Source organism: Phoenix dactylifera, chromosome 8, assembly GCF_009389715.1.
Source record: "Phoenix dactylifera cultivar Barhee BC4 chromosome 8, palm_55x_up_171113_PBpolish2nd_filt_p, whole genome shotgun sequence".
Lineage (NCBI taxonomy): Eukaryota > Viridiplantae > Streptophyta > Magnoliopsida > Arecales > Arecaceae > Phoenix > Phoenix dactylifera.
In genome coordinates, this window is record NC_052399.1 from 3,216,043 (window position 1) to 3,287,508 (window position 71,466).

Consider the following 71,466-nt stretch of genomic DNA (forward strand, 5'->3'; position numbering starts at 1 on the left):
GAGCCACCGAGGGGAGCCGGCCCTCGGCAACCAACCCCTTCAAGACGGCGACGCCATCGGATTCCTCCCTCGACAACCTCGATAGGCCAATCGGGGACTTCATCGGCGTCTCCCAGGTTGCCCTGATTCCCCAAGAGGGATCTGCGTCAACGAAAAAGAAGCGCCCCTTCCAGCCGTGAATGGAGGTAGGAGCCTCCTTGACGAGGCCGCACCCTCGCCGCGCCGCAAAGCACCACCACCCTTTGTCCTGGGGGTGGCCGCTCAGGCCGTAGCATTCCCAAAAGACATTCAGGGTGGCGGGAACCTCGTGCATGCGGCAGAGAACCTGAAAGGCCGTCAGGGCGCGCCATGAGTTCGACACCAGTTGCGTCGGCGCAACTCTTAAACCCCGAAGCACCTGAACGACTAAGTCCGAGGGGGGAAAGCGGAACCCGGCCTGAAGAATGCCCTCATTGATGGCAACCTTCCCTGGAGGAGGATGGGACATCCTCTCCTCAGGCCCCGGGAGCGTAACATTGCAGGCCTCGGGAAGGTGGTATCGAGCCACGAACCTATCTAGGTCTTCGGCGACCAGCTCCGACTTAATGCGGTCTGCTCTCACTTCGCCCATCCCTAATGGCCAGTGAATCTACGGTCAGGACGGGGTCAAGAAGGGGGAAAGGACCGGAACGACTGGAGTACACTAATACAAAAGGAGAAAGTGTGGAGAGCCTTAAATTGAAGAATGGGGCAACTCACCGGAAGAGAAGGAAGAACGGCTCCGAGAGCGTCAAAGGAGGAGCAAGCGAACAGTCCGACGGCAATGACGGCAGCGCAAAGGAGAAACTCGAAGATGTCTGTAAAAAGAAAGGCGGATGGAGGAGGGCCCCCGGTTAAATAGGCGGAAAGGTGGGTGACGCCTCGGTGACGCCAGAGGACGCCTAGCTGCCGAAGGGTCGCTCGCGCCCCAAAGGCGAATCGACGCCATTAAGGAAGGATGTCCGCCGAAATCCTCAGACTGCTAGGTCAGCAACAACCGCCATACGCCATAGAGAAGGCGGGGAGCTCGAAGCGCGCGCGCCTCTCCGAGGGATGGCGGCAATCTCGAAGCATCACTCCCTTCACCCGTTCCCCTTCTGGTTCCAGGCTCGGAAGTGGGGGGCTACTGTTACGGGGGAACTTAGCCACCATGCCCCACGTGACCGGCACGCGCGCCCAGGAAGACTACGGCAGCCCCTTGATCCAGCAATCCGACCCCGAGTCGGACATCTTCGGCTCCGCAGCCCGACCCCGAGTCGGCTGCCCCTTGATCCAGCAATCCGACCCCGAGTCGGACATCTTCGGCTCCGCAGCCCGACCCCGAGTCGGCAGCCCCTTGATCCAGCAATCCGACCCCGAGTCGGACATCTTCGTCTCCGCAGCCCGACCCCGAGTCGGACATCTCTCGACAACGACAGGCTATTCCCCAGAGGCACGCCGCGGCCCTCTGCTCCACTACACCCAGCAACGGTCGTATCCGGCGCTGCTCCACGATCCCCTGTAACAGCCGTACAAAGCGGAGCTCCACTACGCCCTGTCATGGCCGTACCTAGCGCTGCCCCACGACGCCCTGTAACGGCCATGTCAGTGGCAGCTCCATCGTGCTACACGATGACCAACCCCCCAAAAGGACCCCCCAGCCTGGTATATATGCGGCTGGGGGGGAGAAGGGGGGAGGTAAGCAAGAACTTCCAGAGCATTCTCTTACTTGCTACTATTATCTCTCCTTCTCCCCCAATCTCCTCTGACTTGATCGTCGGAGGGCCCCCACTACCCCAGTGGTGGTGCGAGGCTTGCTTGCAGGTTTTCCGGTGGAAGGTGGAGCGCAATCAACACCAACCAAGGCAACTCAAACGGGACCCCGTTCACACCGCTGTGCCAATCGTTCTCGGTTTGGACCACCAGCAACAGGTATAATTAAATTTATTGAGAATCTTATCAACATAATGACTTTAGGATAACTCAATACTATTTGCACTTCTAATTATTTTGGTATTTAAAATTAAGTCAGCTTATTCCAAGTCTTTCATATCAAACTTATAACTTAAGAATTGCTTTACTTCATCAACTATTTGAAGATCTATCCCAAAGATCAGTATATCATCTACATAGGCACAAGATTATAAGTTTATTTCCAACTCTCTTATGCTATACACATTCGTCTGTACTATTGATTTCAAATCCAAATGTCAATATGATTTCATCAAATTTCAAGTGCCATTGCTTGGGTACTTGTTTAAGACCATAGATAGATCTGAATAATCTACAAACTTTATTTTCTTGGCTTGAAATTATAAATCCCTCTGGCTAGTCCATATAAATTTTTTCATTTAAGTCTCTATTTAGAAAAGCTGTTTTCACATCCATCTGATGAATCACTAATCTATGGATGGAGGCTAATGTAATCAGGACCCTGATAATAGTAATCCTAACTACATGTGCATAAACATTAAAGAAATCTACCCTAGGTCTCTGAGTAAAACCCTTGGTAACTACTCTAGCGTTAAATTTATTTACAGACCCATCAGGCCTAAGTTTTTTCTTAAAGATCCATTTGCACCTTATAGTTTTACAGCCAGAAGGAAGATCAATCAGTTCCCAAGTATGATTTTGGATAATTGACTGCATCTCATTGTCTACAGCTTCTCTCCAAAAAGGTGAAGCCAAGGATTTCACTGCATCCTCAAAAGTAATTAAAGAGTCCTCTATAAAAAAAGGTATAGAAGTCATCTCCAAATGTTTTCTCTACCCTGTATTTTTTACTTCTCCTAGGTTATGCTTCTACTTCTATTTCACTTGTCCTTATTCTATTAGAGCTACTAGCTATACCACTATCTATTCTAGCCCTAAGTGGAAAGGTGTTTTCAAAATATGTTGCATCTCTGGCTTCTATGATAGTATTGTTATTAATATCACTTTCTTCTGAATTAATCACCAGAAATCTATTTGCATTACTATTGGCTGCATATCCTATGAATATGGCATCCACTGTTTTAGGCCCTATTTTCTTTCTCTTAAATCAGGTAATTTCACTTTTGCCAAGCACCCCCACACTTTCAAATAGCTAAGATTAGGTTTTTTATGTTTCCAAACTTCATATAGGGTTAGATTATTATTTTTAAAGGAAATCCTATTGAGGATATAACAGGCTGAAACTGGAGCTTTCCCCCACAAATTCTCTAGTACTCCTAAGCTTATAAGCATTGAGTTAACCATATCTATTAAAGTCCTATTCTTTCTTTCTGTTACTCCATTTGATTGGGGAGAATAGAGAGCAGTCACTTCATGAATGATTCCATAATCTTCACAAAATTGAGTTATATCATTAGATATATATTCACCTCCCCGATTTGATCTAAGAATTTTAATTTTCTTTTTCTATTGGTTCTCAGCTTCGATCTTATAAATCTTAAATTTGCTGAGCACCTCATCCTTGGTTTTAATTTTGTAGATGTAACAGAACTTGGATAGATCATTAATGAAGTTCACAAAGTATCTGTTACCTTTCCTAGAAGTTCTACTAGAGTCACAAATATCACTATGAATCAACTCTAATAGATCTAAATCCCTATTAACAAATTTAAAAGGCTTTCTAGGGAGTTTGGCTTCTACACAGATTTTACATTTTTTATGATTCTTAAAATCACTTTTTGGTATTAAATTTAAGTTTATTAGTTGCTTAATTGTATTATAATTTACATGACCTAATCTACCAGGCCAAATAGAAGGAGGTTCTATATTCATGATCAAAAAAATTTTAATTATTGAAGGAACTATTACATTCAACTTAAACAATCATTTACTTAGGAATCCTTTTCCAATAAACATTAAACCATAGGAAATTGTAACTTTATTGGACTCAAAAATAAGACGAAAGCCTTACTGGACAAGTAAGAAACCACTAATGAGGTTTTTCCTAACAACTAGAACATATTGGACGCCGTGCAGGGACAGAACTTTTTCAGAGGTAAGCTTTAAGTCTACACGTCCCACTTCTAGCACAGGCGCCTCGGAACTGTTTGCCATGATCACAACTCCTTCGCTTGAAACCTGGTAAGAAGAAAATCAAGAGCGATCACAACAAATATGAATACCAGCTCCAGTATTAATCAACCAATCAAGTGCTTGTAAAGTTATATTAACTTCAAGAGTGAAAAAAACAGACCTGAAATCTGTCTCAGAGGAGCCAACGCCGGAAGTAACCATGTTGACTTGAGCACTGGTTGTGTGTAGACCCTTCTTCTTGGATTGAAAAGGTGCAGTCTTCTTATAGAAGCACTGGAGAGACAAATGATTGGTCCGACCACACACATAACAGAAACGAACACTACCTTTCTCTTTCTTCTTCTTCTGCTCTTGGGATTGGATAGGTTTTCCATTGTGGTGGTTAGGGTTTGTAGGGTGGTAGGGTTCCTTTTTGTAATGTTTATTTTTGAAGGGTCGGTTTTGATTTTTCTTAAGTGGGGCCTCTACATTATAAACATCATTCTTGTGGCCGGTAGAGGTTTTACTCCTGAGCCTATGTTGCTCTTCAATTCTAATGGAGTTCAAAATTTGGGTTATGATGAGACCTGCTTGGGTATGGCTCAGAGTCTTAGTAAAATCAGACCAGAAATTAGGTAGTTTATCTATCAGATAGGCTACCTGAAATTATTCATCCAAATTGGTCCTATTAGCCCTAAGCTGGTGGATCAGGATTTCAAAATCATGGATTTGATCATTCATAGGCATTGAGTCCACCATTCTAAAGTTATTGAAGTCAGAGGCCTTGAACCTCTTTACCCCAGCATCATCAAGACTATATTTGCTATCTAGTGTGTCCCAGAGTTCTTTGGCACTCTTGGTTCTGTAATAAATATCATACAACTTTTCAGAAAGGGCACCTAGAATTCTATGTATGCAATGATAGTCTATCTCAATAGGTGTCCTATAGGGTGTGCTGGTGGAGGCAGAAGATTCAGTTTGGGAGGAGGATGAACTCCGATTTGGATTTGAGTTTTGACGAGTAACAGGTCGTGAAGTAGTTGGATTGGACCCATTATCAACTTCAATAGTGCTCTCACCTATGGCTGAGATCAACCCTAATGTGGTGAGCCAGAACTACATTTGGTTCTGCCACCTCCTAAAGTTATAGCCATCAAATTTTTCATGTTTGGCACTAAGTTGATCACTAGTATTAGAGGCTATAGGTTCAAGTTATAAAGAAGGGACAAAAACCTGATTGAAGGTAAAAAAAAAGTTTATGTTAAAAGATTACACTAAAATTTGTATTAAATTTTGAATGTCTAGTTGATATATCCAAAAAATAATAGCCATATCAGCTCCAGATCGGTGGTGGAACACTAGGCTCACTTAAGTACCAGCCTTTCTTAAGCACGTATGCTTTTTTGACAAGCTTTTCTTTGGCACTATTAGTTAGTGGATATAATCACTAGAAATCATACAAATTTAACTTTTAAAAAAGTCGAAGTGCAAACTTAAATATGTTATTATGGATTAACCAATTTTTAAATTTTTTATTTGAATTTTTCGAATTAGTAATAATTAATTATTAATTTAATGTTAGCTAGACAATTATTATAATTGAAATCTAATATATCAATTCAAAAATTATATATTAGAATTGATTTATTGCCTTATTAGAATAATTGATTACTAATTTTGTGCCAGCAAATCAATTATTGTAATTGAGATTTAAAATAATAATTCAATTAATTATAAGATATTATCTTATTAGAATAATTGATTACTAATTTTGTGCCAGTAAATCAATTATTGTAATTCAGATCTAAAATGTCAATTCAATGAATTATAAGATTGATTATCTTATTAGAATACTTGATTGCTAATTTTATGCCAGCAAATCAATTATTGTAATGGAGATCTAAAATGTCAATTTAATGAATTATAAGATTTATTATCTTATTAGAATAATTGATTACTAATTTTGTGGTAGTAAATCAATTATTGTAATTGAGATCTAAAATATCAATTCAATGAATTATATGATTTATTACTTTATTAGAATAATTGATTGAGATTTAATAAATCAATTCAATGAATTAATTGATTGAATTTTTTGTTTGAATGGGATCTACAAATTATTTCTTGAAGAGTTCAAATAGAGGTGTGATAAATCTCTCGAAGGTTAAATAAATTATTATTTTTTTTAGAATGATTTACTAAATTATATGTTACTAATAAAAAAAAAGAGCATTTTTTTTTTTTTTTTGATTGTGTTTAGGCGTATTCTGGCCGACCAATCACGCGTCGTTAATGTTGGAGGCCGCCTCTGAGGTCCTATAAATAGAGGACGTACGCCACTGGAAGCAAGCGGAGGCGAGCGGAGAGCCCACTATCATTTTTAAGGGAGCTTCTACAGTACGATTCCACCGGCAGCAGAAAGGCATGCGGCGGGAAAAAGAAGAGAACCCCCTCCACCGCCTCCTTCTCCTGTTCTAAAAAGATGTTGCCACCGCTCGCCTCTTCTGTCTCCTCCCTCTCTTTGTCGCGTTAGAAAACCAAGTACCGGTGGGGAAAGGAGCGGAGCTTCTTGATGAACAAGAGTCGCTGCTGCGGACGGATCGGGAACCGTCAGAGGTGAGTTCTCCTTCTAACTTAGATCTCGCATTTTTCTCAGCATCCGTAGCGAAATCGGGGACCAGTTCTCCTCTGGCGCGCATTGAAGGCTTTCTTGTTTCAGAGATCAAGAAATCCATTTATTTTTCTTTTCTTTTTTTGTTCGCCTTGACATCGATGGATTGACCTAATTTTAAATTAAACTCAGGGTTCTTTCTTGTTTCTTTAGACTCCCTCATTCCCTTTCTTGTCTTCTTTTCCATTTTTTTGCTATTTATAGGTAATCTTGATTCGTTTTTTTTCGATGGATCTTGATTTCAAATTATTCCAGGAAACCAATATATTGTTATAATTATATATTGTTATAATTCGAAGAATGCATTAGCTTTTCCTCTTTTCTTGCATTCCATCGAAGTCTCTAGCAGTGCCCCCTAACCGATCAAGGATACTTTTATCATAAAATTACTAAAACCATTCTTTTTTCTCACTGCTTGCTAGACTTTTCAAAAGTTTCCTCTCTCTATGTATGTTTGAGTCTGTTGTATCGTTTTTCGTACTCTCTTTTCTATTTTTATCCACATGATAAAATGTTCTCTCGTCTTTTAATTCTTTTGAGATTAATCATGAAAGCGGATCTGTTATTTCCTCAGATTCTTTCTTTCTTTCTTTCTTCATCCGTTTATCTTTTTCTTGATATTAAAGTTCGTTATGGTGTTACCACATTGTCTTTTTAAAAGTATTGACAATAATTGCTGGATCAAGGCAAAGTTACGCTAGAAAATTCAAATCAAATGGATCGTTTCGGAACGAACGGATGGATTGCGTTCCAACGCATACGTGACAATTAGTGGTCCGACTGATCAGGTGACTGTCGTTCTCTAGCCTGGATAATCCTCCACGATTGGTGCACTTATATATATATATTGGTGAAACAGCCCACCTATTGGCCCAAGGAAAAAAATATAAATATAACAAAAAAACGAAAATAGGAAAAGAAAGTGACAGGCAACAGCAACTAACGGTCCGTGCGTTTAGGCCGGGTTGGTCGCCGTCGAGACCAAGACCAAGCATCAGACAGCGATAGACACCTATACATTCGTTGCATTGGAATTTAGTGGAGCAGGTATTTCATATATAGAAGTTATTGATATACCATATATGGAAGTTGATAACATGTTGGTGGCGTTCTCTTGCATAATATATAGGTGCCTCGCACATACATACGATGCAGGTGTGGGAAAGCATATGCTGCGAAAGGTGGTATTGATCCTGTTTCATAAATCCACTCAATATTTAGCTCCCTCAAGTAAGAGCCTAAGAGGTATGGAAACCACCTCGCGGGACCGTGTACAAAGGCAGTTTATCTTGTTAATAGTAAAAGAAGATAGAATGGGGCAAAAATTAGTAATGACCAGGTTGAGACGCTAATGGTGTAATAATTCTTATTTATTAAGTGGGTTCGTCCCACAACTTAGTAATGGAAATGCCATGACTCGTGTTCGACATCAATAGCTCAGCGGTCGCACCATTTACCTGAAAGCAGCAAATCAGGAACACGATTCTGAGTAGGCTTATCCTTTAAAATTTTGACCCTAATTATAATCTTGGAGATATTTTGGGTTGGTCCAGCTGAAAAATTTTGGATTCGTGTATCGGGCCAGCCGGGCTCTGGCTCCTGGCACGTTTTGCAACCCCATCCGATTTCTCCTCTCTACGGCCAGGAGATGTTCCCAAATTCTGAATCTAGCGTGACGTACCCAACGTCTCCTTTTCTTGTATGCTAAGCTTATGTTGCGTTGCTTCTCTTCCTCTCGTTATATACCAAGCTTGGGTTTTCTTGCAGCAAGTTGGCTAGTTGCACCGCTCCCGGGAGGAGAGAAAATCCGAACACGTTCGTGTCATGACGAACGAAGCAATGGAGGACCCCGGCATAAGCAGCAGGGAGAGGGATACTCGGTTCATGGAGAACTCGTGCTGCACTCACTTCTGTCTCGGGCCCAACCCCTTCATAGCCCGCTACGTCTACGCCATCCTCTTCCTCCTTGCCAGCCTCCTGGCCTGGGCCATCCGAGACTACGGCCGCTCTGCCATCTCCGCGTTCCGGCGTACGAACCACGCCTAGTTCCGTCCTTTTTTCTGCATTCGGCGCTGTATGGGATTTCTCAGTCACTTTGCTTGGATTTTAATCTATGCAGGATTAAAAGCCTGCCATGGTGCTCGTTACTGCTTGGGTGCAGAAGGTGTGCTCCGCATTAGCTTCGGCTGCTTCGTATCCTTTGCAAACTTACTAAAAGTTGCTGTCGATTTTGGAATTAGGAGTGGAATACAATGGTAATAACCTTGAAAATAAAAAATTTGATGCCTCACCAATGTCACTGCTCCCTCTTACACGAGAAATCAAGTGGAGTTCCATAAAATAAAAGCAATGTAGAATTTGGAACCCTGGTGAGGTTTTTCCTAGACCAGATCTCTCTTTGTGCCGCGGAAGCCAAGTTCCTTCAAATGGAGTTCCAGTCCTTCCATTTATGTCCTACCTCTGATTTGAAGTCTGTAGGCCATGACATGAACATTCCTAAATTCAATGGGTTACTCTTAACTTTTGACAGTTATTCTTCTTTGTCATGTTTCTCTCGACGGCTGGCACGAAGAAGTTGGATGATCGTCGGAACTCATGGCACTCTGAGTGGTGGCCTGCTAAGATCATCATGTGGATGGGTTTCATGGTGGTGCCGTTCTTTATACCTACCGCATTTATCCAGCTCTACGGTTGGTTTCAGTTGTGCATTATGATTATTTAAAGTTAAATATTTGTGATTCCATGACTTGCTTCTGCTGAGACTGAATAATTGCTGATTTTTCAGGGAAGATTGCATACCTTGGTGCTGGGTAAGAAGGCCTACTTCCATTTTTATATCCTTTTTTCTTTCTTTCATGTTCTAGAACCAATCATTTATCCATGGGTAGTTTGTTAGTATGACCTACGCAGAAAATTATAGCTCAATGACTTCCTTTCAGGGCATTTCTTCTGATTCAACTAGTCAGTGTGATCAGTTTCATTACATGGTTGAATGACTATTGCCGGTCCAAGAAAAATGTAAAAACATGGTATATCTACTCTTTATGCCCAGCGACTATTTTTAAAAAATTATGCTTTGTATTTCTAGCAGACTGGAAATCTTCTGTCCTGCCATGAATTTGCTTCCACGAATGGTGTAATTAAATAAATACTTTTTGATTCCACATCAAATCATTTTGTGTTTTTTAAACACTATTTTAAAATATGTTTGAATAGAATAATGTTATGTATGCATCTGTATTATGTGGCATTTCTGTTGAAGACACTATGTTTTCAATAGCAGTCCATGAGAAAGTTCTTTAATGACTATTATGGGAAACCGAAAAAGCTGATGAACAAACTGAGGTCCTTCATGGTGTAAATATAATGAACTTTGAAAAGCCCTCATATGAAAGAAAATTCTTATAGTAGAACAGCATAAGATGTGGCAGATCCATCTGAATGTAGTGCAAATAGGATCATTGTCATGAATGAGTATTGCATATGAAGAAGGATTATAAACTGTGTGGAAGCCTTATATCAATACTTATTGCTGAATAGGATATACTTGTTGGCAGTACTGCTAGGAGTTGTATCTTTCTGGTAATCTAATCAGGAGACAAATGGATCAGAGCATGATTTGTCCTTGAAAAAGCATCACCTGGAAATGTCATACCACATTTGATTAAAATTCCAAATGTTGGTTTGTATCTTATGAATATTATCAATCGTGATCATAAAGAGTTTGCTTATGCAACTTCACATGAGAATCTAACCATATCTTAATTTTGTTCATGTCTTTAGTTTGTTTGAATTTTTTGAAATAAAATCTTTATTATGTATATGGATTGGATTGTGGTCAAATCAGAATTTAGGTCAATAAAACAGGTCTTTATATACAAGTGTTATACATACATATACATGTGTATATATGCATGTACCTGGATGCATGCATGTATGTATGCATACATGCGCACGTACATATTTGTGTTATCCGAGCAAGGACAAGAAAAATTTTTATCAACCCGTTCAAACTCAAATCTCTCAAAATAAAACAATGGAGAATATAAAATATTTTCAAAAATGAAGTTTTAAGCCCTTTACTTTCATTAAAGATGAATAAAATTGTTCAAGTCTTCTATTTATACTAGTGAGGTTCGCTTTTACAAAATTCTAGTCGGATTCCTCTTCTAGTTAAAAGAGGTTACAATTTTCTTAAATATTATGCGATTAGTAGAAACAATGACAAAAAAGCTAAATTTTACTGAGCTAAATATCATATTGTCTAATTCCTCTTAGATTGAAAGATACTGTATGGTCAAAAGTTTTTTCAAAAATGACAGATTTTGATTTGAGTGAAAATTTTGAAAGGCCTAAATAGGCTTCATATAGGGTTGTCCAGAGCCCAATAAGTCTGGGAACTGGTTGCTGCATTATAGATTTGGAAAAATTATCCAATTTCCAAAAAAAAGGTGCCCTGAATGGACACCATATATGAAAGTTATGCCCTCTGGAAGTTTTGGCACATAGCTCGGTCTTGGATGCGGTGAATCCTGCTCTTGAACTATATCCCGAAACCTACTTGATGTAGCTGAGCTAGTCAAAAATGGATTTGGTGATCCTCCTGGATCAATGAGTTTGACAACATACTTAAACCAAAAATGTTGTTGACTGGGCAAAACGAAATTGATCAGATACAAACGTTTCATATAGATTTGTAGATTGTGCTAGCGTTACGATATTACTATTGAATTTCTAGGTGAGTAGGTTGAAAATCTTAATCACCAAAATATTTTTTTTATTACCATTTGTTTATTCATTAACTTACATCTTCTGCTTTAAATCTGACTGTGAAGATATGTGACCTGCAGCCGCATTCAAGTGCTCGTACTCTCCATTGCTGCATATGTTGCTTCCATTTTGGGGATTGTCTTAATGTATGTATGGTATGCACCAAAGCCAACTTATAGGCTTAACATCCTCTTTATCACTTTGACCCTAGTGCTTCTACAATTCATGACCTTTGTCGCAGTGCTCTCTAAGGTAAATTAATGTTTATTCCACTGAATGCAAAAGACTGCATCTATAACAACTCTTTTCTCCCTTCCTTGACTTATGTAATTTCATGTTTGATATAGGTGAAAGAAGGATTCCTGTCACCTGGGCTGATGGGATTGTATGTTGTATTTCTTTGCTGGAGTGCAATCAGGAGGTGAATTTTATGTACAATTTGGTTTCACAATTTTTCTATTAGTATTCATCTGCGGCTACAAGAAAACTAAGTTGCGCTATGTTCTCCGTCCTTAGCTTCACTGAGTAGTTTTTCGTGATCTTTCCTTCATAATGACAGTGAGCCACAGACTGAGATTTGGAACCAAAAAGCACAAGCTGCAGCAAGTGCAGACTGGCTTACAATCATGGTAAATTTTTCAGAATGTTTTACTTCATGCTAGTTAGCATAGATGACTAACAAAACTGCATACCTAGAAATTTCAGAACTCGTATATTCTCTTAGATATATGAAATATTGCTGATTCTTCATGATGTAATAGATGACCTTGTTCTTCCTTACTCTTGTCTTAAAAGAAGGTTAGCATCAAATTTGATATTCTAGGTATTTTCAGAGGAAATACCAATTTAGAAAATTTCCAGAATAACTATCATGCTAATAGATTCTAGAATATTCCCGGATTACAACAACCTTCACAATTTTTCAGAATATTTGGCTTCCTCTTTTGTGAATTAAAATAATTTGCTTCATGCCAATAAACATAGAAGATTACAGAACTGCATGTTTGTGAAATTCCATAATTCTTACCTGGCCTTCAATATGTAACATACCATGGATTGTTCATGATGCAATGGATTACCTCTTTTTTCTGTAATTCTATCTTTAAAGGAATTAGGTTGCCATGAAGTTTCATATTTGAGGTATTTCCGAAGATAACATGGCCTCATGTGGTTGGTTCAAGGGAGCAGTATGGACTAAGAACACTAGTAGAACTCTTAACCAAGTTTCTTGGTGTTATTGTAACTTCAATCTTCTGCATGATCTGTTGGTGCCATTTGGTAGTTTTATGAGCAATTGAACCTCCAGGCAGAGGCTGGTTCATCTGCTTAAAGGAGCAAAACATTTTTTGTGAGGACAGCTGATATGTTTTTAGTCTCACATCAGTTATGCACTGGGTAGATCTTGAGCAGTTATATAGGGCCAAAAAATCCAAACAATACTTTCTGGCTAACCTTTTTAGGTGAGCTCTGATTGTTATATTTTTATTCTTCATTGATAGATCAACTTCCAGATATTAGCTTGTCTTTTGAGTTATCGGAAATCTCAAAATACTTTATAGCAACCATCGAAACATATTCACATCTCATTATCATCTTAATGGGGGCAAAAAATCTCATTTGGCATTAAGAGAAAATGAAGAAAATTCAGAAATATATTAATGATTGGAATAAATTCAAATTAATCAAAAGATGACAATGGATAAGACAGATTTTGAAGAAAAGAAATACAATAATTCATAAGATGTTCATGAAAAACATTATTTATCCACATAAATTTTTATAAACTAATAAAAGTATGATTTTCTTTCTTTCATCTTGTCAGTATTATTCAGAAAAAATGATGAAAATTTTGATATCATAGTCCATCTTTTTGTGCCCCAAAGTTGAATGGATTTTTCAATGAGTTGAGAATTTTATTTATAGAATATTATTATTACTCTGGTCTCCTGTACTTTGATGAGCTTATAACAAATTTGATGTGACTGTCATTTAGCATGAATACGGTTATGAGCTTACAATGCATATGGATACAACTAGAGTATCTGGTTTGTCTGATCTGAACTTTATTTATGGACAGAGCTTTGTTATTTCTGTACTTGCCATGGTTATGGCAACATTTTCAACAGGAATAGATTCCAAATGCTTTCAGGTGCACTTCACTAACATTTCACCTTCCTTTTCATCGGCTGGCTATTTGTTCCACTCACTTTGTGTGTTTCTATATGACCGCTCACTATTATCAATGCAGTTCAAGAAGACTGAAGCAGAATCAGAAGATGACGTTCCATATGGGTATGGATTTTTCCATTTAGTTTTTGCCATGGGGGGGATGTACTTTGCCATGTTATTCATTGGCTGGAATGCACATAAAACAATGCAAAAGTAAGTTTCATCTCGGCATACTAGAGCTCTATGCATTCGTTCTACGTACTGATGAATATTCTACTTGCTGGGTATTGCTAGATTCCCATCCAAGTTTTTATTGTCTCTATGCATATTCATTTATCCTAACGCATTTTTTTCTGAATTGCTCTTTTTATAATCTTGGTAACATATGACCATAAATTTATTAAATGTGCATGTACGGTTATATGTGTCACTTACTTTCATGTTTGGCATTTTCAATGTGCAACTAATGTATGCCTAAGAGTCAACTTGCTTGCCCCATCTAAACATTCTTCCTAAAGTTGCTTGGCGTATCACAAAATCTGATACCTCTCCAGATTCTGGATGGAGCCTAATCATTATCAAAAGATTTCTGCCCGTTATTTAGGTCTTTATATTGAACGTCTTCCTATCCTAGGATCATGTCCTCCATTACTTGCTTAAAGTCTTTGCCATGACATGTCTCTCTGGATATCCTCTGCATTTGGTCGCACACAAAGTTAATTCCATCTCTTTACCGGGTCCGCCTCTAACCTTCAGCTAACTTAAATGTATAATACTTTCTGATAATTTATGTGGCTAACTGAGAAACAAGTTGGATATGTTTCATTTCTTGCCAGATTTCTGGTAGCAGATTGAATCTTCTCTTAAAGTTCTATACCTGCTTGAGGTCTCACTGCTTTCACCCTATAACATTTTAAGAATGCATAGTATTTGGGTCTTTGTCACATCAGTGTCAATTTCTGCAAACGATACTTCAAATGACTGAAAAAAGAACCTGGAAAATGCAGCATGCAAAACAACCAGTTGAAAATATGTCGGGAGATCGAACACAAACCTTACTCATGTATCTCAAAAAATAAGCATTTTTTCACATTTATAAAAAGATTCTTAAGTAAAAGATTTTGGAGATAGCAATTAAACTGATACGTGCTTATATTTTGGTATATGTTTATATTTTGGTATATATTTATGCATCTTAACTACATGTGGAATCTTTTCTCCTTTAAATTTTACAGATGGACAATAGATGTTGGATGGGCCAGTACTTGGGTCAGAATTGTGAATGAGTGGCTAGCAACACTAGTTTACGGCAAGTACTAAATCACAATATGCGTTACACAATCTCCTAATGGTAACTATAGCTTTGATGTTTCCTATTTGCTTCTTATCATCCATGCCACTATCTAGTAATTTATCGTCCCTTGAGATATCATGCTAAGGTCCTGTTTACCGTATGCTTGGGTCGCCAGGATCAATGGAGAAAGAAAAGGAAAAATAGGATTTTTTCATGGAAAACAAAATGTTTACGAAAAGATTAGTTATAATATTTTTAAATTTGTTTTTTTTCCAATGAAACAAACAAAAAATTGATATTCAAAGAGAAATAAGATCTCAAAGAACTTGTCCTTGGGAGGAAACAGACCCTTTCGTTGCTAAGTTAGAGGGGGAGGGGCACTTTTGGGGATTTGGAAATATATTTAGGAAAGAAAAAAAGAGGAGGAAATAAAACAGCAGCATTTTCTCCACATTCCCAAATTCTCTCTCTCCATTTGGTAGTAATTCTGTAAAAATGAGTTTTGGGATGAATCAACGTAGACTCTGTTGCTTGCTGGCCTGCCGCTAGTAAGCTAAATCCGGGGGAAGCTACTAAAGTAGGTAGTCACTCCCTAATGGTTGATGGTACCATGGCCATAAGCATATCTTTGCTCAACAAGTCAGTATGTTGTCAGATATTGGCTCTTCGTCTGTACATTGTAAATCTATTCGATTTGGAAGTATCGTCAACTAAGTAGCAAAGTTCAATCTCAAAACCAAGTTTCCTTTTGCAGCGGACCGAAATTGCATTCCATATTTGGAGAACTATTGTGCTATCTTATTGACTCCACCGAGAGTTAGAAACCAGGAATGAGACTCGATTTGTCCAAAACAAGCTTTACTTTGAAATTTTGGCCTAAGCAATTTGCTCTCTTCTGCTAACTTTTAGGGGAGCATACCATATATGTCATATCTTTATTTATTTTTGCACTGGTTTTTATGTATTAAAAAAAGAAGTCTTAGACGTAGCCACATAATCAACTTTGAGCGAGTGCCTTAAGCGAGGTACGAGTTTTTCAGGTGGGGCCATTTTCCATGTTTCGGCTGATGAACGTATAAATATCTCCCATGCGAGCAGCATAAGAGCACCGCTGATGCATGGTGGCCCCCGATATCCATATAACCTATTTAATGGTGTTTGCAGTGTGGATGCTGGCCGCTCCCCTGGTTTGGAAGAGCAGAAGGCAAGTAGAATCGACATGATAGTGAAGAAAAGATCCCAGATTCCTCGATTTCCCTGCCCCCATGCATCTTCTGTACAGAAAATACCCATTCACCATGCGGCATTCTCGTAATCTAACAGTTCAGTTCTCGCTGATGACACAAATCAGTCACTGCCAATTTCTAGGTATTTTGCCCCTGCATGGTTCTGAAGAAGAGCATCTTGATCAAGTAAAACTTCACAAATTGTCAATATTTGATAGATCCTACTGGATTCATACAAGCAACACGATTGTAAATACATAATATAAGATCATGATTCCTCAGAAAACAAGTGTGAAATTCCATACATCAACAAACAAGCAGCACACCCTGGATCATGAGCTTGGAGTTTAAAGCAAATGCAAAATATGAAATACTCGATAAACATCATCATGTGCAGCAGTGTGTGGCCAAAATAAAGCAGTGCCCCTGGAAATATACATTTTCAGCAAAATCTACTAATAGAATATTCACAATCAAGAGAATCCAGTATCTTCCTGAAAACCTTACGATTTCCTTATCATTCAAAGATTACTCCAATAAATATTCAAAGCTATCTGATACATAGCTAACTGACAAATATCCAAAGATGATTTGCCATTTACACATAAGAGAACTCTACTGGCATAATGTTACATAGCCCCTTCACAGACTCAGGCAATAATACATACGGAAAAGGAAACAGCATGAGGAAATTTAAAAAAAAGCTTGGGGGGGGGGGGGGGGGGAGGGGGGCGCAGAACAGGGGAAGACCCATAATGACTACAAACTGTAAAATGAAACAGCACAGCCCTGAAAGTTTGCATAATCCAATCTCATGACCGCAATAATTTACAGTAAATAAGGACTGAAAAATGACTAGGTAGCCTGCTTAATGCTCCCTTCTTTCAATCAGAAAATATTTGCCTTTTTCCTTCTCTTCATGCTAGTTTTACATGAAACCTGGAACTTCTGCTCTGACCACACTGGCCAAATACTGGAAGTCATGTCACCAGGGCTGACTGTTTTTAAATCGTTAACCAGAGGATTTGGTGAAACATGTGGGTTTTAAGCCATGATCGGTTAAGTATTTGCCAGCATAAGCAGCAATCAATGGCTTCACTTCTCATTTCTATCCAAAAGGGTTTCCTCCAGCAGGAGAAAAAGAATTTGGGGTGCTCGGTAGGGAGTATCGGCCAGCTGGATGATGATCAATACCTATACTGCCAAAAGCAGCTCCCTCACTGCCAAGACCTACAATTCCTTGATGTCTGCAATGATACACATAAAATGTTCACATGGCTTTGGTACTTTTTTTCACGAGAAAAATTGCCTATGTTACTATACAAGCAATATTTTGCACGAGTATTTTGTAAGTCCATGATAATACAGATAAGAGGGCACAATGCAGTTGAGGTGGCGAGTCCCAATTGTGATCATTTATTTCACTATACTCTGTTTCCAGTTTCAGGATCAGACATTTTATTTTGAACCTTAGATGGTTTCATGAAAGAGAGTTAGCAACTAAGTTTTCAAGTAATTAGTACTCGACTAGGTAAAGCAGCTACTTTATCAATTATGATCAGAAAAACTTTGAAGTGATATAAAAAATGCAAATGCAGTTGAGGTGGCAAAGTCCCAAACCTGATCTTTTATTTCAGTAAGCTCCATTTCCAGTTTCAGGATCTAATACTCTATTTAGATGGTTTTATGTAACAAGGTTGGTAACTGAGGTTTCAAATAGGTAAGTAGTAGAACTAGGTACAGAAGCTATATCATCAATTATGACCAGGAAAGTTTTGAAGTGATACAAATATCACTGTCAAACCAAAGTGTAATGAAGGTGGCCATCAATTTCCAGTTGCAGGAGATCGGCTTAGTTGAAAGATATAACAATCTGATTAAATAGGTAGATGATCTGAATTTTGAAAATATTGATCAGGACATGATAATGCACCTGTTTGTTTCAATCTTAATGGACAGATAGATAATCTACAGATTTTGATAATCGTTTGCATGTCTTGTAATTAGCTAGAATGATTATTGAAGAAAAGAAGCAAAGAAATAACAGATACTGTTAAAAGACTTACACCATGGGAACCATATTGGTAGGTACATGATGACGCATGTTGCTTGGGACCTGCTGCATCATATACAGACCTGAGGATTGAACTTGGCATTAGCAACATTTACAAATAGAAAGGTTACTCTAAGATATCAATAGTGGCAAAGTCTGAAGATATGGTATAACTTTACTTGGAGATATGGATGATAGATAAGATGGTTGCTGTGATGGCATCTGTCGTGGGGAAGGACCTCCAAAGCTGCAACTGCGTAGTAAGTTTCGTGGAACACTCATGTTTGGTATTGACCCTTGAAGAGATGCCATAGATGGGAACTACATTACAGAAAAAGACATATTTAGATTGCATAGATATCTGACGGTAACTGCGTATGGATTTTTTCAGGCATCGTATATGACCTACAAAATCATGCATCACGCATTCAAATCCTTGTGAGAGATAAACATCAGCAATCTCAGAATTTAAAGCTTAAGTTGACTGGATAACAAACTTTGCTCAGAATGACAAGCTTCTGCAAGTTCAGATAAGCTGGTCAATCTCGTCAGACTTGACTGGACCTTATGTTTTGTTAGACATAGTTGACCTGGGTTAAGTTTTAGAATAGGAAAAAGGGGAGAGAAAGAGAAGGCATTTTTATCCTCTATTAAGTGGCCATGTTTCTTGAGTTGTGACAAAATGGAGACCAGACTCGCTGCCTGACATGAATCATCACCAGATACAGCTAAAAATTAGTTGTTTTCAGCGGCATTATAGCCTGCAGGTATTCCAATTGATCAAAATAAATTTGCAATTGGAGTTCCAATTGAAAGAGACAGTAATGGCATCGACATATTATTGACAAGTAGTTAAATACTTACTGAATCCAAGGCAAAACAATGATACTTGCTGGATTAAACAGAACCATGGGAGGATCAGAGTGTTCACTGATAGTTTTTTATTCAGGTCAATTAATAGATGTTGTAAAACGATCTCTAGATATTCTGAGTTAGATATACAACAGAACAAATAATATGACTAGATCCATAAATTATACGCTCTGCGAAGGGCAAGTGTCTCCTAACCAAAATGGGATTTTACTTGCTGCTTGTTGGGAATCATCACCCCATTCAGTTAATATTGAGTCGTTTTGGGTCTTGAAGGCATTCCAATTGAAAGCAATCATGAAATAGCATTGACACACTCTTAGCAAGCAGTTTCATACTTGCTGAATGCTTACTAGATTAAACATAACAAGGGGAAGATCAAACTGCTCATTTACAGTTTTTTATTCAGGTCAATAATAGATGTTGTACAACAATCCATGAATTTTCCAACTAGTTGTGTAACAGACATCGGATTGTTGAAGCTGAAGGCCAGCAAAATGAACAGTTACAGACTTACAGTGCAATGCCAGGAGAATCGGTGAATACTACAATAATTTGCATGTCAGAGTTTCTAATAAGCATATCATAAAGGACATATTTATGCCCAAATATATTTATATTTATGTATAGCACATCAAAGAATTTATTGCTGCAAACAGAAATATACAGTAAATAAGATAATAACAATCAGAGAAATTAGCTTGGAATTTCCTGTGACGCTGTCAAATATGTAAAAGAGGAATTATAATGGTTCTCCACAAAGATCATCAAGTTGCAGCTAACTTTTATTTCCTCATGGCAAATAAAATGAAATTCAATAATAAAACATTTTCAGATCTTAAATTAAATATCAGGTGGGTGGTGCCAGTACTTTGACCATTATAATCCACCCAACCATAGCTCATTTCCTAAGTCTTGTAACCACAACTGGTTTCTAAAAAAATAGAGGGATTAGTACTTTTGTCCACATGATAACTTATTTTCTAGAAGCCTGAGACAACCAGAGAGACCTCAATATTGAAGGAACCAATAAAAAAGGCATCTACTGCACGAGGCTCGCACCATTGTAGAGTCTGGGACCCGTGCATGAAAAAAGGCTGTTTCAATGTGACACCCAGGTCACAATGGAGCAACTTTGTTGTTGCACCAAAGCCCACCCTCTTACTGAAGGAACCAATATTACAATAAATTTCTCTTGATGGCCACGATAAATATACAGAGATTTTTGGGCTTAACATTTACCAAACAAGAAATATTCAAAGTTGTCTATGCTTATCTCAAGACAATATGCAATTGACCAGAGGACAAAAAATATGCAAATCCTGATAATTGAGCCCAAGTGACAGAAACCCTGAAAATTACATATTCTTAAAATTGTGGTTACATATATATATTATTAAACCACAATTTTAAGAATATGTAATCTTCTGGGTTAACATTGGATTCAAGAGAGGTCAAATTGGCTGAAGGGTCTAACATATTATCCTTAAAATATATGTTTCTTGTACTGGTACAGTACAAAGAAACACATATATAATGAAATGGAAAATCTCCTATTCTTTGACACCAACATAAATTAGAATCGACATAACACCAATGGACTTTACTACTTATTCTTGTCTACCATAACAGTTCAACTTTTAAGTTGGAGCAAAGTGCAACACCTTGAACACTGAAATTTAGCCCGAAGACTCGAGCAATATACTCTATTCAGATTAACCATCAGACTACGTGAGCTGCTATAAGTTGATTCCTTTTTTAAAGTTTGAGTGGTTTTTGACTAGATGATCTATATTCATAGAGATTCTATGATAATGATATCAAAAAGAAACTAAACAACAACTAATAAAGTTCTATAATTTGTAACTAAGATATTTAGACATCAAAGGAAATGGTACTGATGATTATAATCTGCCATCTGACATGCCTAATACCTCAACCTGCCTAGACAATCTATATATTTCATGTACATGTGTACAAAAGTAACTGGATACATACATGTATGTATACTTGCATCCATACATATACATATTTGTTAATAAATAGAACAAATTAAACGACATAGAAATATGCCAGAAAAATACTTATCATTTAAACACCTATTTTATTGCAATAATAACATGTAAACCAAAAAGGAACAAATTTACCTTACACATTAAACAACATTGCAAATTGTTTGGAAATTAAAATGGTTAAAAATTTAAATTAATACAAGTAACCCTACCATGTGATGAATAATCAATACAAACTTGGAAAAAAACAGCTAAACAATTATCAGTCTTAATTTGTAACAGAGGTGTTTGGACATCAAAGGAAAAGGTGCTGAATGTTATACTCTGTCAGATGACATGCAAATACCTTCAACCTACCACACTCTAATACCTAACAGCCATAAAAGATGGTCAAAATTCAACCTGCCGAAACCTAGGCTGGCCACTTCACCACTGGTAAGGCAGCTGACTCACTTTTAGGGCAAGCCTAGGTGGCGGGAACTAGGCAGAGTGGCATCCAGGAGATCACCAAAATCTATAAGTTGACACCAGACCACCATAGTCTATAGGTTGGTACCTATACATCCCAATCTTCATAAATTCCAACCTTCAACTGCACCAAGAAGTGAAATTTTAAAAAGAAGACTTTTGAAAAGAGATCAATCCTCGTACGAAAAGTCTTGCATATCATTTGCAGAAAGAGCAGACTCATACAATCCTGATTGCCCTCCTCTGTTTAATAACAAAACACCTCTAACAAAGAAAGTTACCCAATGAAATCAATCTTCTTTAGCAATTCCTCTACCCACCCAAAGCTTCTCCAAAAACTACGCCTTTCACAAGCCAATATTGCCTCTTGTACTTCTTAATCAACCAAAAAGAAAAGGAAAAAGAAAAAAAAAGGCCACACTTCTAAATTATCAAAGTGACCTTAAATGTTTACATTCCATACACGCCTCTCCGAGGAGCATCTTTTCTTAGAACCCAGTTTTTCACTTCATCCTTAATCAGAGATAAAAGCATGTCATCTTCATCCCATCTGCCACATGGTTACAATCAAATAAAAAGGTGTTTAAAATTGTGCACAAATTTTGCTGGGCAATCAGTTTTAAAGTGCACAACATGAACCTCTTGGTCTGAGGGCTTTTTGCCCATTTATTGATATCAAATCTTATATTCAACTTTTGTAACAAGATGAACTTGCATACCATGGGAGCACTAAGTGGAGCTGGTTCATTGGTGAGATCAAATGGATTTGCTGATTTCACTAACTGAGGATATGCTGGCACTATCTGAAAGGGAAAAATTTATGTGCAAGTCAGCTTCAGAAGAAAGGCAAACACCATGCACTTATTTGCGATATCTGTAAGGAAACACAGCAAATCCATGTACATACCATTCCTGTGGGATATTGCATTCCATACCCCATGCCAAGCTGGGGACCTCGTAGATAGCCTGAAGGTGATAAAGAAGCTGTTGAAAAGAGCGAAGTGAAAAGATCCTGTATATGTTTAACATTTATGAGTAATGATAGGTAATAATAACATGAAACATGCGTCCATGACAAGACATCTTAATAATGACAACCTCTGGAAGTTCTTTCCTTCCACTGGTTTTACTATCTGCGGAAGAGGGTTCTGATGAAACTCCAGCATTTGTTTCTTGAGGCGGTTTTATGACTATTTGAGATAGATGTCCAGGTGGCGCACCAGCTGGGGCAGACAAAGATCCAGGCATGTTCAGTGCTGGTGATGAACTGCATATCTGGAAAAAAAAAGATGCAAAAGATGTAACCTAGTATATATCTTGTATTGTACATAAACACATGCGTGCATAGTATATATTTGGCACAAAATAAATAAGTTTACCTGGTTGTTTGGAGATCCAACAGCAGATAAGCTAGATGGTTGATTAATAGACTGACTGCCAGCAACAGGAAATAGCAAAGGCTGTTGTTGTTGCATCATGGGCAACTGTGCTCCGTCCTGTGTTTTTGGAGAGGAATCAACACCAGGAACAGGCAAAGTTGACATATTGCCTACTGACGCAGATTCGGGAATTGATAATTGGGCTAATGCAGATTCCAGAGTATTGACATTTGCAACCACTTGAGGTGCTTCCTGTTGGCCAGTCACATCAAAAGATGCCCAATCTCCACCACCAGATGAAGGAGAGGCTGTTTCTTGACGAACAGCTTGTTGCGGTGCTTCAGCAGCAGGAGGCACAGGATCCGCACTAAAAGAAATCAAATTTCCAGAGTTTGCCCTCTTCAATTGCACTGAATTTCCATCAGTGGATCCTGGGCTACTTGACGATGAGGTCCCCTGGAATATATGATACTTTTCAAGCATTAGTGCTCTAATTTAAAGGCTTTCCAGGAGGAACACAGCATTATGTTTTTTTTATAGGAGGCAATGTGGTAACAGCTGACAACTCAGGAAAACAAAAGAATGGACTATAAAACCAATGAATCTTAACAATAAAAAACCGGTCCAAATGGTAGGTTATCATTTTTATCGTATTTGTATTTCAGAGTTAAGGAACTAGAATATATCAATCATGAAGAAGGAACCTAGAACCAACCAAATATGGAAATAACCTCTTTGTGGATAGGATGTCTAAATTATATCTAGATATGACTGTGAGAACTGATGATTATTAGATAAAAGATGTAGAGCATTTTAGTTGGTTATTACCAACCTGTGAAAATGGAAAATTTTTGTTAGCTACAACTACATGATTATTTGTGTTGGTTAATCTATAAGGATTTTAAGATGGATTCAGGAAACAAGATTAGGCTTGTCACGAAAATCAGAGGATGCTCAGTTGGCATAAGAGCTTGTACTAATATTAAGGGATTGGACGAGCTAATGGGAGTTTATGAAAACATTTACAAAATCTTTGGAGAATATTTGAGAGTTTTGTTTTGATCAAGGACCTGCCATTTGATAAGAATGACAATGAAAGATTCCAGAATCCAACACCTGACATATCGAATCAAGCATCTATGTCATGATTATAGTAACAAAGATTGTGCAGGCTAATGCATGTTTGGTAAGATATGCAGAATAAGATACAATGGAGGTTGGAATTGTATGTGTGAGTTAGCGATAACTTAGACAAGCATATGTAAAAGTGATCTTTTTATTTGACTACTTCAGTCCTTACAATTCAAATCAATGATCATCTTAATTGTTAGTGATACTACAAAAAAATTAAGGCTGGCATTTCATTTTATCTCATACTGTAAGATGCTCGTATCTCTGTTAGAAACTTTCTTACAAGGTCTGCTTAACATAATCATGTACCATACATGGATTTGTTATATATTACTATTTCAGAGATTGAGCAAGAACTTTACAAAGTAACTAAAAGACAGCACTGCAGGGATAAAATGCTTTGTACCAATTTATGATAAAATAACTTGAACGAAAAGATCGGTAGAAAGCTGAAAAAATATGTTACTACTTATGCACAAGCAGCAGATCAACTATGTAAATCAATTACAATTCTACCTGTGTCTGTGCAGAATTATCACAGCTGGCTTCATTTGATTTTGGTGGGTCACCAACTCCAATTGCTGGCATATCATCACCTAGAACACCCTTTACAGGGCGTATCATTGGGGGATTTGTCACATTGACATGTTTCTGATGGTTTGGTGACCTCCCCTCTGACTTTGGTGCATCTGGAAGCCTACGGTCTTCAAATCTCCAGTTTTGGTTTCCATTTCCAAATCTGTCATCTCGAAGCCTATCATCTACCACCTCAAATCGAGCAGAACTTCTTCTGTGATCACCTCGATCATATCCAGGACTTTGCTCTCCATAACTATATCTCAAATTTCTGTCGCCATTTCGTCCTAGATCATATGGCGGGCTTCTTGAATCATTGCGATATGATTCCATCTTTCTGTTTTCATTATAATCCTCCCTAACACCCTGCAAGATGCACATACATAAACCATTTTTGAAAAAATATTTGAAAATGCAACAAAAGCCGTTCAGCAAGTTTGATCACATTACTGGCATCATGCTAAACAGAAGCAAACTTCTAAATTCAATTGTGAAGCATTCAAACATTACCTTCATCCTTGGAGGCCTGTCAACATTTCTTTCTGCAGTAAATCTCCGATCCACATAGACATGCTTAATGAAGTTTCTAAGTCTATCAATATTACTGAAAAGGTAAAAAAAGGGGATTTAATTTTACCATTTAAAAAGTATTAAAAAGCCAAATCTTGGAGCCAGTATAACCTGCTATCAGCAAATGAATGCCGATGTGGATCCCACTCCTTGAAATAAATTCCCCTGGCATGCTGGAAGTAAGGGTAAGCCATCCAATAATCCAATAATGTTAAACAACAATGAGATGATTATATGAACTCGGGAAAAGAGAAGGGGAAAAGGCACAAGACTACCTCATTTCCCCCTTCTTGAAGGGCGCTAACTTCTTGTGAAGTAAATTTAGCCATTGATACTGATTTTACACGGTGAGTGAACTCCCGGCTGGCAAATAGATAATGTCAAATTAACAATGAAGCTAATGTTCTAGCTAATAATCTGCAAGGAACCTCTAATTATCTATCAACCCCTTGTCAGGTTCGGTCCAGATACATGTCATAAACAATATACAACAAATAGTATGTAAACATACTGAATATTTCAAAGCAGAAGATGAAAATTCATAATGAAAAATCAAACAAATACTCACTGTACTCCACTGCAGTTCGTACAAATGAAGGTCCAGAAATTTGTGCACACATATTGCGGTCCCTGTTCACATATGCATGCTAGCAGAGTTATTACTTGATAATATACATACTAAATCTTCTAGTGACAGATTTCTGCAACAAAGTTGTGAAGTCAAGGAACTAATTCATTAGATAAATCCAGTTTAAGTGAAGGCACAAAAACAAAAAAAGATGAATTAGCAAGCAATTTGTTCATATCCAAGAGAATGGCTCATTTATAGATGTCATGCTTTTGTAATTAAAGCAATCTCATGTTTGAAAATTGTATGATGCAAAAGAGAAGTGGAGGTTCTGGTTTCAGCTACAATAAGTCTTGGATGCTTTTCCACTTACTCTAGTTTTTCCCCTTTTTCCATTATACAAGCTACAAATCATTTCTCCCTCAAAAGCAATTTATAGACTGTCTTTTATCTACCATTGGACAGCTAATTAATTAGCAGGTGCAACCCACACCAGATTCCCCATCAGGATATTGTCCCCTTCTGAAGATAAGTGCAGGTTGTCCTGAAATTATGAAACTGAAAGGCTTCAATCCCCAAAAAAAGGAGGCATTGATAAGGCAAAAGAATGATCATAAGTTTTTGAATTTAATAAAAAAACTACAATATCACCTTAAAAATGATACAACTTTGATGTATCCAATGCATAAAGAAACTACCACGATTCTAGTCCACTGAAACATGTAATTTTAGAGCAAATGAGATGATTTGAACTAAAAGCAAGTTGATGGATTAATGGAAGCTCCTGAATTACAATATTCTAGGAAACTGTAAAACAACTGGAATAATTAACATTGCCGTCCGCATGCCCTTCTATTTTTAAGTAACAGCATTTGGCATGGACGAATATGATAAAATCAAGTATGAAAGGAGTGCATGATGGGCCATTGCAATCACTTGATTTACCACCATTTGATTTATTTATGTGAATGGTGTAGTACATAGTCCTAAAGATGGCTGCAATCCATCACATGTGATCACTTGGTACATCAATCTAAGGTCACAGTCAAGATTTCACATATCATAAGTGGCTTCATATTATGATTAAATTAGATATTCTTGACTAAGAGACATTGTTTCAAAGGAAGAGGAAAATATGATGAGTGCATTTATTAGTCTTCTACAAATATAAAGGACATAATTGGAAAGAAAGATTTGGCAGCAAAACTGGATACAAAGAGGGAGCACGATGCTCCAACAAAAGTGGAGTAAAAGAGTCATGGAGTAACATGCAAGTATTTCATTTATATAGCAAACTAGATCATGAAATATTCAATGCATGTGGAGGACAGCTGTGATTAATTTTTTTGTTTATTAAAATTTACAGATTTTTTTAAGAGGGTGAGAGAGAAAGAGAAAAATGGTTGATATTTGACCCTAGTGACCTAAACAGGGATTTGAGAGATTTACATTGCATCCATATTTTTAAGAATATCGTTGAGATTTCTGCATTGGGATTCGAGAAAGAAACCACATTAAAAGAGATCATATTTCCTTTCTCACATGCTAATCATGCGAAGAAAACATAGATCGTTCAACCAAGATACAAGTATCCAATGGATGCTCCAAAATTCCGATTATATATAGTAAAAGATAAAAGATATAGATGTGAGGCTTTGGGTGGCAAGGAGAGGGCTGGGAGAGCCTTTTGATTCCTGGAAATGAACTAATTTGAGAAATGCTACCTAATTCCTTCAAACTAATGCCCAAGGTTCTCTCAGATGAAGTTATCCTTATTCAGTTGTTTGTTACAAAAATTAAGGAAAAAGACTTTTAACCCAGTTTTTTTGTGGAAAAAAAAATCATTGAATGGGAAAAGGATTGCTAAACATTAGGACCCAGATCTAGAGAATTGATAGGATATATAAAACAAAAATCCTTCCATCTTCAAGGTGAAAAACTGCAGTAGCCCTTGGTAAAGCAACTCAAAGCTAATAAATAGGCATACTCTTAACATTAAGGGAATGAAGGAAAGATGTTGCATCCATGTTAGAAGGAAAGCTTAATACTTAAGTGTCATTTAAAAAGAATTAGCCAGTTAGCATTAAGCACAAGGCAGAAAACCAAGCATTTCCAAAACCTAAATATTGGTAAGATCGCTGCACAATTAGAATAGTATTGCGAGTAACAACAACAATAATTTAAGAAAAGAACCATAAATTTCAAATAAATCCAGAAAATTTAAAATGATTTGAGATTCTGAAAGAAGGTAAGGAATTGGAACATTTCATAAAATTCTGGATTTATTGCAGTTAACATGAAATTGTGAGTTAGATGATCATTGCCGAGAAACTTTTGGTTGTCATGACAAAACTGCCTTCTCTTCTTCCTTACCATTCTCTTATCCTCCTTTCTTTGAATACTATCCAGGATAAGTGTGACTTAGACACTTGAAACAAGTTTCATGTACCAAAATGACCAGAAGCAGAATGGTTACTGTATGACATAACTATATGTTTATTTTCAAATGGCCTGTTGGGTTGGTGCTACACTTCATGTCAATCTAGTCTCTCAAAAGACAGAAGATGAAGTGTAGTTTTACTAAGTGCCCTTTAATAGGTTAACATATGCAAGACATTCAATTTTCAAAGCATGAGTGTCATGCCATCCTAAAGCATGTTCAAGTATTTGACAGCATGTCTGAATTTCAGAATTCTAAATTGCCTAAGTGTCATTGGTACGAAAGTATGCCCAAAAATAGCGGGAGAAAATGAAAGAGTAGATGCCCTATAAGCCAATCATTTGATGGGTTTCTCTTTGTAATCCTCCAAATCATGTACTTTGACACTCGATATATATCAATAAAGGCATTGTGTTTCATCATTTGCTGCTTATCTATTTTATTATTGGATGATGAACCCCATAAATTAGGACATTGATTTTAGGGTTATGATGAGATTATACCAGTGAGACCTAAAATCCTAAAATCCTAATTTAGAATATTCCCAGTCAAATTGGTATATTGAGTCGGGGATCAATATTACCGGAAAGACTGGCACATCTTATGTATGCTCAATGTAGAGGGTGATTGATCTCACAATCACTTGTGTCAGACACTAATACAAAGATGTGGGTGCTCATTAGAGGAATGAGTTCACTGAAATGACCAGCCATGAGAACATCTTATGGATTCTTACTTAATTATCAAAAGATGGTTCTCATAGTGGGAGTTGTGCAAGTGATCCTTAGACCTGAGATCACCATGGTACCTTGTGCACTTGAAGCTATATTTTGGTTTACCCTCATTCACGACATTGCGTTGTGTACGGGGTATTCTGGATATGGTGGATTTTGTACGAAGGTTGTGAGTAGGTCAACAAGGAATCAGTCACTTCTAGTAAGAGAAGGTAACATCCTACTTACTCTAATCTTATGATGATTCACGAAGCCTTTGATCAAAGCAAAATGAATATTAGAAAGAGTTTCTAATGTTTCATTGTTTGAATTATCATATAAAAGATTGAGAGAGACATGAATAAGTGATTGAGTTTGATATTGATCCATACTCGAGCACTTATTCAGGATGTAGTATGACTGAGGGATTGAATTGCACAGTAACTTTCCACTGAAGGGTATGTTTGGATTTGTCCAATACATTCCTCATCTTCCGGGTAGACATGATACGTTGCTAGACGTCAATCATGTCTTGTGGGTTGATCGGATCAAAGAGTTTGATTAGATCAAAGCATCAGAAAGGTTCTGATTGCTAAGTCAGGTTTAGCACTAAATTGAACCTAAATTGGATTAGAGGTATTCTAATCAGGTTAGGTCAACTTGCACCTGCACCTACTGCTGGCTAAGATAAGGAACCCAATGGGTCACACACAAGGGAATTGATCAAGGGTCTAATTGGATTAGATCATGTTTGCAAGATGAACATGCTAGCACGTGTTGCAAACCCTAGCTCCTGATTCAAATTAAATTCGAATATGATTCTTAGATTTGGTTGATCTAATATGATTAGATCATGACCTAATATGGGTTAGCCAAGAGTTGAAACCCATTTGGCTTTAATTAGACCTGATTTGATTAGGTTTAATGTTTTCTTTAAGTTGGTTAAACCCAATTGGATTGGGTTTGATAGGGCCTTCACTTCTGGACCATTGGATCGCTTCCTGGATGAAGGATCTGGTCCACTGGTTAGCGCCTGAATCTGGACCACTGGATGGCTCTCTGGATGAAAGATCTGGACCGTTGCTCAGCGCCTGAATCTGGACCACTGGATGGCTCTCTGGATGAAAGATCTGGACCGTTGCTCAGCGCCTGAATCTGGACCATCGGTGATGGCATCTTACTTCTGGACCATTGGATGGCACCCTGGATGATGATGTCTTGATCTGGACCATTAGATGGCACCTAGATCTGGACCATTGGCTTTGGTTCACTGCATTTGGGCCCTTGGATCATCAGGATTTAAGAGGGAGATGTGAGAAAGAAGTTGATACACCCTTCTCCTTAGCACCCCATCATGATGGGATGCATCTCTTGGCACATGCCTCATCATGATGAGGTGTGTGGATGGGATGCATCCCTTTATGATGCATCCCTCCATCTCTTATAAATAGGAGGTGCCTTGGGGTTCTAAAGATCATCCAAGAAAAAGCCTCTCCTTCTCTCTCCCTTATCCCTTCTTTCTTACAAGCCTCTCTCTTTTGTCCTAACCCAAGACAAGAGGGTCTTCTTTAGGACAAAAAGGCTAGTGAATGTTTTAGAGGTAGAAAGGAAGAAGTGAAGGAAAATCAGCCAATTAAATCCTTTGGAAGGATTGAACAATTAGAATCAAGTTTTGGTGGAGCTAGAGTCTTGAACCCATTCCTGTGTGGATCAACATCGGAGGGTGAACATTTGGGCACCTTAGGACATCTTCAGACATATTGGATATAGCGTGATAGGTATTCTTCTATACCAAGATTATATTTTCTACATTATTTGGTTATACTATTAAGGTGATCTTGGCTTATTAGGGTTTCATATAATGGGTTTTATAAGAAAATTTTATAATCCCGTATCTTCCGCTGCGCCCTAGGGCACTGGGAAACCCTAACAGTGGTATCAGAGCCACCCTTAATCAGTTTAACCAAATGATAATACATGCTATTATCTTGATGCTATGAGATAGCTAGGTTGTTTGTATGCATGATTAGTTTATGCTATGAGATAGTGTTATATTCATGTTGTAGCACAGTATAATTGCTAGTACTAAATTATAGAATATGCAATGAGACCAATATAGTAGTATGAAAACTTTGGGCTGACCCATTCTGGAACAATCGACTCAGTTGGTGTCTAGGAAGGAAGCCACAGGTGGTTACTTAATTAGGACCTCACTCTCTGAGTGAGGGGTGCCTCCCACCTGCTTTCCTGGCCAATTATTTGATTGTCCTTTATGGTTGAGCTTAATGTTAGTAAGATACTATTATTTGAAAGCCCTCACTAAATTCATAATTAAGTCGTAGTGTTAATTGCTTTAAGCTGAGCCATTCTGAATCAATTGACTAAGTTGGTGTCTAGGAAAGAGGCTACAGGTGGTTATTTAATTAGGACCTTACTAAGTAAGGAGAGCCTCCCATCTGCTTACCTGGCCAACTATTTGATTGACCTCCATGGAAAAGCTAATTGCTGATATAACACTATAAAGGTCCTTCCTTCATGCTTAGATATTATTATGTCAATATCTACGCTAGCTTGTTGTGATTCCCACAAGGCTAGTATTAGGGATTGATATTGTAATATCTTGGTGCATATGATGCATATGGCATATTTTAATATGTTGCCTTGTTGTGATTCCCACAAGGGCAGCATTATTCAAATATGACTGTATAAAAATGAAGGGTTTGACTTAACTAGACACAATAGTTTGTTGTGATTCCCACAAGACTATATGTGTGCTAGAGGACAGAATAAAGTTGGGAATTGCATGGGATACAATTGGAAAGAGTTTCCTACCTTTGAACTTATAAGGGCTTGTTGTGATTCCCACAAGGTCTTTTATAAGGAATTTGGATCTCAACCCCACTAAGAAAATTAGTATTTTCTCGTTCATCATACTTGAGGGTTATGACATTCGATAAAAATAGTGGGAGTAACAATTAGATAGAAGTCCTTGTCTGATTGAATACATGTCATCATGATTGGTCTGCTTATATTAGTGTTCTTTGTAATTATAGATTAATTCTGCAAAAATGGCATCTTCACTCTCACTTAGAGGTATCTTAGATACAAACAAATTGACTGGTCCCAACTATGTGGATTGGTTGAGAAATTTAAAGATTGTTCTCACACAAGAAAAACTTTCCTACATTCTTGAAACCCCTGACCTAGGGTCAGCAGGGGAAGATGCAACTGAGGAGGAATTGGCCACATATCGTATGTGGAAAAATGATAGTTTGACTGTCAAATGTATCATGCTTGCTTCTATGAATAATGAATTGCAGAGGCAGCATGATAGCATGGATACTCACTCCATACTCCTTAACTTAAAGGAGTTATATGGTGAGCAGAGCAGAACTGCTAGATATGAGATATCTAAACAGTTGTTCCGTGCTAGAATGATCGAGGGATCATCTGTGCAAGACCACTGTTTAAAGGTTATAGACTTAATCACTCGATTAAGTCAACTTGGTTTTGCTATGGACAGTGAGCTCAGTCAGGATTTGATCCTGCAATCACTACCCGACTCATTCTCGCAGTTTGTCGTGAATTATCACATGAACAAACTGAATTCCTCCCTGCCTGAGCTTCTAAATATGCTGAAAACAGCAGAGTCTCACATCAAGAAGGACAAGGGTCCGATCCTTCTTGTTGGTGAGAGCTCAAAGAAGAAGTCGGGCAACAAGGGTTCAAAGAAAAAACTAAACCCTAAGAGTCGCATCAAAAAGAAGAAGGGAAAGAAAATCTCTGGACCCGGTACCTGTTTCCACTGTGGCAAGACGGGGCATTGGAAAAGGAACTGCAAGAGCTTTCTTGCAAGTGTGAAGCCTGATGCAAGTGTTGCATCAAAAGGTATGTTTTTATTACATGCCAATATGACATTAAGTTCTTCTGATTCTAATTCATGGGTATTGGATACCGGTTGTGGTTTTCACATATGCAAATCTTTGTATGGACTGCAGAAAATTAGAAGTCTGAAGAAAGGTGACTTCGAGCTATATGGCGCTGGAGGAGAATCCATCCAGGCTGAAGCTGTTGGCACCTACATACTGGAGCTACCCTCCGGAAAGTTCTTGAAGCTAGAAGACTGTTATTTTATGCCAAAAATCATTAGAAATGTAATTTCAATTCCTTTGTTGCTTAAGAAAGGATTCGAAATAAATGGAAAGAGCAATGGTTGCTCTATTTCTTTATCTAATGAGTATTATTGTCATGGCACTATGGAAAATGGTCTTTTAGTATTATGTCTTAATAATGTTATGTTTCATATTGGCAAAGATAATAAAAGAAAAAGAGAAAATATTAATAATACCCTCCTCTGGCATTACCGATTAGGTCATATTAGTGAGACAAGGTTACATAAGTTGTATAAAGATAAATTCTTTGACCCTTATGATTTTGAATCATTAGGAACTTGTGAATCTTGTCTTATGGGTAAAATGACCAAGTCTCCATTCTCGGGACATGGAGAAAGGGCAAGTGAGTTGTTAGAACTCGTACACACTGATGTGTGCGGTCCTATGTCAACTCAAGCTAGAGATGGATACTCTTACTTCATCACATTTACTGATGACTTATCAAGGTTCGGTTTTGTGTATCTAATGAAACATAAATCCGAAGCCTTTGATAAATTTAAAGAGTATCAAAGTATGGTCGAAAAACAAACTGGAAAGTGTATTAAAATCCTTCGATCTGATCGAGGAGGAGAATACCTTTCTAGTGAATTTTTAGACTATCTTAAATTAAAGGGTATACTCTCTGAATGGACACCTCCATATACGCCACAATTAAATGGTGTAGCTGAAAGAAGGAATCGTACCTTATTAGATATGGTACGGTCCATGATGTGCTTCACAAATCTTCCAATTTTCTTTTGGGGACATGCCCTAGAAACTGCTGCATTACTATTAAATAGAGTACCATCTAAGTCTGTATCTAGCACTCCATATGAGATATGGAAAGGAAAGAAACCTAATCTTAAGTATCTTAAGATATGGGGTTGTCATGCTTATGTCAAAAGAAATTTTGGACATAAGCTAAGTGCTAGATCGGACAAATGTATATTTGTAGGTTATCCTAAAGACAGTTTAGGATATATCTTCTATGATCCTACCGAACAAAAGGTATTTGTTGCTAGGCATGCCACTTTCTTGGAAAAAGAGTTTTTCTTAGAAAAAGGCAAGGATAGAAGAATTGAACTTGATGAAGTTCAAGACCTACAAGGTGAGACACATAATAATCCTCAACCAGATGTACCCATGGAAGAGGTACAACCACTACACACTACTCCTCTCCGAAGGTTAGAAAGAGTGCGAAATGCACCTAAGAGGTATGGATTTATCATTGAGAATGATGAAGCCCACATCATTGATAACGATGACCCTCTGACCTATTCGGAAGCTGTCAAGAGTAGGGACTCTGACAGATGGCTAGACGCCATGAAATCCGAGATAGATTCTATGTATACAAACCAAGTGTGGACTTTGGTTGATGCACCTGAGGGAGTGATTCCAATAGGGTGCAAATGGGTATACAAGAAGAAGATAGGAGCTGATGGCCAAGTAGAAACCTACAAGGCCAGGCTAGTGGCAAAAGGTTTCAGGCAAAAACAAGGCATTGATTATGATGAAACTTTTTCGCCAGTAGCTATGCTCAAATCTATTCGGATTATCCTTGCTATAGCTGCATACTATGATTATGAGATATGGCAGATGGATGTCAAAACCGCCTTTCTTAATGGTCACCTTGAGGAAGAGGTTTATATGACACAGCCAGAGGGATTTGTCTCAAAAGGGAGAGCAAATCAAGTATGTAGGCTTAAGAAATCCATTTATGGATTAAAGCAGGCATCTAGGAGTTGGAACATCCATTTTGATATGATAGTCAAAGAGTTTGCCTTCATTAAAAATATAGATGAACCTTGTGTGTACAAGAAGACTAATGGGAGTGCTATTGTCTTCTTGATATTATATGTGGACGATATATTGGTCATTGGAAATGATGTTCCAATGATGCAATCGGTCAAGACTTGGTTATCAAAGAAATTTTCCATGAAAGACTTGGGTGAAGCATCCTATATACTTGGTATAAGGATCTATAGAGATAGATCTAAAAGGATGCTAGGTTTGTCCCAGTCTAGGTACATTGATAATGTGCTGAAGAGGTTCAGCATGGATGGAAGTAAGAAAGGTTTCTTACCCATAGGACATGGCATACAACTCTCTAGGAAGATGTCTCCTAAGACATCTGAAGAGAGGACTAGAATGAGTTCTATTCCCTATGCTTCAGCAGTAGGGTCGATCATGTATGCTATGTTATGTACCAGGCCTGATGTAGCTTATGCCTTAGGTATGGTAAGTAGATTTCAGGCAGATCCCGGGGAGGATCATTGGAAAATTGTGAAAAGCATTCTCAAATACTTGAGAAGGACTAGAGATGTTTTTCTGATTTATGGAGGATCAGAATTGAAACTAGAAGGCTATTCAGATTCTAGCTTTCAATCTGATCCAGATGATAGCAAGTCAATCTCTGGATATATCTTCACTTTGAATGGTGGAGCTGTGAGTTGGAAAAGTTCCAAACAGCAAACTGTAGCTGACTCAACCACTGAGGCAGAATACATAGCTGTTAGTGAAGCTGCTAAGGAAGCAGTCTGGATGAAGAAGTTCATCACAGAGCTGGGTGTAGTTCCTGAGATTGTCGGACCAGTCCCAGTTTATTGCGATAACACTGGAGCAGTTGCACAGGCTAAGGAACCAAGGTCTCATCATAGATCCAAGCACATTTTGAGACGCTTCCACCTTGTTCGAGAGATAATCGAAAGACAAGACGTCAAGATTGAACGAGTAGACACAAAGAACAATATAGCAGACCCATTTACTAAAGCTCTACCACAGCAGCAATTCAATCGTCACCTCGATTGTATGGGGTTAAAATATAAGGGCGATTGGCTTTAGTGCAAGTGGGAGATTGAAAGAGTAGATGCCCTATAAGCCAATCATTTGATGGGTTTCTCTTTGTAATCCTCCAAATCATGTACTTTGACACTCGATATATATCAATAAAGGCATTGTGTTTCATCATTTGCTGCTTATCTATTTTATTATTGGATGATGAACCCCATAAATTAGGACATTGATTTTAGGGTTATGATGAGATTATACCAGTGAGACCTAAAATCCTAAAATCCTAATTTAGAATATTCCCAGTCAAATTGGTATATTGAGTCGGGGATCAATATTACCGGAAAGACTGGCACATCTTATGTATGCTCAATGTAGAGGGTGATTGATCTCACAATCACTTGTGTCAGACACTAATACAAAGATGTGGGTGCTCATTAGAGGAATGAGTTCACTGAAATGACCAGCCATGAGAACATCTTATGGATTCTTACTTAATTATCAAAAGATGGTTCTCATAGTGGGAGTTGTGCAAGTGATCCTTAGACCTGAGATCACCATGGTACCTTGTGCACTTGAAGCTATATTTTGGTTTACCCTCATTCACGACATTGCGTTGTGTACGGGGTATTCTGGATATGGTGGATTTTGTACGAAGGTTGTGAGTAGGTCAACAAGGAATCAGTCACTTCTAGTAAGAGAAGGTAACATCCTACTTACTCTAATCTTATGATGATTCACGAAGCCTTTGATCAAAGCAAAATGAATATTAGAAAGAGTTTCTAATGTTTCATTGTTTGAATTATCATATAAAAGATTGAGAGAGACATGAATAAGTGATTGAGTTTGATATTGATCCATACTCGAGCACTTATTCAGGATGTAGTATGACTGAGGGATTGAATTGCACAGTAACTTTCCACTGAAGGGTATGTTTGGATTTGTCCAATACATTCCTCATCTTCCGGGTAGACATGATACGTTGCTAGACGTCAATCATGTCTTGTGGGTTGATCGGATCAAAGAGTTTGATTAGATCAAAGCATCAGAAAGGTTCTGATTGCTAAGTCAGGTTTAGCACTAAATTGAACCTAAATTGGATTAGAGGTATTCTAATCAGGTTAGGTCAACTTGCACCTGCACCTACTGCTGGCTAAGATAAGGAACCCAATGGGTCACACACAAGGGAATTGATCAAGGGTCTAATTGGATTAGATCATGTTTGCAAGATGAACATGCTAGCACGTGTTGCAAACCCTAGCTCCTGATTCAAATTAAATTCGAATATGATTCTTAGATTTGGTTGATCTAATATGATTAGATCATGACCTAATATGGGTTAGCCAAGAGTTGAAACCCATTTGGCTTTAATTAGACCTGATTTGATTAGGTTTAATGTTTTCTTTAAGTTGGTTAAACCCAATTGGATTGGGTTTGATAGGGCCTTCACTTCTGGACCATTGGATCGCTTCCTGGATGAAGGATCTGGTCCACTGGTTAGCGCCTGAATCTGGACCACTGGATGGCTCTCTGGATGAAAGATCTGGACCGTTGCTCAGCGCCTGAATCTGGACCACTGGATGGCTCTCTGGATGAAAGATCTGGACCGTTGCTCAGCGCCTGAATCTGGACCATCGGTGATGGCATCTTACTTCTGGACCATTGGATGGCACCCTGGATGATGATGTCTTGATCTGGACCATTAGATGGCACCTAGATCTGGACCATTGGCTTTGGTTCACTGCATTTGGGCCCTTGGATCATCAGGATTTAAGAGGGAGATGTGAGAAAGAAGTTGATACACCCTTCTCCTTAGCACCCCATCATGATGGGATGCATCTCTTGGCACATGCCTCATCATGATGAGGTGTGTGGATGGGATGCATCCCTTTATGATGCATCCCTCCATCTCTTATAAATAGGAGGTGCCTTGGGGTTCTAAAGATCATCCAAGAAAAAGCCTCTCCTTCTCTCTCCCTTATCCCTTCTTTCTTACAAGCCTCTCTCTTTTGTCCTAACCCAAGACAAGAGGGTCTTCTTTAGGACAAAAAGGCTAGTGAATGTTTTAGAGGTAGAAAGGAAGAAGTGAAGGAAAATCAGCCAATTAAATCCTTTGGAAGGATTGAACAATTAGAATCAAGTTTTGGTGGAGCTAGAGTCTTGAACCCATTCCTGTGTGGATCAACATCGGAGGGTGAACATTTGGGCACCTTAGGACATCTTCAGACATATTGGATATAGCGTGATAGGTATTCTTCTATACCAAGATTATATTTTCTACATTATTTGGTTATACTATTAAGGTGATCTTGGCTTATTAGGGTTTCATATAATGGGTTTTATAAGAAAATTTTATAATCCCGTATCTTCCGCTGCGCCCTAGGGCACTGGGAAACCCTAACAGAAAAGAGGGGAGGGGGGTTGAAACACTTGTTCAGCTGTCTTCTAAAATGTTGTATGGTACAAAGTAAAATTTCTCAAAACAATACCAGCACAAAGAAAGATTCCATATCTAGGAGTGCATTTGTATTCAAATAAGCATTTTAGCAACTTAACCACCAAATATTACCAATTTTACAACAAATAATGTTAAATGAAATTTTTTGTGGAAATAGCCCACGCAAATTCAATCTACATGCAGAGGCTACAGAAGAGGCAACAGAAGAGCAAAAGGAGAACCACAAGTCAAAGCACATGACTTGCAATCTCATCTATAGTGATAAATGTCTGACAAGACCATGATGGGTCAAAATGGAAAATGAAAGAACTCAAAATACAAATAAGGGTCCATAAAGGTCCGCCTTAGGTTTCTGCATGGATTGTAATACCAAACTATAGCTGTCCATACTGGGCATACTGACTCATACCAATAGCAAACCAGTGCTTGGTGCACCCCGTATACCAAGTATCAATATCAAGAACTGAACCTTATTGACACTATACCACCTGAGCACCAATACAGGTACCAAAACTGGTATTGTTAACCAAGGTTTGCTAGACCATATTGCCTGGTACCAGGAGTACCGTATGGTATTGGTACCGAATTGAAACTCAGAACGGGATGTGTATCGAGTCTCGATACGCCAAACCAAATCTCGTACCAGATATACATACACGCAACATAGTATCAGTATGGAATCTAATATCGAGATTGTGAACCTTGCTATTAACGTTAGATTTCTGTAGTAACACTTAATTTTTTAACATCTATAGTTGACCACCAAGTAAGCGGCATAGGTGAGCCAGACCAATCCACACTAGACTCATTCAAAATAGGATTATAAAACATTAAAACAAATCAAAACATTTCCCACTATGACCAGTCACCATAGTCCTCAATGAATTGAAATTAAATCAAGACTTATGAGTAATTCTGAAAATAGATAACAAGTGTTGGTGCTTCATTAAATTATCCAAGTTTCCCATAGGTAAGGCTATCCATAGGCTACATTAGAGTATAGAAATATTTTCTTAATTAAAGTACCAGGCCATAATAGAATAAAATCTAGCCAGAGGCCCACCATCTTAACTCCCCTACCTAGAGAATTTGACCATGCATTACTAAACTGCTGATTTTTGGCATTATTTTAAACATGATCCATAAATGCTGGAAAAGGCAAAACAGATAAAAATGTTGCCATTTTTTTTAAAGAAAAAAACAGATTATAAGGAAATCCAGATCAAATCATTAATTTTTGTTCTACAATTCTTATTTCTCACATGCACTGTCCACTCTTCTCAATTATAAGCAAACTTCACAGCCAGCAATTTCAAGGTATGGCTGATGCAACTAAAATTGTTATTTTACCTTTGCATTAATATCTGGTTTAGTTAGTATTCCATGAGGTAGCCACGCAAGCTTTCTTGCTTCTAGAGTAGCCGGTTTAGCAAATTTTAGAAACTTGTAGAAATTAATGAAACTTCTCAAACTAATTTATTACTGAGAATTTTCCAACTAATTCATGTATGGCTGTATTAGGGAATGTCAAGCCCCCTTAAAAAGCTAATGAGAAATGCTCTGTGTGCTTGCTCTTCTACCCCATTTGTTCCACAAGCCATTCAACAAGGTTAGTGTAATTCACAAGGGGTTTTGAATCAATATTACATGCCACGCCAATGCCACATTGGCCGAGCAACTATTAGGTAAATGAGCAGCACCTTGTAGCATTTTCCCCATAGCTAATGATTTATAAAATCATGAAGCACTGCTAGAGAGCTTTAGGCTAGGGTTTCAATCCCAATATCCCACCTCAAATCTGTCAATCACCTGAACATCACGCGGCTTACAAAACATGAAAGAAGTGAGAAGTCTCTAATTACATACGTGTGTATTCCTTCAATCCCAACCAAGATCCGTCGAACTGGTACCGGGACCCATACCGGTTGGCACCCAGTACGGTTTGATACCGGACCGAACCGATAGGGCAGTGGCAGGTGGCCCATACCCAACTTGGTTCTTAATTGGGTTGACTCGGTGCAAACTAGCTCTGGTTAGGCATCGACCAGTCGATCTGGCTAATTTCGGCCGGTCCAATATCGGTTCCAGCCGGTAGCCGAAACCTAATATGAATGATGAACTGGGTTGGTTCGGTGCGGTTCGGTACTGCCTGAACTAGACGGTTTGGCCCGGTTCAGCGGACCTTTCCCAACCATTCAGCCAGCCTCGTGTCAATCTCTCTGATTATCAAAACCTTGTTGCCCTACAATCCTGGATTTGTTTGCATGTCAAGATTACGTTTATGTTCTCTTTTCCAAGAATAAGACATCAGATTGAGGAATATACGTAGAATATGCATTAACAAAAGAAATAAGAAATACCAGATTATTGCAATTGATGCATCTCCGGTTCGCAGGAAGCTTCAACAGCCCTCGGATTATCTTCTCGTTCTTCTCGTCCTCTTTCATCCGGTTAGCCATTTTCTCCTCAGAATTTTCCCCTCGCTCCCTCTAACTTCCCTAATCAGCGTCGAGACCCGGTTCTAAAATAGGAAAATAAACGCAAAAGAACCTTAAATTCAGGAATCAAGAAACGAGTCCATTAATGCCATCTAGATCATCAAAGAAACCGCAAAATAAGAAAACAATATGCATAAAATCAATTTGACCCAACAAGAACATCTACATCCAAGAACAATTCAAGAATTCCTGAATGGATCGCCAAGATCCACAATGCATCTCGTCGTTGATGAAACCCTAGACGATATACAAGCGACGAAGATCATACCTCGTTCGATCTCCAACGAAGGATGCAGAGATGAAGAGACGGAGAGGTAGGAAATCCGAATGCGGCGATGGCAAAAGAAAGAAATATCGAAAAGCTGCATCGACTTGCTGAGAGATCTCCGGGTTTCCTTTGTCTCTCTAGGGTCTGGAGACGAAGAAGATTTGTAAGGCAAAAGCTCTGGTATTCTTTTGGCTCTTCCTCTTTAAAAGGTGAAGAGAGAAGGTGGTGTTTTCTAGCTCTCCTTCTCCGCGGTTAATAACAGCAAACTTTTTTCATTATATAGATGTCGCCGGTTTCGACGGTGGGCGAGGGGTTGTTGCCGGTCCAAGGATGGCATGAGCCACGGCCCAATTACTGCAAGTCATTTAACAAAATAACGGATTATTAACAACCATCAAAACTTGTTGCGCGATTACCTAAATGACCCTGGCATTTCAGATCTACGGATCAGATGGTCCACAATCAATCCTCCGCTTGCCGGTGGCCCTTCCGATTTCCGAATTCCGATAGACGGTGTAGGAACAAACAAACACCTGATGAGCTGTAACATCAAAATGACGGTGGGGATACTAGCTAGCTGACGGTACCGATATGTTTCCAAATTTTGTAGTTGGGGTGCCACGTGTCACGGTTGGGGTTACTTAGATGGCAGATGGACGGTGGGTTCTTCTGTCATCTTGCATCGAGGTGGCAACAGCTCGCCGTTATGAACGGGGGCAGGCTGAGGTGGGAGGGAACGTTAACAGCTGCAGTCGGCGGGCGTGTTCAAGATTCTAGATTCTAGATTCTCCGTACGGGTTAAAAACGTGAGTCACTGCAACGGAATGTGCATGGACTCACGTTTTGGCTGCCCGGGTGACTGGGTCATAAACCTGCTATAAAAACTTCACGCCATCCACATGCGATCTGTTAATTAACAATTTTATTTTTTCCCCTTCTTTATTATTTTTTGGTTGCGGATGGGGTGGGGGGAGTGTTTGCAGTTTTGGTGCATACAAAATCTAGCAACAGTTCCCACTATAATAATTCAAAATTTCGCTTAAAATAACTAGTTGAAAGATAATTTTTAGGTTCATTAATTTTGTATAAGTATCCAAAATTTTCTCGACAAATAACTGATATAAGACTACACATATGCCTACACGGATCCTCATATATTTCTCCATTCAAGTCCTGACGTCCTTGTCAAGCTAAGAATTAAAATATATTCAAATCTAATCACAAACACCATAAATGATCCGTGGTCAGCCTCCATAAATCCATATTGCAGTGTTCTTTAGTTCATATAGGCTATTCGCCGAGTTCACTTTGATAACATTCTGTCATTTTTCGAACTCAATACCCAGATCCGGCTATATGACATGGACGCATACTTTCTAGGGCAAAAACACCCATTGTCCCCTTTTCTGTTCATCCTCTGCCAGTTCTTATCTCCGCCTCTACGTGATGCTGTTGAAGGTGGTTCTTTGAAGGATAAATTAGAGAGGCAATTTTGGTGGGGGGCAGGACTCAGATGAGAAGAAGCTTCAACTTGTTTCTTGGAATTCTATTTGTTCACCAAAGTCTTATGGGTGGTCATGGTTTCCAAGATTTAAGAATCAGGCGACAACATTTCATGGCAAAGGCAGCTGGGCAATTGGTTCTGCAACCAAACTCCTAATGGAGTACTCTGTTATATATGACTTTCAGGGGACATGGACAACTTACATAAAAGAGTATATTCAACACTTGATCAGTTTGTACTATAGTCAGAGGTACTCGGAATCATCTTACACAGCAATATTATGTGGCTAATATTGTTTAACTGCCTGAGATGATAGCATCAGTGAGTGTTTGGTGGGGAGTACAGTTGCTTATGTTGGCTGGTACCATAGTTCTTGTATAGCTGAATTCCACAGTGCTGCAGTCTATTATATTCTGAAGGCTCGAAGAACATGGATCGAAGGTGATTCCTCAAAAGTTACACATTGGCTCAACCATCCTCATGAAAGATTCTTCTTAATTCAATCCTCTACTTCAGGACATCAAGTACCATTCGTGCGGCCTTCTTTCTGAGAACCACTCATATTTTTCGCGAGGGCACCAAACCAGCAGATTCGTTGGCTGCTTGCAAACTTCCCATCAAGCTTACTTACTAGACCCTATCCCAGGTCTGTTATCTAGTCTTGTTAATGCTAATGCTTGTAGCTGCTCTTTTATGTGCTTCTTAGTGGAGGCATTCCTCCCATCATCCCGCGTCACAGACCTGACATCCGATGGGAATAGAAGATTCGAAATGGATATAGAAACGTTGTACAAGTACCTTTCGAGGTAAATTCTTCGAAGCAAAATGACTGAAAACATTTCAACCGGACTTTATAACAGCATATGAATCATATTCTATTCAAGCAGTCACAGTGAACGGATATGAAGTGATTCATTTCCTCTGTTGTTAGCTATAGGATAAGGAGCAACAGGGAAACAAAGATTGATCTATGAATTATCAAGGTTGAAATCTTTAGGTGGTGGTTGAGCATATGAACCAAGAATTATAGTGTAAATGGATATGAACCGAAAGTTAAAAGTGTTATTGTCGATCTAGTTGATTCTTTTTCAAATGGTGATAAACAAACTAATTTTGTTGCTGTCATTGATATTCAGCTAGACATTAAAATAAAGCTATATCACATCAAAGATTTGCTCAAAATTCTTTGAAGGCTAAAGTTGAGGTATCATGGAATTCAACTAGAAGACTTGCATCATGGAAGAACAGCGATCCAAAGTGACTTCAAATCTGTAGCAAGTATTAAGCCTTCTTAGTAATTTAGTATATTAAAGATGTTATGGAAAAATAAAAAAATGAAGCTCGTTGAAAGAAGTGCCTTTTCTGGAAATTCGACATATATTTTCTACTTCTTTTCTAATAACTGCATATGTTGTACAATTATTAGTATATATATCTCAACAATGCCAGGTTGCGGTCCCGGCGAGGAACTCCACCCTTGCTACAATTCTCAATTCTTTTCTTGCTCATTGCTGCCCTCCTCTCCGCTCCCATAGTCTCGTATCCCTTCCTCTCCCGGCTTCTCTCTCCTTCAAGCTTAAGAGGAGGTGGCAAAAGCCGACCAAACCCTATCAACCCTATTTGGGTTGAGTTTTGATGAAGATTTCTTTTTTGATGATCGAATATGATTTCCTAACCCAAAATTTAATTGAGTTGGACATGGATCAAAGCTTTAACTCGACAAAGGTCACGAGCTTAGAGTTTTATTTGGATTGAAATATTTTAGCTTGTGTTGAGTTGGATAATATTTTTTCGAGGGGTTGATTATTTTTCTTAATACCAGTGGTTAAATTATTTTAAATATTAGCTGATAAGAAATGTAAATATTGAATTGATAAGTTGGCTTAGTTTTATTAGAGAGTGAGACTTATAAAATAAATTAAGTAAGGATCAAATGGATGATCTAAAATAACCATGGATAGAAATGGGCTACTCGTCATTATGTCAAATCCGGTATAACTTATAAGCCGAGAGTTTATATATTGTTATCCTTATTTCATTAGACCAGAACTTCAACCCGATCTTATCCCTGGCCGCCCTACTTGGGATAGAGCAAAACCGCAAAAGAAGTTAATTGGACCCGAGCTTATCGGATCCGTACCCGACCCGTTTGTATGTATGATCCACCGCGTCCCCCTATCGGAGAAATTGAACGCAGAAGTGCCTGCGTCCCTCGCAGCACGCTGGCGAGTCCGCTCGAAGTTCCCAGGCCCACCAGTTTCCACGTTGAGAGAACCAATGAGGACTCGAGTTCCGCCAGTCCGCTAATAAACTAGTGCCACGTGGAAAATCTGACGTTGTTCCGGGTCTCCGCCTTCCGTGTAAACGTAGCCTCCAACGCCATCTTCCTCCCCCTCCTTGGGTGTTCCTCTCTCTCGAGCTTGATTCCCCCCTCCTCCCCTCCTCTCCTGCCCCATTCCTCGGATCCGCCGGGGAAATCACTCCGTGACGCGGCCATATACCGGAAAATGGAAATCCACGGGGGTCGCGGCGCCGGTGGACTTGGGCGGGTCTTGGTTCTGGCCTTCTGCGTCGCCGGTATCTGGTCCGCGTACATAACCCAAGGCGTCCTACAGGAAACCGTGTAAGTTTTCCTTCGGATTTTCTTTTGCTGATTGTTTTGCTTAATTTTCTTTCGAATTCCTCTTAATTGCAAAAAAAAAAAAAAACTTGGATTCGACAGTCCAACTAGGGTTTCTAATGGGGTGTAGTCCTTGCGATCAGATCCACCAAGCGATTTGGACCGGACGGGAAGCGGTTCGAGTACCTCTCCTTCCTGAATCTCGCCCAGAATGTTGTTTGTTTCATCTGGTCATTCATAAGTAAGCGATTTTTTGAGGGAGGCTGAATGATTGTATAATTTGGCGATATGTTGAATGATTTATTCGTTGATTATCTTCTATTCTTGTTCAATGGTCCAGTGATAAAGCTATGCTCGAGAAGCTCGGCAGGGGCAGCTCCATGGTGGAGCTATTGGAGTGCGAGTATCACCAACACCATTGGTCCTGCGATGGGAATCGAAGCATTGAAGTACATTAGCTACCCAGCGCAGGTATGTTTAAGTTTTCTTCAGCATAAGAAAACCATTTTCTCCGTTAATTTGCTTGTGGATTTGGCGGGCTGATGCCTATGAGCAAAATGAAAAAGGAAGGGTGGTGCTAATGCTGTTTACTTTATGTGTAAACAGGTTCTCGCAAAATCCTCAAAAATGATTCCTGGTGAGTTAGCTCTTATGCTTTTCTATATGAATGTGCAATTTGTGCATGCGCAGAGTGTGGAAAAGAATCATTCTTCTACCAGATGTAGCACATTGAATCTGGCATGCAGTTCTCTTGTATTTGTATACGTGAAGGGATAAGACTACTTACCATGCATGGTTACACTAAATATTTGCCCAATGACAGAGAAACCAGGAAATAATGGCATTGACAGGGAAATGTGACTAAAGTGTTAAACATTGAATTACATGAAAAAGTTAATGTGCGTAATGAGCAGTGATTGCTGTCCGCATGCACGCTTAATAACTAATGAAGACATTTCCCTTTTGCATTCTGCATTGTTGTAGAAATGTGCAATTTGACCTATATAGAAGTTTTAATTCACATATTGATTTTGATAGAATTTTAGATGTAGGGCTTCTTAAGGAAAGAAACTAAAGCAGTGGGGAAGATAGATGGTTCAATATGTCATACTAGTTTTTTCCCTTCCATTTGATTTCTTAGATGGCATATTTAATTAAAAAATGAAAGAGGTGAATCAGGATGGCAACATTTTTGCTTCATCCAGGCACTTGCTTTAAGATTTGTTCATTTCACTAATTTGGGAGAGATTGCTTTGGTTTTCAGTACATCGCAATGGTGTTTATGCATTTAGCTAACTGTAATTTTCATGAGAACATGCATGCACATGCACATATATAACTGCATGGCATATTTAGATTTTCTAAAGGATTCAAGGTATGAAATTGGGACCAAATTCTTCTTCCCATCCTAGTTCTCCGAAAAAAAGGGGAGAAAATTCTCCTCTCTCTCTCTCTCTCTCTCTCGCCCACACACACAAGGATGTCATGGTAAAAGGTGAATCTATCTCCAACTTTGACCAAAACCATCTTCCTTGTTTTCTTTTATCCCCTACTCTGCAAAGGGCTTGAAGCTCAAGTACAAAAAACATGACTTCTTATTCTGTCTATTGAGAAGAAATAGCCAATATGCATCGAGGAAGCATCTTGAGTCAGTGAAAGACCTAAGTCTAGAGGAATTACTCCAAGCAAAATTCACCTTTAGTAGATCTGACTACTTCAGAAGCTTATACCTGCTACGTTAATTTCTCTATGCATATGAGTGTGTGTTTGTTCAATGACCTGTCTTTGTCTTATAAACAGTAGTAAAGGATGACCCTTACAGGTCACTGAGGCCACTAAATATATGCACAAGAGGCAAGGCAACTATCCAGCCATTTGGATATCTTACCTGATGACCCAAGCTTTAGCATATCAAGAACTTTCTAACACTGTAGGCTGTGCTCTTGTCTTAATGATTTATTTCTTATCAAGATTAATGATATTGTTACAGATACACTAGTTCAAAGGGGGTGATTGGACCCATTAGTCTGGATTTGCACCTATCTACTATCGAGCAGCTTCCATTTCATTTGTTCTACATAGGAATCTGCTTGTTTTTTCAGATTCTGCTGCGGACCCCCACAAAGTTCCTCAGTGCTTTTTTTTTGGTTATTCAGCTGAGCAAAAGATCTTGATATTTTAACGTCTTTCAGAAACTATGGCCCTAAACCAGCGGTATAGAGGAAAAGGATTCATGTACCGACCGCAACTAAGTGCTTAGCTGAGTTGAAAAGATCTGTTAAACTACAAGTGCTAGATTCCATCAAAAAGCTATCCGTGCTAGATTCTTTCTTTGCCACCAAATTTGACCGTAAGACTAGAATTCTGACTAGTTTAGAAGTTCAATATACTTCTGTGATGATCAATTTTTCTTCTCGAATCTCAATTGAGAAAGGAATCCGATTTTTAAAACTTTCATTTAGGCACAGTTCAGTTTAGTATAATACTGGAATTAGTAGCAAACTTCAACTATCTGGACCATGTTCTACCATCAGCCAAGAAGTTCCCTGATCGTCATTTTTGAAGTTCATGACAAGCAGGTTGGAATAAATTTAGTTCTGACCTGGTGGTAGAGATAACAACATTTAGAGAAATATATTGTCTACTCTCGATTTAGATCTTTGAAGAAATCACAGATTGAATTAAAAATGAAATTACTAATCAAGAAAAATAATGTATAAAATGAATTACTGAAGGCCTTTAGTGGAAAATTATGTCTTTTTGTTGTCACGTACAATGCAGCAACTGGTTGCCAATCTATTCTGTTGCACGAGAATGCAGATATTTTTTGATTTTTGCCTCAATTTTTCAAGCAATGCGGACTGACTTTTGACTAACCAAGCAGATATATTGAAGAGAGCCCTTAATTATGTTATCGAAAACGCCTTCTGTTGTAGGAGTCAAAGCATATAATGGCTGGATGTTTTAGAATGTTTAAATTGGATTTATGAATGTTTGTAGCTGTCGCTGATTGTCCTTTTACTGACAGTTGCACAAAATTGGAAGAATTGTTATGCAATCTGAATGGTTAATTTCACTGAATTAAACAGCACACAACAGTGATATTGTCCTGGCTGACCATTACATTCTTGAACTGCAGTCATGGTGATGGGGACTCTTGTTTATGGTATCAAATACACAATTCCTGATTACATATGCACCTTCCTTGTTGCTGGAGGGGTGTCAGCATTTGCACTTTCAAAGGTAGAAGTTCTACTCTATATATTATGATGAAAATTATAAGCACAGCGCATATATCACAATGCCATTGCACATATATCTCTACATCATGCCATTGCTCTACCAATTTCCGCACGTAGGAAGGAATGTCATATTACCTGGTGGTACCACCTGCCTCTCTGATGATGTTTCATTCCCAAATGTGGAAAGCCTGCAACCATGCGACTACTAATTGCAATGAGATGGCCGCTTTCACCTGTGGCTTGTCGTAGCTTTTCTTCATTGTTAACCGATATTGGGAAATGCTTGTGTGTGGATTCTTTGCTAAACTATGCCAACCGACACTACAATGCTAGGGAAAAAAAAAACTCTGTTATGTGTTGCAAAACATGCTGCTTAAACTTTCAGCTTATGGACTTATCTGAGTTTGGTTTATAGAATTTAAGGCACTAATGCAAGCATGTCTCTGACCAATGCATTGCTTTGATCCATTGCAGACCAGCTCAAAGACCATAAGCAGGCTTGCTCATCCAAATGCTCCTCTTGGTTATGGGCTCTGCTTTTTAAACTTAGCATTTGATGGCTTTACGAATGCTACCCAGGATTCTTTAACCACGAGGTAATTCCAATTCTTCAAAACCCATCTCTGCAACCCCCCGCACCCCCCCCCCCCAACCTGAACCCCTTCTCAAAATTGTCCAATGTAGTGTAGTTTACACTGACTAGCATGAGAACCACGCTATAAACAAATTCAGATTCTTAAGATCTGCTGCTTTTTTTGACAGGTATCCAAAGACCAGTGCCTGGGATATAATGCTGGGAATGAATCTATGGGGCACCATCTATAATGTTGTGTATATGTTTGGCTGGCCGAATGCAAGTGGTTTTAAGGCTGTTCAGTTTTGCAGAGAACACCCAGAGGCAGCATGGGACATCCTCCTCTTCTGCCTTTGTGGGGCAGCCGGGCAGAATTTCATTTTCCTGACCATAAGCCGCTTCGGCTCACTTGTCAACACCACCATCACAACCACCCGCAAGTTTGTGAGCATTGTGGTGTCCTCCTTGCTAAGTGGCAATCCCTTGTCCCTGAAGCAATGGGGAAGTGTCCTAATGGTATTCTCAGGTCTCTCCTTTCAAATCTTTCTCAAGTGGAGGAAGCTACGGATGCAAAAGAAGACAAAGGATGCATGAAGAACTCTCTCTTCCTGAGCCAAAGAAGGCTTTGGTGGCCCCTCAATTTCGGTAGATTTACATACGGAAATGTAATTGTTACATGCTACAGATATAACGGAATGAATTTTACTATTAATTCAGTTACGGGAGAACTCATTTTTTTGAAGAAAAGTAACTGAACATGTAGAGCTGAAGGCAGTAAAATTATGGCACCATATTCTTTTAAGTTAACCATTACATCAAAAAAGAAAAAAATCTTTTGAGTTAACCAAACTACTGAATCATCAGAGGATTCCTGCAATCAGTAAACCTAAATTTTACGGGAATTCATCATCAGCTCCTGTTGACGCCCGATACAAGTTGATCCTATTTGTGGGTGAGAATTCATGCCTATCCTTGACCAATGTATGTTTGAGCTCCTGTTAATAATCATAGTCTCAAGTTTCATCTCTTCCACACAAATGAGAGCTGCTTTCTATATTGTCAGGTTTTTTATTGTTTAGAGATATCAGATTTAACGTGCGTATTGATGTGGCTTTCAGACTCATAACAAATAAACTGCACTTTTTAACTCAAAAGCTGTTTCAATTTTTGTGGTTGAAACAATCCCTCCGTACTTTGTTGCATGTTTTCATCAACATTCGAAAATGTTTACGGAAACTAATAACCCAAGCAAAATGATGAAGTTGCATGCCTACATATGACAAAATCAGTGCAATTAGATTATGTGTAGACTACATCAATGAGATGAGAATTATCTCGTACTTGGCCAGAAAGTCCTAATATATTTTTTGACTAATATCTGAATAGAACCACCATCAGAACATGGCCTCTTAAGCTCCTTTTTATCTTTGTCGAGCAGTTGGCCTCAGTCCATGAATACAATTCGACAACCCAGAGTAAGAAGACTTTGGCTGAAATAATGAAAATAACATCTCTCTCTCTCTCTCTCTCTCTCTCTCTCTCTAAAAAACAACAATATCTAAATAAGATGCCTTCCTGAAAGTCTCTCTTTCAAGTCGCAGATCATCCATTCAAGAAGGGGATCGAATATAGCAGATGGTTATGAAGTTGCAAGATAATATGGTCTGTAATTTTTTTTTTCAAGTGGTAACGGGAGAACCGTCTTGTTACCGAAACAAAGGGAAAACCGTCTGTGTGGGTCCACATCTGTCCATACCTCAAGGCCGAGCGGCCCAACCCAGCATAGCTTCCTACCTACTGTGAACGATACTTCTTAGACCCACTTAGCAACACTCGATATCACCATCGAATTCATTTAATCATCTCTCAACTTAATAGCTAGTAAATAGTATAAGCCAACGATGTTAACAAGGAATTATAGTTTAGGCAGAAGTAGTTTTGGCCCAAATACGCTACCCGTGCTGCCTTTTTTTTTTTGCTATAAAAAAAGGGGAACGGGGGAGGAAGGGACAAGCCCACCCTCGTGTAGCAGCCCCCACTGGGCCCTCGCCCCGCCAAGAGAATGTTCGATGCACGCAGAAATGGCCGTGTGTTGGGCACTCCGACCGGTTTTACTCATACCCTCTTTATCCGTGGGCCCAGCTCGGCTACTCCTCTGGGCTCAGGCTCGAACCCCGTATGAGTACGTCACACCTGGCACCACCAAAACTACTAGAGGTCCAATAAGCGATTCGAACTTGGAACCATGAGGATAGAAGACTACGCCCGGTACCACTAGGCTACCATCTTGGTGGCACCCGTGCTACCTTAATAACCCTATGCATATCCTATAAGTTGCCTAGCCCTAAATATAGGAATCCTCTGCACTCTTCTTATTTTCATGAATGACAGAGAGAGAAGGAGACCCAAGTTAGCTTATATAATGTAGATAAGCACTCACAATCAAAAGCTTAAGCTATTGGGAGAAAGACCCATCAAAGCCGATAAACCTGTGGCACCTTTTACCGGGTCACAAGAGCCTCTTGGCTAGGCGTCAACACCACTTTGTGGCCGGGGGAGGGCCATGCGTCACACCTTAAGCACGGAACACCACATATGAGGGTGGCCAAAGGAGAATTGTATTCCTTCCCACAAAGAGTATCAAACATATAACCCAAGATTCTTGCTGTCCAATCACATAGGAATAAAATAGGATTGGTCCTATGAAGCCCTGGTACAAGGGCGTCGGTTTGCGCCATTAAGTTATGCCGGCGGATATGCAAAGGGTTTCACAAGAGCCGTTATCGTTTTCCTGCTCAAATCTCGGGACTCGGTTACGCTATAGATATTGTAACCTCTCTTGTCCCAAGCAAAGATAAGATAATGGATTCTCTTTCGTATAAACCTTGCATAAGCTGAACAATGGCATGCCTGCTAGATTTGTCATTGTGCCCAACAAATTTAAATTGGATGGAGATTTCTGATGTCTCATGGGATTCGGCTTTCTATCTATTTTACCGTATAACTTAAACTTGAGAGTGGAGTGCTATCATGAAGCTTTCGTGCCCTCGTGTTTAAAGTTTGGAAAATTCATAAATATTCTTTAGATTCCAAATCTTTAATTCATTATTAATAATTAAGGAGGACATGTGCAATCACTTCTCTCCATCCATTTATTTGAGTTCGGCTGTGTGCATTGTCATCTTTCTTTTCCCTATTTTAAATCTGATTCCGCTTATTTCCTAAAATTGTAGCTTGCCAGTCCACAACATATGATTTGTGTCATCACATGCAATGTCGGATGGCCTAGCGATAACAAGTCCACAACTTGCTACAGGGCATTTTATCGTATGCTATGGCTATTGCAATCACAAACAGTTTAATCGTACTCTGATCTTGAAATTGATGTACGTAACTCACGCCGTAGATAAAGCTGTCAGATTTTATTGAGACTAATATCAACAAGTTAGGCAGATGGCGCCATCGTTCATGCCTCACCACCGATGTGCATAAATAATATCCAGCGCTCTCTTGTCCTTTTCTTCAGGTTTTTGGGCCTTTCAACATTCGAAATCCCAATCCACGACTTGGTGCAGCTACCTCTTGTCATTTTATGGCACAAACTCACCATCACAAAAATATGCTGGACTTTCTTTACCTCTTTTAGATCTCATCCTTTTACAAGGTAAGCTGTCTTTCAAAAATCATTTAAATAATATACCTTTCATGTAATGTGGCAAAAAAGTGTCGGCCAAATTTTGAGCTCGGAGGATCGGCTGCGCGCTCTGAGGTTGATGAGAACCAAAAAAAAAAACAACAACAAAAAAAAAAAGTCAGAAGAGACCCTGGTAAAATAAGAATTGGGTGCCATCAAAGCTACCCTATAAAAAGTTCATTTATCGAAAAAAATTTGGTGGAAGATCCTCCGATATTTAAGTCAGATATTTTGAGCAACAGTATAGAAAAAAAATTGTAGAACCGAGTCACACAATGTGCTTACCCGAGGATTCCCGAGCTATCCCTTTATAATAGGATAAAATACACATTCATTATCTGATTTGGCGTAGCATGCCTTAACCGTATAGTAACCGCCGGCTACATGTTAACAACGTGGTAGCCGTAATGGAGGGTGGCTTTCGGCCCGAAAGCCTCCTTAACACTCTATGTCCCGCGCTCTTTGTGCGAGCCATGAAGTTGGTCGATTCGGGCCGATGCGGGTAATGCCAGAAGGTGTTCGAGTGCTTAAGTGTTCGTGGGATTCAAGTCAAAGGGTGGATCTACTGGTTGCAGCTTGGCCCAACTCTTGGCTTGATGAAAACAACCAAAGAACACAAGTATATAACTCAAGAAATGTAGAGGAACGCTTGATGGTTGATTCTATTCCCAAAGACAAGATTACCTAAAACAATCTAGTGAAATTATGATGAGTTCTCACTAGTCTAAGTCCTTAGAGACACTCTAGGACTGATTATACTAGAGCAAAGCTCTCCCAAGCTGTTAGGCCGAAATACATGAACTTTCTAGATGACAAAAGATGTCCTCTCGAGCTCTTCCTATGCATATTTATAGACTCTTTACAGGGGACAAACACTTAATGAAAGGCGACGTAGGCCGGTCAAGGTTGGCCTGGGTCGGTCAAGGTCTCAGCTAGCCAAGGTCGGCGGCTGGCAGGCCGCTGGTGCTATGGCAGGGTGCTGTTGGGCGGCAAGTATGCTGGCAGGGCTAGGGCGTACGACAGAGGCGTCTGGCACGGCGGGGGTGCTGGGGAGGCTGGTATGCTGGCAGGGCTGGGGCATACAGCAGAGGCGTCTGGCAGGGCATCTGGTACGGCAGGGGCGTGGGGGTGCGACTATCGGGTGGCAGGGTGCAGCAGGGGGTGGCAGGGCATCGCGTGGTGAGCTCAGCCGGGGCTAGGCGTGCTCGGTCGCGTGGTGAGTTCAGCCACGAGGTGAGCTCGACTGTGTGGTGAGCTCGATCGAGGTTGGGCGTACTCGATCGCGTGGGGAGTTCGGCCGCGTGGTGAGCTCGGCCGAGGTTGGCCATGTGTGGTCGTGCGGTGTGCTCGACCGAGGCTGGGTGTGCTCGGCCATGGTTTCGCCAAACTTCTATATATGCCAAGTGACCTCCCTCGGCCTCATCACGCTCCCGAGTCTTCCTTGGCCAAGGGCCCCGACGGTGTTGCTTACAGGGGTCCTCAACAAGCCATCCAATACGAGCAGCACGCGGCGGCAATCACGCCGATCATATTATCTCTAGTATCGTCATAACTACTAGTTTTTTTATCGCCTCGAGCAAAGTGACACCTTGGTTTTTACGAGGTTGTTCATCTCAATTCAGACCAAAGTCAAAGGAGCCGGTTTAAGCAGAGGTCAAGATGTCCAATATTTTTTCCACCGGTGCAAGTCTGACGGACAAGAGTACATTACTTCTAATTGTTGTGCAGTTATCAAATTCTATAAAAAAAAAAGAGCAATTCATACATATGACCGTGGTTGGAGGAATGCGATCAAATTTCTATCAAAAATAAAAAGGCAGCAAATAAAATGAGTGTACCTATCCTAGTAATACTTTTGCCCAAATACACTTAACTACAAAATTCTGATGAAATTCGGTGCATTAATGCTGTTATCGCACTGATCACAAACTCTTCGAAATTCTTTCTAACGAAATAGCTAACCCCAGCCTCCTAGGACCCTCGCACCATCAGTGCCAGCGTGGTGTTGGACTCTTCTTGTGGGGCTTATAGTAGCGCACGGTATCGTCTGTCTCTAGACTCAAATTATTTCTAGAAAAAAAATCATCCAAAGAAGAGAAAAAATAAAATAAAAAGCACAAAAATTAAAAAACAATTGAATTTATTATAACCTGAGTGAGTTTTTGCCCTGTTGGGTGTCCCACTCATCCGTGCATCATAGACACATTTTCGGTTACGCAGCTAGCTAGTCTGGATTTACCTAGATGTTTAATGCCAAATTTAGAGTAAAAATTGTCGAGTATTTTTGGGAGAAGGAGATTAATTAACAATAGTTTCTTAAATCGGGCTTCAATCCCTTGATGCAGCTAGTTTGCATCTTAAATTAGATTGTGTATTTTGAGGTATCAGCATCTACATTGAATGCAAATCTTTCACGCCCCCAGTTGTAGCTTTTCCTTTTTTTTCTTTTTTTTGGGGTGGGGTGGGGTGTAGAAATTGCAAAAACTTCCCATTCAATTCGTGAGAGACCTTTGTTTTCAATACAAAGAGAATACCGTTGGGATATTTTGGTGCTCTATTGAAATTCGCGGCACATCCAAGTTGCCCAAGCTTTTTACAACTGTAAGTTCCAGATGATGCCCAATGCATATGTACATGCAATTAAGAAATAATGATGTCACTAACTTTTTTTTTCTTTATGTAATTAAATGAAATATCACTCACCAAACAATAATTAATAACCTCTACTATCTACTCAAGCAATTAACAGGCAAAATAAACAAGCAATCCACAAATAAAAGACAACATAATTTTTTAACATAAAAAATCCTTCGATGTAAGCCAAAAACTTTCATTATTTAGAATAATAATATTACAATAAATTCCCTCTAGTTCAACTAGAGGGTGTACAAGTATCAACAAGATTTAATCTTAACTTCCGCAACAAAAACATTCATTACTAATAAGACGGATTTTAATAATAATAACAAAATAGATGATAGATTTTACTAAGTGTTGATGCTTAAAATAATCAATAAAGAAGGCTTTTTAAGGATCCAAACTATTCAATCTGTAGCTCTCAATGTCATAAATAATATACTAAAATTTTAGCCAAATCTGTATAAATTCAAGAACATTCGACAAAATAGCAAAACACTGCCATATTATTTTATTCTTTTATTTTATTGTCAAATAAGGTGGTCCGACGTGAGAAGGGCCCACACGAACGCTGTCAACATTAGCTAGCCTGCATAAATTTGGGGCATCCGGATAAACGTGGAAGGCATAGCGTAATTGGTCAAAAAAACGGCAACAATGAGCATTAACCCCTTAGCCGCCACCCCAAACGCTGGCATTCTTTTTTTAATGAGGCTGAATTTTATTTATACCAATATAAAAAAAAAATATCCGATAATGTAGCCTATAAAATAGTTTGTGTGTGATATGCGACCTATGCTGCCATCCAATCTGAAGAAACGTCCGCCTCTCCTTCTCCACACGCTCTGTAATAATCCACCACTCCTCGTCGAGGTTCAGCACATTAGCAATTTCTTCGGTCTTTGAAGGCTAGCCTACGAATCCCTTTTTTTTTTTTACTTTATTTTTGTTGGACTCCGAATCCTTTCAAGTTTCAGCTATTGCAAGCAAGCTAGGTGGAATGGAGCGACGGCAACAACATTTCCTTTTGGTGACTTACCCGGCCCAAGGCCACGTCAACCCGGCTCTCCACCTTGCCAAACGCCTCGCCCGCACCACCGGCAGCCGCGTCACCTTCTCCACCGCCATCTCCGGCCACCGCCGCATGTTCCCGTCCTTGGCCAAACCCGACGAGGAAGTAGAAGACGGCCTCGTCTCCTACATCCCCTACTCCGACGGCTACGACGACGGCTACAAAGCCACCACCGACGACGTCAATACGTTCATGTCCAAGATCAAGCTCGCCGGATCCAGAACTGTCTCCACCCTTGTCCAGGACCTCGCCGCACGTGACCGCCCCGTGTCTTGCTTAATCTACACCCTCCTCATGGCGTGGGCCGCGGATGTGGCACGTGATCATGGCGTCCCCTCTGCCCTCTACTGGATCCAGACTGCCACCGTCTTCGCCACCTACTACCACTACTTCCATGGCTACGATGAGCTCATCACCTCCCACAGTCACGACCCAGCGTTCACTGTGAATTTACCTGGGTTGCTACCGCTCCAAATTCGGGACCTCCCATCCTTCTTCACCAACACCAATCCCGAAGATCCCTACTATTCAGTCCTTGCTGGTTTTAGAGAGTTATTTGAAAAACTGGATCGGGAGGAGAAGACGAGCTCGAAGCCAAGAATTCTAATGAACACCTTTGACGCACTGGAGACTGATGCAATCAAGGCTATCGATACGATGGAACTCATCGCGATAGGGCCACTGGTCCCGTTCCTTTCGTTGGATGGCACGGATTCAAACGGCACCACCATCTCGGATGGCGATCTCTTCGAAGCGGATAACAAGGGATACATGGAGTGGCTCGACTCCCAGCCGGAGAGATCGGTCGTCTATGTGTCCTTTGGAAGCATTTCGCTGATAAAGAAGCAACAGTTGGCGGAGATCTCATGGGGGCTAGAGGAGAGCGGGAGGCCGTTCCTGTGGGTGGTGCGGAAGGACAACAGAGGGGAAGGGGTTGAGCTGGAGGACGGAGAGAATGGGATGGTGGTGGAGTGGTGCTCCCAGGTTAAGGTGCTGTCCCACCCCTCGGTCGGGTGCTTCGTGACCCACTGCGGATGGAACTCGACATTGGAGAGCTTGGCGTGCGGCGTGCCGACGGTTGGCGTGCCGCAATGGACTGACCAAGCGACGAATGCAAGACTGGCAGAGGCGTGGGGGACGGGGGTGAGGGGAGAGCTTAGCAAAGAAGGGGTGCTTGAAGGGAAGGAGTTGAAGAGGTGTGTGGAGGTGGTCATGGGAGAGGGGGAGAGAGGGATGGAGATCAGGAGAAAGGCAGAGATCTGGAGGGACAGAGCACGGGAGGCCGTCCGTGAAAGGGGATCATCTGAAGGGAATCTCAGGAATTTTGTGGACGGCATCGCAAGCGACCAATGAAAACGGTAAAGATGTCTGGATTATTTTGTCATGCGGTAAATTAACGTCTTCTTTTACCAACATTTTTTGACGTAATCTAAGAGATTGAGAGAGATAAACAGTAAAAACAAAAACATATTTATCTTCCTTGAAACTGGAAGTATCACGTACATGAATTATCTTGTCATTTAGTACAGTGTAGTGCCGTAGTGGTTGGTATTTTTTTTTCACGCAAGTTGCATGTGATGCCATCTACGTACCTAAAAATTCACTGTAACCGCGTCCGGCATGGAAACTCGTATTTTAATTTTGTTGTGCAGCAGACTTAGACTGGACTCTTCTTGTATGTACAGCATCGTACCTCGAGGTCTATCATTTTTTGTAATAAAGGCTACCATCTCTAATATAAAGCAGTTCAAATTTTATTACTTAAATTTTAAATTGAATTATGGCTATTTCTGTATTTGAATATTCATTAGGAAATAGCTGATGTGGCATGTGATGGTAAAGGGGAAATTAACATCCGGTGGACTGCGCCGTAATTCTTAATCCCTGATGACTAAAACTATAACACTTCGTCTAATAATTCCAGTTTTTATAACTCCAAGTCCCGGCTCACTTTCTCTAAGTCTAAAATAACTAATATACCCATTTTCACTTTATTTTCTCTCCCTTTTCTGTATGTTCGTCAATCTTTTCATCCCAATCTATCTACCACACCTAACGCTAAATAAATATTGAAAAAAAAATACACCTTCGTGGTATATTAAATTTGTACACGTATCTAGTAACTATGTATAGGAGATGTTAACGGTGTATTGTGTTATCTTAACTATGTATTATGGTATATTAATTGTGCATTGTGATATATTAAGTGTGTGCAGTGGTATATTAAATGTATATACATATCTAATAAATGTGTGCTAAATATATTAGTTGTATACTGTCTTATGTTAATTGTGTAGGGTGCTATATTAAATGTGTATTGTGGTATATTAGCTAGGTATATACACATATCTAATAATTATGTAATGTGTTATATTGACTATGTACTGTATTATATGAAATATGTATTATGGTATATTAACTATGTATTATGGTATATTGATTGTGTACATGTATCTAGTAATTATATATATGAGGATATTAACTGTGTATTGTGTTATGTTAATTATATACTGTAGTATATTAAGTACGTACTTATATCTAGTAACTATGTATTATATTTTATTAACTATGTACTTTTATCTAGTAACTATGTATTATATCTGTGGCATGTTAAGAGCGTATTGAAGATTATACTTATATTTTTTGCACAATGCCTCAATGATGTTCTCCATTTCTTTAAGCTGCATTTATTGGCTCAACTTTACATATTATTACTTTCAAACAATTGCATTGTGTAATGTCTGCACATGTTTAATATTTTGTTACATATAAAAGCTCATTTATTCTAGAGGTTACATGTGAGTATGAAAATTACTATTTTATTATATATTCATTAAATGGAAGTTGATGGGACTATTGCAGGCAGAAGACAATACTATAAAGGTAAGCTATAATTGGCTATTGAGAACTTCAAAGCTGCCCTTGCAATGGAGCTTCGTCATTGTGCTTATAATGCACATCTTCATCTAAGGTCTTGGTTAAACTTGGCAAAAGAAAAGATGCTATCAAAAGTTGCATGGATGGAGCAAGATTGATAGAGAGCTTGTGGAAGCATTGGCCTAGGTTTGCTATGGAGCTTCAAACTTCATGTTCTTTTTGGAATGCTTTGATTAGTCTTTCTGAACTAAATGTATCTTAAGCCTTAATTAGAATTGGTTGGATTGGGTGGCCTAAAACATTATTATCAACTGCAAAGAACTACATGACATATTCTAGCTCATACTATGAAGCAACCTGCAAGAAACTGCATCTATTTAGAATTAAATTAAAAAAAAAAGTATCATGATTTAATAACACATCAAGCCTGTCTAATAACTTTGGTGGAAAATAAACTAGAAAGCATAGAAAGATTACTGCTAACAAATATGGTTTGTCTTATTGCAGCTAGCGATTTCATCCTCTTGCTATTATCTTTGAAACCAGGATTTTGTAACATGATTAGGCCTATTTCAAATCTTTTTATCTTGTTTTCTAGTGTCTTTGCTTCGTTGATTAATTTTCTCTAAATCAGCTAGAGATTTTGTTTGACTGCGTTTCATTGTTCTGTGGAAACCATTGTAACTATTGTCATACTTTTTTCCCTCTATATCCCACTATCTTTGAACTTTTTTTTCATTCTCAATAAATTTAGGTGGCCTAGCCCCCTTTTTCTGTCAAAAAAAAAAAAAAACTCCTACCAAATGAGAAGGGATGGGATAAGTCCAGCACGTGTGTGGTTAGGAATTTTTTTGAGCGGGTGACAGGGTGGGTGGAAAAGATTAGAGTTGAAATTTTTGAGCGGGTGACAGGGTGGGTGGATAAGATACGAACCGGATGTCAAAGAAATAATAGCCATGTGGACCGGCAATTAAATACCACAAAATTTTTTCCTTCTGTTGCTTCTTTTAATTTACCAGTGACCAGCAAGCAAAATGGACCCACTAGTATAAACTGAAATCTGAACTCTCTTGCCGTAATAATTGATGCATAGATTACTTTACTTTTAATCCTAGGAATTACGAGGCAAAAGTGTCCGTTAACGATCGCAGGTTGCTTATGAGTGCTCCCCCAAAATATTCCCGAATTTCAACTTGCCCCGCCGGCGATGCTTTAATGATGTCACCTAAGTTCACGTCCGAAGATTTCCTATCCGGTAGTCCAATCTTGTCCAAATCGAGGGTTTAGACTAAAAAAGCAATCACCGGTGGCCCGTGAGATTCTTTATGCATCAGGCCAATCACATGATGTTGTTCCTATCCATCAATCACCAAGACAAACGCACCTCGAATGATGCCAAAAAAAATAAAATTAATTAATTGGCATTGAGCACAGCTACATAGTGTACGACAGTGTAAGAAATTATTTTTTATATATTTGTTGTGGAAAATTTATATCCTATATCAATTAAGTGCAGTTAAATAAGACTACAATAATGCCGTTGGTCCGAACATCTTTCTCCCGCTGTCAATCAGCTGCTGCCTTCATCCAGCAGCTTTCTCATGACCTCCTCTGCGAAAGCTCTGAGATTGCGATCCGATGACCCTCCTAGAGAAATTATTTGTTTAATTCAGTAAAACAAAGTGGGAGTTTTTTTTTTTTTTATAAATGCAGTAATTTATATAGCTCTAATTTGAGAACATTCTATCAAATTATGAGAAAGCAAAGCGTACAAAAAAAAGGAAATATCTCCTATAGATGTTCATAGAACATTTCCGGAATGCCGTGCGACGAAAGAGGCGACCCAGATTGTTGCTCTGTTCGCTTCTCAAAACACATGTGCTGCCTGCAAGCTACCCATATCCTAAACCAGCCTACGAGTGTCTCTGATGAGAGGATGGCCATCACCATATCTGTCGACACCTCGGATCCAATCAATCATCACTGCAGAGTCCCCCTCGAGATACATCCTCTCAACTCCGAGGGCCTTCCTTGCATATGACAATCCCTCTCATGTAGCCTGAAGCTCTGCTCCTACCGCAATGATCTCCGGCGTGTGCCGACCTTCGGTTGCTACCATCCTGCCAGAAGAATATCTGATCACGAATTCGACATCATCAGGTACATCATCCAGATATCTCAGGTTTTTTTTTTTTTTTTTTTGAGCGTACATCTCAAAGAGAATATGAAACAAAGCAATAGTTGCCCTTTCGAGGACAAAAATTTCCAGGCTGGAGGGGATCGCTGCTTGCGTTTGTGCATGGCAAATTCGAAAAAGTGTCGGCATTCCTATCGAGAAGACAAAATAAAATGCTAGATGCTTGAGGGACTCCCACAGAGGAGTCCATTTCATGGTCAAGACAATAAGTTTTTTTGGAAATGAAAAAATTCAAGGAAATATTAGTTTAACTACGCAGACTTGTTGCGCGACAGGAGCGTGATTTTTCATTTCAAGGAAAAGGCGCAACATAATGCGTGCAAGGACATCGGGAGAAGTTGAGGATATTAAAAATTAAACAAATGTTGCGCAACTTTCCTATGAAATATGCAAGTATATTTCATTCGTGGGAGAATAATACATGCGGCAAATGGCATCCAAGTGATGATCAAACCAGGGTCGAACTGTCTCGTACGTCCCATCCAATTGTCGTTATTATCCATCCAAAATATTCACGCACCCTTCCCAATCTCCTCCACGAATGCCCGAAGATTCCGATCAGACGGCCCTCCACTGGCGACGGCCTCTTGCACCCTGTCCCGCCACATCTTTGCCTTCCTCCTCATCTCCGCCCCCTTCTCTCCTTGCCCCATGACGACTTCCAAACACCTCCGCAACTCCGCCCCCTCAAACACTCCCTCGTCGTTCGCCTCAGCCCTCACCCCCGTCCCCCACGCCTCCTCCGCCTGCTTCGCGTTCATCCCTTGGTCCGAGATCTGCGGTGCTCCCACGATCGGCACGCCGCACGCCAAGCTCTCCAGCATCGAGCTCCACCCGCAGTGCGTCACAAAACACCCGACCGAAGGGTGGGATAGCACCTTCACCTGAGAGCACCACTCCACCACCATCCCCTTCTCTCCTTTCTCCAACTCGACTCCTTCTTCTCGGTTGTCCTTCCGAACCACCCAAAGATACGGCCGCCCGCACTCCTCTAATCCGTTCAACATCTCTTCCAGCTGCTGTTTTCTCATAACGGACAAGCTCCCGAACGACACGTACACCACCGACTTCTCCGGCTTGGAGTCCAGCCACTCCATGTACCTCTTCCCATCCAGCTGAAAAATATCACCATGGGATGTGGTCTCTTCTGGAGACGGCAGCGACGGCCCTATTGGGAGTAGGTGCATCGCATCAACAGCTGAGAGCGCATCAGACTCCAATGCGTCAAAAGTGTTCAACAAAATCCTCGGTTTGTGGGACTTGGTCTTCTCGCGATCCACCGTCTCAAATACCTCGCGCAAAATGATCAGGAACACCGAGTGGAGGGGATCGTCGGCGGAGATGGTGAGGAGAGACGGGAGGTCCCGGATTCGGAGCGGGGGCAGTCCCGGGAATTCCACCTCGAATAGTGGGTCACCACGATTGGAGGCGACGAGGCCTTCGTAGCCGTGGAAATAGTGGTAATAGATGGCGAAGACGATGGCGGGCTGGATCCAGTGTAGGAAAGACCGGATACCGTGCTCGCGTGCCACGTCGGCGGCCCACGGTAAGAGGATGGTGTAGATGAGGCACGTGACGGGCCGGCCGCTGGCGGTGAGGTCACCGAGCAGGTTGGAGAGGTTACGGGATCCGTGGAGCTTGGACTGGGCCATGCAATCGTTGAGCCCGGTTGTGCCGCCCTTGAAGCCGTCGTCGTAGCCGTCGGAGAAGGGAAGGTAGGAGAGGCGACCGTCTGAGACTTCACCGTCGGAGGCGGCGGACGGGAACATGCGGCGGTGGCCGGAGACAGTGGTGGAGAAGGTGACGCGGGCGCCGGGGATCGTGCGGGCGAGTTGGGTGGCGAGGCGGAGGGCGGGGTTGATGTGGCCTTGGCCCGCGTAGGTGGCCAGCAGAAAGTGCTGTTGGGTTGGTTCCTCCATTCTTTTTCGAGTTTGGCGAGGGATTTCAGGGGTTCGAGTATGTGGTATATGGCGAGCTGTCTCGACTTCGGTCTTCGGATCGGCGTGGCTTCCTGTAGAGTGAGAGAGAGTGACGGTGAGACTAGTGAAGACGTCGCCAGGGACGTCAGTGGTTTTGAATCTAGCCAGGACTTACCAAAAAATAATAAATTCGACCCAGGAAATTTTGTCGCGTTGAGCATTAACTTGGTGTAGCACGAAATGTGCCGTTACCATGGTTGCAAATGATAATGGATGATGACTCAGAAGTTGGCACCTCCTATCCCATCAACTTTGACCCGTACTCCTCTTTCTTAATTTTTTTAAACAAATATATAAAAAATCGTTGGTACTATGACCGTAACTATGCCAGATTGATCCGGTCCGATTTGCTATTATGTTGAATCTGAATCTAAAATTAAGACCTAAATAAGATATTTGGATAGGGTTACTTATGATTCAAACCGATCTAACCCATTTACACTTATACTTAGCATCCAATCATCATGCAAATAGTCAAAGTCCACTGATTGGGGTCATGTCATTTGGACCACCACTATAAATCATCTCTATCTTATTTGTGTGGGCTCCATTCATCATCGTACACTCATCTCGAATTGCTAGCCCTCTCGTCTCCCCTCGAATTCTCATCTCAAATTGTTTTTGTGCATTGTTGACGTGGTCCACACTATATAGAGTATTATTTCTCTCAAGCCTATTTGGACCTGTAAATAAAATGGAACTACTTCAGAGACCCTACGCGTATAGGAAGATACTTACAACCTAAATGACCTTATGTATTACGAAGCTGTCCAAAGTTTTGCTGCCGTTTATGGCTCTGGAAAGCATTTGCTAACAATCAAACTGCCTCATTAGCATACAGTTTTGCATGCTCGGTAACAAGAAGGATATAGTAGCTGTGGGTACTAAAAATTGTGAATAGTAGAGTTCTGTCAGCATGCCAAAAAGGTTTTAACCTAAGCCTAAGAAAGAGGCTTAGAAACTAAAGCTAAGTGCCCTTCAAAAGTAATTTCCAAATTACTACTTGTAAATCTTGAAGGGCTCGTTTGATCCGCAGGAAGCATTTTTTCTTTTAGGAATATAATTCCTAAAAAACATATTTCTAAAAAGAAGATACCTCGAAAAGTATTTTTGACATGTTTGGTAGACTATGAGAAAGTGACACAGTATTTATGTTTGGTTGATCATCCATTTTTTTGAAAAAGTTATATATAATTCCTATTATATCCTTAATAAAAATTAGGTTTTTAATGTCTCTTTAATGCTGAAGGGTCTTATTGGGAAAAAAATAAAAATGGAGTGATTTCCGACTTATGGAAAAGTAACTTTTCTATGTTTCTAATGGAAAAAACTTTTCCATCAAATGCGGGAATCATATTCCCATGGGAATACAACTTTTTCATCTCTCTCATTTGAAACTTCCAACCAAACAAAAAGCATCTTATTAATTTTCCGTTAACTACATTTTTTCTCCTCCTTTTTTCATGAACCAAACGCGCCCGAAGAATAACACTCTGAACTGCCGTTATGTCCACATCATCAGTTCTCTCTTCCTACATGGTGTATTCTTAGTATTTGTCGCTACCTTCTGGTATTGGGTGCCTTTGGGATTGCAACAATGGACCACCAACCGTCGCGTGAATTAGGGCATTCACTATTTTGGAGGCAGCAATGTGATGTCCAAGAGGATGTAACCACAACACCCTAATGAAGCAGCACCCAGCAGTCCCTCTCGAGAAACGGCTTGAAGCAGCACCCAGCAGTCCCTCACTAATCTCATTATATTTAAATTGCTCACATGGGACTTGAACGCTATTCGGTGGAACCACAAGATTCCACAAGAAGCCCACAGTATCCAATTTTATCTAATCGCATCTAGATCTATCAAGCTAAGGTGCAGTTTCCTCGCCTAAGGCAGTTTCATTCAGCGAGGCCAATTTTGAAAATGAGAGTTCTTAGTGTTGGGGGAAAAACCCAAGTCATGCCGCCTCGGAGGCGCTCGACTAAAGAGCGCCGACCAGAAAGGCGCTCGACTAAAGAGCGCCGACCAGAGGCGCTCGACTAAAAGCGCCGACCAGAAAGGCGCTAAAAGCGCCGACCAGAAAGGCGCCCAGCTAGAAAGAGCCGACCAGAAAGCGCCGACCAGAAACAAATCCCGCCACAGGACACTCCCTTAGGTGATCAGCTCGGCTTAGAACCCGGACCGGGCCCATGCCTTAGTCAAACTCAGTCCCTGCCTAACCCCCTAAGGGACTTGACAGCTCCACTACCACCTGCCACCATCTCTAAGCCATCAAGGCACAAGATCTCCGCAGGTATTCGGCACGACCTGTCATTAATGCATGAGACCCCCTCAGATTTCCAATGCACTCAGTCATTAAATGAACACGGCTCAAGATGATCTCTGGGTCACTGAACCATCAAAGCGTATGGCTCTCCCTGACCGCCGGTTCACTCGGTAATTAATGCACTTACCATCTACGAACCCCAGGCCCACCACGGCCGACGGTTCAACCACTCCAATGGGTCCGATCAACCGCGACAATTCCCTGACTCTGGCCTGATTCGGCCTTATTCTCCACTACGCCATTAATGGGCCAAATCGTGCCCAATTATCACAAAAGAAGATAAATTCCTCTGTCACCTCCCAGGTAACATATCCTTCTATAAAAGGGAGCCTGGGGGGGAAGGAGGAGGGGGAGGAAGAGGAAAAGGAACGAAAACAAGTAAATAGCACAGACACACAAGAAAAAAAGCACTCTCCCCTTTACTCTCCCCACATATCAGCCCCCTCTGACTTAAGCATCGGAGGGCCGACGCCGGAAAGCCCGGCCACCGGCTTTTTTGCAGGACAGGACTCACTCCCTCTCGCCAAGGAGGACGCCACCGGCCGGCGCACCGCCGTCCGCCGTCCCGGCAGCGGAGCTCCTCCCCCCTTGGCTCGCGGCGGCCCCCGAGTCCAATTTCCAGCAACACTTAGTATTCCTTTTTAATCGTTTTTAGGACAAGCCTCCTTCACCGGCAGCCTCTTGTGCCTCGTTTCTCCACACCTCTGCCTTCTTCCTAATCTCCGTAGCTCCCTCTTCCTCCTCCAACTCAACTTCTTCCTCTTTATTATCTCTCTCTCTCTCTCACTCTCTTATTTTTTTTCCTTCTCCTGCAATATTCGCCTCCCGGAATGCATGTAATGTCTGAAAAAAAACTTAGCTCCTAAACCAATCTGCGAGTATCGCGGATAACAGAGTGCCTATCACCATATTTGTCCACTCTCTGCATCCAATCAATCACTATTGACGAGTTCCCTCGAGGCATACACGCTCAGTATCAAGCATTCGCACCTCACAAATGAGATACTTTCTTAGGTTGTCCGTAACTCAGCCCCAACTACAGTCAGAGCCGGCCCGAGCCTTAGGCGATCAAGGCGATCGCCTAAGGCCTCGGGCCAATGAAAGCCCCCAGGAGGTGAAGCTAGCAAAGAGATTGAGAGAGAGAGAGAGAGAGAGAGAGGGAAATTTCTTGCATCGTGACTAAAAGGAAGCAAAGGCTCCATATAAAACGGGAACAGGAGCTGGCTACGAGTCTTTCCCCTTGACGGAAGGGAGGTGGAGAGTTTCCTAGCCTGCAGAGCGGCAATTTGGGAAGTTGGGGACAGTAGTTTTGTTTTGGGTGGAGAGAGAGAGAGTGAGAGAGAGAGAGGAGGGATTTGGTTGGCTTGATACACGCCTGAAGCCACTCTGATCCAGCTGGGCCATCGGGAAGAAAGATAGGGGATTGGAGATGGACTTCTTGGAGGGTAGAGAGAGAAAAGGAGGGGGGGGGGGCGGGGTGTTGAATGGCTGCTGTGTTGTGATGCTGCAGTTGCTGCTTCGGTACTCACTTGAAAGGGAGATGGTGGGATGAGATTTTTATTAATTAGATTGAGTGAATCTCCCATAATGCCCCTACTTTCTTTTATAGAGAGGTTCTTTTCTGGACAAATTCTTTCTTTTACCTTGACCATGAAGTGCTATTGGGATGACCTTTTCCTATTCTGCTCATGCTTGACAGGGTAAAAGTATTATCAAGCATTATCTCAATTATTTAATCAGTTTCATGGCTTTTTTTCTTGGGGGTAATTACTTTTCTGTGCTCCCATTCAAAAATTATATTAAATTGAAAAGGCTTCTTGTCTATCTTTGTTAGATTTATGTATCTTTGTTGAAATAGTATACTTGATAGCTATCTATTTTCATATCATTTTTTTAAATATTTTATACTTATTCAAAATTTTATTATTAAAAAAAAGAGGCCTTATTTATTGGATTCGCCTTAGGCCTCCAAATGTATTGGGCCACCCCTGACTACAGTAAGACCAGACAGACGATGGCTATCCGCTGCTATCATCCTACCGAAATAGTTTTTGGATCACAAATTGGACCTCTCTATTGTCCTTTCGCACCACCCACAGAAAAATACGGCCTCCCGTATGTCTACTTCTTTCTGTATCCTTCAGCCCCCATGTCTCCTCCAACAGCCGCTTCACATGCTTCCAAAGGACACATACACCACCGAGCCCAGTGGTGATTTATTAGAAAAAAAATCACTCCTAGATGTACCCGTGCCATCTATAGAAAGGGGCGGTACCATTGGCCCTGCAGTGATAAGGTCTGAGTCGTAAATGGCCACGAGAACCTCCATCTCTAACGCATCAAAAAGTGTTCACAAAAAAAAAGGGGAATTTACTTTTCCATCCCTCTAAAGACTCCACTGTAACAAAAAGTCCTTGTTAATTAAATCTAAAACAACCGGTCCAGAAACTTTCCAAACTGTAATTCTCGGTCCCTGAGCCCCTTTTATTTTGAAATAAGATACCGAAAATGCCCCTTCCCTCATGATCTCCCATCCTTTCGAAGAAGAAAAATTTCAGAGACTTTCCAAACTGTAATCTCCGAGCCGCGGCTGCTGCCGACCGCGGCCTGCCCCCTCCCGCGGCCGCCGCCGGCTCGCCTCCTCTCGAGCCCCCTCCCGCGGCCGCGCCGCCGGGAATGCCTCAGCCCCCGCCCCCATGGTGGGAAGGTGCCGAAGAAGAGGAAGAAGGGCGCCGTCCCGCATCCTGCGGCTGTCGCCGGCCACGGCCCGCCCTCCTCCAGCGTCCGCCGTGGCCCAGCCCCTTTCCGGCGCCGCCGGCCTCGCAGAAAGAGAAGAAAGAAGAAGAAGGGAAGAAGAGAAGAAAAAAAAGAAAAAGAAAAGAAAAAGTTTGAACTGGGGTCGACTCCTGCTCTGCTGGGGTCGACTCGTGAGAATCTTGGGTCGACTCGCTCACTTCTACAACAATTTTCTAAGAACACTTAACTGTGTGCACAGTCCTGTTAACTGTGTTCGCAGACAACTTAACTGTGTGCCGCCAGCTCGCGGAAGGAGAAAAAAGAAGAAAGAAGAAGAAGGGAAGAAGAGAAGAAAAAAAAAGAAAAAAAAAGAAAAAAAGAAAAAAATAAAAATAAAGTTAAATAAGCTTGGAACAATTAAATAAGTTTGGAATACACTTAATCTAACATGACACACAGTTAAATAAGCTTGGAACATATTTAAATCATCCCGGAACACACTTATTCTACCCCAGAACACAGTTATTTCGACTCTGCACACAGTTAAGTGTTATTAGAAAATTATTGTAGACTTATGCTGAGCTGGGGTCAAGCTGGGGTCGACCCCTGAAGAGCTGGGGTCGACCCCCTGAAATCAGGCAGAAAAACAGCTCTCTGGAAAGCCTGAGAGAGTCGACTCCAGGTGAGCAGGGGTCGACTCGTGCTATTAAGGGGTCGACTCCACGTGAGCAGGGGTCGACCCCAGGTCTGTGAATACAGTTAAGTTGTATGTGAACACAGTTAACTTGTCTAGGAACACAGTTAAGTTGTCTGTGAACACAGTTAACTTGTCTAGGAACACAGTTGTTTAGGAACACAGTTAAGTTGTTTGGGAACACAGTTAACTTGTCTGGGAACACAGTTAAGTTGTCTGGGAACACAGTTAAGTTGTCTAGGAACACAGTTAATTTGTCTAGGAATACAGTTAACTTGTCTAGGAACACAGTTGTTTAGGAACACAGTTAAATTGTTTGGGAACACAGTTAACTTGTCTAGGAACACAGTTGTCTAGGAACACAGTTAAGTTGTCTGTGAACACAGTTAAGTTGTTTAGGAACACAGTTATCTAAGAATACAGTTAACTTGTCTAGGAACACAGTTAAGTTGTCTGTGAATACAGTTAACTTGTCTAGGAACACAGTTGTTTAGGAACACAGTTAAGTTGTTTGGGAACACAGTTAACTTGTCTGGGAACACAGTTAAGTTGTCTAGGAATACAGTTAGTTTGTCTAGGAACACAGTTAACTTGTCTAGGAACACAGTTGTTTAGGAACACAGTTAAATTGTTTGGGAACACAGTTAACTTGTCTAGGAACACAGTTAACTTGTCTAGGAACACAGTTGTCCAGGAACACAGTTAAGTTGTCTGTGAACACAGTTAAGTTGTTTAGGAACACAGTTATCTAAGAATACAGTTAACTTGTCTAGGAACACAGTTGAGTTGTCTGTGAACACAGTTAACTTGTCTAGGAACACAGTTGTTTAGGAACACAGTTAAGTTGTTTGGGAACACAGTTAACTTGTCTGGGAACACAGTTAAGTTGTTTAGGAACACAGTTAATTTGTCTAGGAACACAGTTAACTTATCTAGGAACACAGTTAAATTATTTGGGAACACAGTTAACTTGTCTAGGAACACAGTTAACTTGTCTAGGAACACAGTTGTCTAGGAACACAGTTAAGTTGTCTGTGAACACAGTTAAGTTGTTTAGGAACACAGTTATCTAAGAATACAGTTAAGTTGTTTGGGAACACAGTTAACTTGTCTAGGAACACAATTAATTTGTCTAGGAACACAGTTGTCCAGGAACACAGTTAAGTTGTCTAGGAACACAGTTGTCTGGGAACACAGTTAACTTGTCTAGGAACACAGTTAACTTGTCTAGGAACACAGTTGTTTAGGAACACAGTTAAGTTGTTTGGGAACACAGTTAACTTGTCTGGAAACACAGTTAAGTTGTCTAGGAACACAGTTAATTTGTCTAGGAACACAGTTAACTTGTCTAGGAACACAGTTAACTTATCTAGAAACACAGTTAAATTGTTTGGGAACACAGTTAACTTGTCTAGGAACACAGTTAACTTGTCTAGGAACACAGTTGTCTAGGAACACAGTTAAGTTGTCTGTGAACACAGTTAAGTTGTTTGGGAACACAGTTATCTAAGAATACAGTTAACTTGTCTAGGAACATAGTTAAGTTGTCTGTGAACACAGTTAACTTGTCTAGGAACACAGTTGTTTAGGAACACAGTTAAGTTGTTTGGAACACAGTTAACTTGTCTGGGAACACAGTTAAGTTGTCTAGGAACACAGTTAATTTGTCTAGGAACACAGTTAACTTGTCTAGGAACACAGTTGTTTAGGAACACAGTTAAATTGTTTGGGAACACAGTTAACTTGTCTAGGAATACAGTTAACTTGTCTAGGAACACAGTTGTCTAGGAACACAGTTAAGTTGTCTGTGAACACAGTTAAGTTGTTTAGGAACACAGTTATCTAAGAATACAGTTAACTTGTCTAGGAACACAGTTAAGTTGTCTGTGAACACAGTTAACTTGTCTAGGAACACAGTTGTTTAGGAACACAGTTAAGTTGTTTGGGAACACAGTTAACTTGTCTGGGAACACAGTTAAGTTGTCTAGGAACACAGTTAATTTGTCTAGGAACACAGTTAACTTGTCTAGGAACACAGTTGTTTAGGAACACAGTTAAATTGTTTGGGAACACAGTTAACTTGTCTAGGAACACAGTTAACTTGTCTAGGAACACAATTGTCTAGGAACACAGTTAACTTGTCTAGGAACACAGTTAACTTGTCTAGGAACACAGTTGTCTAGGAACACAGTTAACTTGTCTGTGAACACAGTTAAGTTGTTTAGGAACACAGTTATCT

General features: G+C 40.1%; 5 protein-coding genes across 8 annotated transcripts; 3 read left to right on the forward strand and 2 right to left on the reverse strand.

Moving 5' to 3' along the window:
- The first annotated feature begins 6,364 nt into the window (after positions 1-6,364).
- On the forward strand, positions 6,365-16,436 carry LOC103709733 (probable serine incorporator). Of its 2 annotated transcripts, none has more exons than XM_039128668.1 (13): positions 6,365-6,618; positions 8,441-8,702; positions 8,793-8,866; positions 9,204-9,363; positions 9,459-9,483; positions 9,613-9,702; positions 11,524-11,695; positions 11,791-11,864; positions 12,003-12,072; positions 13,521-13,592; positions 13,692-13,825; positions 14,848-14,963; positions 16,071-16,436. In XM_039128668.1, exons 2-12 carry the CDS (start codon positions 8,498-8,500, stop codon positions 14,930-14,932), a joined length of 1,161 nt encoding a protein of 386 aa, XP_038984596.1. In that variant the 5' UTR covers positions 6,365-6,618; positions 8,441-8,497; the 3' UTR covers positions 14,933-14,963; positions 16,071-16,436. The 2 variants fall into 2 exon arrangements, with proteins under 2 accessions (XP_038984596.1, XP_038984595.1); XM_039128667.1 differs by having other exon boundaries at positions 14,848-14,921.
- A 162-nt stretch (positions 16,437-16,598) lies between these two features.
- On the reverse strand, positions 16,599-41,326 carry LOC103709732 (probable ADP-ribosylation factor GTPase-activating protein AGD14). Of its 3 annotated transcripts, XM_026805692.2 has the most exons (15): positions 41,075-41,326; positions 40,669-40,829; positions 26,133-26,303; positions 25,760-25,821; positions 25,467-25,554; positions 25,303-25,364; positions 25,132-25,225; positions 24,562-24,987; positions 22,915-23,385; positions 22,634-22,810; positions 22,443-22,547; positions 22,255-22,338; positions 18,365-18,506; positions 18,199-18,268; positions 16,599-17,379 (listed from the first exon to the last, which is right to left on the reverse strand). In XM_026805692.2, the coding sequence occupies exons 3-15, from the start codon at positions 26,172-26,174 to the stop codon at positions 17,241-17,243; spliced, it is 1,962 nt and encodes a 653-aa protein (XP_026661493.2). In that variant the 5' UTR covers positions 26,175-26,303; positions 40,669-40,829; positions 41,075-41,326; the 3' UTR covers positions 16,599-17,240. The 3 variants fall into 3 exon arrangements, with proteins under 3 accessions (XP_026661493.2, XP_026661492.2, XP_008793443.2); XM_026805691.2 differs by lacking the exon at positions 26,133-26,303; XM_008795221.4 differs by lacking the exon at positions 26,133-26,303 and having other exon boundaries at positions 22,915-23,370; positions 41,075-41,324.
- A 3,582-nt stretch (positions 41,327-44,908) lies between these two features.
- LOC103709731 (UDP-galactose/UDP-glucose transporter 3-like) lies at positions 44,909-49,821 on the forward strand. The gene is made up of 7 exons (XM_008795220.4): positions 44,909-45,201; positions 45,342-45,439; positions 45,539-45,669; positions 45,805-45,835; positions 48,338-48,441; positions 48,915-49,036; positions 49,203-49,821. The coding sequence occupies exons 1-7, from the start codon at positions 45,086-45,088 to the stop codon at positions 49,606-49,608; spliced, it is 1,008 nt and encodes a 335-aa protein (XP_008793442.1). The 5' UTR covers positions 44,909-45,085; the 3' UTR covers positions 49,609-49,821.
- A 6,218-nt stretch (positions 49,822-56,039) lies between these two features.
- Positions 56,040-59,605, forward strand: LOC103709730 (crocetin glucosyltransferase, chloroplastic-like). The gene is made up of 2 exons (XM_008795218.4): positions 56,040-57,775; positions 59,280-59,605. The coding sequence occupies exon 1, from the start codon at positions 56,346-56,348 to the stop codon at positions 57,768-57,770; it is 1,425 nt and encodes a 474-aa protein (XP_008793440.1). The 5' UTR covers positions 56,040-56,345; the 3' UTR covers positions 57,771-57,775; positions 59,280-59,605.
- Positions 59,606-61,845: 2,240 nt separating this feature from the next.
- Positions 61,846-63,894, reverse strand: LOC103709729 (crocetin glucosyltransferase, chloroplastic-like). Its single transcript, XM_008795216.4, has one exon. The coding sequence runs from the start codon at positions 63,408-63,410 to the stop codon at positions 62,004-62,006; it is 1,407 nt and encodes a 468-aa protein (XP_008793438.2). The 5' UTR covers positions 63,411-63,894; the 3' UTR covers positions 61,846-62,003.
- Between the last annotated feature and the right edge of the window lie 7,572 nt (positions 63,895-71,466).

Excerpts from the sequence above, each read along its gene's own strand:
- LOC103709733 (XM_039128667.1), top strand. The coding sequence starts at position 8,498 with ATGACGAACGAAGCAATGGAGGACCCCGGCATAAGCAGCAGGGAGAGG. Across the intron at positions 8,703-8,792 it reads TGCCATCTCCGCGTTCCGGC|GATTAAAAGCCTGCCATGGT; the intron begins GTACGAACCACG and ends TAATCTATGCAG. Across the intron at positions 8,867-9,203 it reads GCATTAGCTTCGGCTGCTTC|TTATTCTTCTTTGTCATGTT; the intron begins GTATCCTTTGCA and ends AACTTTTGACAG.
- LOC103709732 (XM_026805691.2), bottom strand. The coding sequence starts at position 40,767 with ATGGCTAACCGGATGAAAGAGGACGAGAAGAACGAGAAGATAATCCGA. Across the intron at positions 25,365-25,466 it reads TTCAAGAAGGGGGAAATGAG|CATGCCAGGGGAATTTATTT; the intron begins GTAGTCTTGTGC and ends CCTTACTTCCAG. Across the intron at positions 22,339-22,442 it reads TGCAATATCCCACAGGAATG|ATAGTGCCAGCATATCCTCA; the intron begins GTATGTACATGG and ends TTTCCCTTTCAG.
- LOC103709731 (XM_008795220.4), top strand. The coding sequence starts at position 45,086 with ATGGAAATCCACGGGGGTCGCGGCGCCGGTGGACTTGGGCGGGTCTTG. Across the intron at positions 45,836-48,337 it reads ATCCTCAAAAATGATTCCTG|TCATGGTGATGGGGACTCTT; the intron begins GTGAGTTAGCTC and ends CTTGAACTGCAG. Across the intron at positions 48,442-48,914 it reads CAGCATTTGCACTTTCAAAG|ACCAGCTCAAAGACCATAAG; the intron begins GTAGAAGTTCTA and ends GATCCATTGCAG.
- LOC103709730 (XM_008795218.4), top strand. The coding sequence starts at position 56,346 with ATGGAGCGACGGCAACAACATTTCCTTTTGGTGACTTACCCGGCCCAA.
- LOC103709729 (XM_008795216.4), bottom strand. The coding sequence starts at position 63,410 with ATGGAGGAACCAACCCAACAGCACTTTCTGCTGGCCACCTACGCGGGC.